The following is a 72089-nucleotide window of genomic DNA, read 5'->3' as shown; positions in this document are numbered from 1 at the left end:
AGATTAGGAGAGTGTGCTTTCTACAAGAGTATTTCAGGACTGTGGAACCCCCTCAGAAATTCTTTATGGAGAAACATCTGCATCTCCTCAGATTAAAATGCCAAACAACGACAGATGTGAATATGAGTGTATTTTCAGATGAGTGGGAGGCTTGCATAGAGGTGGCATACACAATTCAATTGGTCACAGCAAGAAGGATGGGAAGCAAAATCAATATACAGGGAGTCAAGAGGAGCCCAAGAATTCCACAGATAATGCAATGTGTTGAAGTAAATCAGGATTCAGGTTCTCATGCCTCCCTGAACCAACATCTTAAGCTGTATGAAAGCGTGAAAAAATTAAACTTCTCTTTAAAGACTATACTAAATAATGTTTGCTGAGAATGTCTGGCATAGGGAAAGAAAAAAATACTTGGTGTCAGGAATAATGAGTAATAAGGCTTATCCTGCTTCATTTTTTGTGTTTAAGCACTATTGCTAATAACGTAGGAGAATAAGAACATTTGAAAAAGAGTACTTAAAGATGCATAGTCTCACATTTGCTGTGAAATTACCTTTTTATATAGAGAATATAAGGATAGGAGATCATAGCTGATGCAAATTGTCAGAGGTGCTCAGATGCTATCTGATGTTCAGGATGCAACCTTGTATTTCTGCAGATACAGACCTTCCAGTGTTCCAGCAAAGCAAATACTAACCCATCTCATCTTGAAAAAGGAGATGTTCCCTGTACTGCTTTCCTATCATGTGGAACCACTGTGACCATCTACCGAGGAGGGAAATATAATTTAAGTATTGTTTCTAAAGGGGAACTAGTTCTATGACATCAGATTTTATGGAGTCAGAGATGTTTAAAGCAATAGTATAAAAAAACCTTAGTGTTTGTTATTTCTGTTTGAAAAAATATCCATTAAATTCTCAGAAAAATAAAAGTCAGAAGGTTTGAGTGGCAAAATATCTCTCTTACTCAAGAGAGACTAGTAAAAGGTGAATGGGATTAAAAGATGAAAATTATGTGCACCACTGAGTGATCTTGGGCCTTTATTACATACTATATACTGGAAGATGGAAACATTTGTTATAAGTTGTTAGCTATAAACCACACAGACAGTCTTGATCAGCAGAATTCTTTATAGCTGAAAAAGAAAATTAATTCTGCAAACTGTGTGGCAAACTGGGTTGTCAGCTACAGTAAATCTAGGTTAATCCCTCCATGAAAAGTCTTGAAACTACATTACATTTTCAGTACTAATGGTGCAGGTCTGTGCTGATGTTCCATTGTGAATACAAATTAAATTGTCTTAAAAAAATTAAATTATGAATTTGTTAATTTTCACACCAATATTCATATAAACACAAAGTTTCATATTTCATTAATTCTGGTGGAAGAGGAAAGAATGCAATTTGCAGTGTTGCAGGGTAGGGGTTTTTGCATGAGTAAGAAATTCCTTATGATATTAAATTTTACACTTTTATATTCAAATGAACTATGCAACATATTATCTTACTGATAGTAAGATCTTCAACAAAATCTTGCATACCTTGAGTTAGAAAGGAGCTGCTTTGTCTTGTCTCACTTTTTAACCCTCTGACAGGGTAGTTCCTCCAGAAATTAAAAACAAAGAAACAAAAAAGCCGTTGGTTGATAAGAAAAGGCAGACGATGGGGGGAAAAAATCAGACCTACAGCTTTTCTAGAACAAATTTAAGCAGCATTAAGAACCATTTTACAAAGACAAAACAATCTTGTCTTTTAGACTGATGCAACAGGTCTGTCCATCCCCCAGCCCATATTGATGCTGGGAGTTGTCCTAACCCAGATGCAGCACTTTGTACTTGGACTTGCTGAACTCCATGAGGTCCTCATGGGCCCAGTTCCCGAGGTTGTACAGCTTCCCCTGGATGGTATCCAGTTTCTCTGGTTTGTCAGCTTCACTCTTTGGTGTTGTGTCACCTGCAGCTTGCTGAGGGTGCCCATGATCTTACTGTCTTTGTCATTGATAAATATATTCAACACTCTGGTCCCAAGAGAGAGGCCTGAAGGACCAAGTTACAATAATCTTATGTCCAGGTGGGTACTGGTTATGAATTTTGTCCCTCAGAGGTCTGTTCATTTTTAATGAATGCTTTGTTAAAAAATGAAAAAGCTTTTTTAATTAGCCAAGGCATTTGACCCAGACTGCAGTAAAATCTGTGGAGTTTCCTGCTCTACTCATCAGACTCCAGGAGCAGTTGTCTAAGAATGTACTTACAGTGATATTTCAAATCTTTGGTGTGTCAGACATTCACATAGGACCAGCAGATGTGATAGGACCAAGAGACACCCTTACTGTTCTACAGATGGGAGCCAGGTAAGAGACCTGCAGCATCTAATGTGGCTTAGATACCTGTGGTAACAGCATCAAAATCCCACTGCCTCTAGAAGTCTGTGAGATACAGTTTGCTGTGTTGTCATCTAGGAATGGATGGAGAAGCCACATGATACTGATATTCAGTGCTCGTGGAGAAAATCAAACCAAAGCAAAAACAAACACAAAACCTTTGTGCTTCTCTTGTGTAATGGGCTTTGACAGTTTTCATATTAAGTTCTTTGCTAGCCATGCTTTGTAAAAGAAATGCATGCAGTATCTGGTAGATGTAATAACTATTTTTATAAAGACTGCAAACTGTAAAATCACATAGCATAGAAGCATTTTGTTTTATAGATAAACAAGTGTAAAAATAGTTTATTTTATGGAGATTTTAAAGACAGATTTCTGAATAAGTTTGGAAGAAAGTTGTTTTCTGTAAATGCCATGATTTCGTATTCCATTTGAGCAAAAGAAGCAGCATTTTAAATCAGATTTAATCAATTCTTAAGTGAGGGTTGTTCAAAGTTTAGAATGGAAATGAAACAGAGCTACAGTTGGAGGATGAGGCCACAATGAATTCCTCTCATAGCAAGAACTTAGGTTTGGATTCCTGCCATCTCCCTCTCTGACTGATGTTTCTTCTGTGATTTCAGTAGTGTGTGAAACAAACAAAACGAATAAATTTTTGAAAACTCAGATATTCAAAAGTACATTCAAATTGGAGATTTTATTTGACATAGACTAACATTTAAGAATATTGACAGTGGAATCTTAATATTAGTTGGGAATATCCAAGTTTCCTTTGTTCTGACTACATGAAGGAACTGCTTTCCTGACAATGGGACTCCTGAGAGTAGTCCTCTGATGTTTTGTTTCTGACTTAGGGAACCAAAAGTATTGCTCAAAATTATGTGTGATTCCTGGTGGCTGAAATGAAAACCTCATTCAGTTTAAACTGACTGAGAATGGAAAGTTTTCCATTTATTTCTTCCAAACATATCTAAATTATATTATTTGAGATTGTGTTTTAATATAAGACAAAGGAAAGATGCAAATAAAATCCACAATACTCTTGTTTTAATCATGGTTCTCGTTAAAAGACTGCATAAAATAATAAATATATAGCTGAAAATGAATAGATTTTTGCAATCTTTGTATGGAAAGTCAAAAATATATTAAAGTGGAAAACAACATAGATATTGAGTTGGAATTTTAAGAGTTTAATGTTATAGACAAGAACAAAAATATATTTAGGATCCTTCATAGTATCTATATATTAATCTTATGTAGAGTTTTTAATGCAGAAGTCTCTCATAGAAATTCTGTACTAACACGAAGAAGTAGATAGAATTCCCATGGTTCTGTAGTAATGAAGGAAATCCATTGTTTTGCTGGTCTTTCCTTTTGTGATCATTCCTTAATCGGATGGGAGGTCATGCTGCTCTTTAAATTTACACTTGAGATTGTGGACACCTTCTTCTGAGCTGAAATAGGACTCCTGGGCCATAGGAGGTCCCTGCTGGAGCCAGTGAGGGCCATTAGGACCTTCTTACTGCAGTGAGAAACAGCCCATCCTTACTCTAGACCCTGCACCTTACACCTTTTAACTCAGGCATTGCTCCCAGCAAAAGGAAAGATGCAGCAGGTGTAAATCAGTGGGTCTGCAGCACAGAGAACCAAGGGCCATCACCCCCACCTATTATTTCTCTTACAGGAGCAGTTACAGACCAGGGTTCCACTGCTCTTGGCACACTGGGCATAGCTCTGCTTCTTAAGGCAGGTAAGGAAACAAGGGCATAAAGGGGAAGAAAGATGGGTAAAATCTATAGTTCTGTGCCATGAAGTACTCTCACATCATCTCCTGTTTTAAGAGTTAATGGGAATTGCCCAGTACCTTTTTTTTCACTCCCTCCCTTGCCTGAGGTTCCATAAAGCCAACAGGAGGAACTCTGAACAGTCGAAGGGAATCCAATTAACTAATTTTTCTAATTTATTCTGACAATATTTGTGGTTTCACTGTTTATAATGTATGAATTTACAGATATATGTGTTTAACTTTCTGTCCCAGTGATGTCTTTGAAAAACTGTACTGGATTGTTTCTTCATGGTGTTTGTTTGTTTGTTGTGTTTTTCCCCGCAGTAGTTCATCTTTCTCATTTCTGGTATGGAAATATTTTGGATCATACAATGCATTAGCACTGAATAATCTTTCCGTTCTTGAATGCTAAAATCTAGAAAGATTCTGATTATAAGATAAGTGAGTCTAGGTTACTCTAAGTAAGTTTTAAGGCAGTCAGGAATTGGGGGAGAGCAATGATAATCAGTTACCATTACAAAGCAAATGCTGCCTTCTGACCTCTTGTTACATGAATATAACCACATCCCTTGCCCAGTTTTTATGACTGACCTTTTTCATGTCTATACATGGTTCAATTAACTGGACATTACAATTTCAGAAAGCTTTTATATGTCTTACTGGGTTTTTATGACAAGCTCTTGGTTTAATTAGATTAAGATGGCTGGTTTTGTCATGTTTTATTTACTTTGCAATGCTGAATTAGGTTGATAGAGAAATAACATCTGCATGAAAAGTATCTGGGTGAAAGATACTTATACTTCTCTATATTCTATTATTCTATAGATATGATTTTTGAGGGGAAGCCTGCTATTAATTCTCATCTGTCAATATGGGACAGATTGAGATTTAACTGTGTTCAAAAATCTTTAATCTGTTTAAGCATTGGCAGACAGCCATTCTGAGATGAATTCCTGGTGACATGGTGTTGCTTTTTAGAATACACAGGATCAGTTCTGAAATGAAGAGGAATCAATGAAATCATTAAATTGCTAAGCTTTTCATGTTACTAAACATGGTTATGGGCCACATGTTTGGGAAATACCCAGAAATATACGGGTTTTTTTAACCAAAGTGCCAGCATCATTTATTTATATGCAAAAGGAGGGGGTAAAAAGTCTTGGAGTAGACTACAGAAAAGTTACAGGTGCAGTCTGTCACATAAACACACAGCTGTAAATCTCTTTGGTTGCTTCATATGCGGGTAAAAAGTTTGATCTTATAAAGATATCACACTGATCATCCTTTGGCCTTAATCTGGGCATTTTCAGAGCTGGCAGAGTGAGCCAATGTAATTCTAGCTAAAGACAAATTCATCTCAGTGGGAGCTGTAGCAATAGTATGCACCATAGATAAAGAACATGAGAATAATGAGATATATTGCTAAATCGAATTTTATGTGACTTTTACAGTTTTTAAGTACTATCAAATGAAAAAAAATGTTCATATGATTGATCAAGGAAAATTAATAACAAAGACTGGAAGCATCATGCAGTGAACTGAGAATTACTAGGCAAATCAAAGTTGACAAATGCAACTTTTTCTAGAAAAGTACCTATTGCTAGGTAATAATATTAAAGTACTGCTAGTAAACTACATTGCTAATTAATTGTACAGAATGAAGGATTGCACAAGCCTTTAAAATTATAGCTTAGCTCCTTTTGACTTAGGTATGGTTAAGATTAAAGAATATGACATCATGTGAATAGCAATTAAATAAATATCTAAATAAAAGCATTCTACATTGAGTTACCAAGTCTAAGTTAAAATTCACTTGCACACTAACAAATTATTTATCCTCAGCTATTTTCTGTATCAAAGGACACTTCTGTGCTCAATACTGAACTAATTACTGAAGTCACTGACAGCAAGAACTTGTATTTCTTCACATTTCTTCATCAGTGAGTGTGGGCTTTTATTTCACTTCTCAATGGTCTGGCATTCAAACAAAAGTTTAAGCTGAAAACTTTTTGTACTCCTTTAAATGCATTGTTTTCACCAGACAGAAGGTTCTGCTATGTACCTCACCAAAAAAAAAAAAAACAAAAAAAACAACTCTTTCCCACCTCAATTTTTTTTCTGTTGAGACATATATGGTTGTATATGTTGTGGCTGATGTATTTTGTAACTGACATTCATATAGATTTACGAGGCAAGAGGGACTAGGTCATTGGTAAACCCTGTCTTATTTATACATGAATTTATTGATCATAGAGGTCATTCAGCATATAAATATAGAATTGCTGCAGCATTAATTGCTCTAAAATGCACGGAAACCTCCCCCTTTGTGCTTAAGTAGCCATCTGAGGCCACACAGGAACAGCCATGGTGTGGTTAAGTCTCTCATTTTTCCAGCCCTGAAGAGTCAGCCTGTGCTGAATGGCTGATGCCTTTGTCTCGCTGTGATGGATTGAACAGACACACGATGCTGGGAGCCTGTGGAGGGTGCTTCAGTAGCTAAGCCCCTCGCATTCTCATCCAGGCCATAGGTGGCTTGACAGAAGGCCAGAAGCACAAAGATTTAGGTGCACCTTCAGGATGTGAACAACTTATCCGTCTCAGGAGAGAAAAGCAGTAAGAATATAATACTTCCTAGAACAGCACCAGGTCAGCCAGCTTAGCCTTGAGGGTTATGGTGAAATCTTAACCGCAGCGAGTGCAGAAGGAATGCTTTCAAAAATAAACCAATAATAGACACTGGGTGCAGCTGATCCTGGTTTTCTCATCTCAAGAGATCTTTTTCCTCTGCATGTAACTGTATGCAGCAGATTGTACTGCCAATTTGCAGCTCCCCCCCTTCCTTCTAATACTGATCTCTGGTTCTAGAAAAGGATAAATATTGTTTTTCAAGAGGGTGGCTTGCCTCTTTCATACAGTCCATCACTGTCCATTCCAAAATCTTTCATTGTGTGATCTAGCAACTGCCTGAAAATAGACCAATCTCCTCCTGTGTGTCACACAGCACATCAAGACAGACAGAGATTCTTAAAAGAAGAAAAGAAAAAACACTGAAGAAAAGGAATGCTACAGATCTTGATGAATCCGTTCAGTGAGCCCATTAAGTTCTTGTCAAATCTCTTCAGGGAAGAGATTAACCTCTTCAGAAGTCACAGCTGAAGAGTCAGTGTTACATTCACTTTCTTTAGAGAATCAAGCAAAGGGATTAGAGAGGACAGTACATATTGCCCTCCCAGATACAGTTAATGACCTATCTACTGTACTTCCCAGATATTCAGAGGCAAAACCCCCATAATGCTGGCAATTTTTAAATGGAATAACAACTTTTTTCCCCTTAAAATTAATTTATTTCTGGAAAAAGAATCATCCCAAAGAGATGTGACAGAAGTGAAATTATCAACACTCTTTTCCAATAAATCTGTACAAGCCTCATACAGAAATAACAAGGTGCAGTAGGTGGTAAAGAAATATTGCTTGAAACGATGAGAGAAGATTTGGACTTCTGAAATTTTCTTCTTGAACAAGAATTTAGGGTAGCCAGCTGTTGTTGAATAATTTCTTATGCCTGTTTTTAATTTGCCTGGGATTTAATTGTTATAGTCAGACTTACTGAACATCACAAATCATTCTGTTTCATCCAGAAAACTTGTATTACATCCAAAGGAATTCAAAGTCATTTTATTACTTGATGGACTCAGCTTCACATCACCAGCAGAGATGAGATCAGTATTGGACCAAAGTTCTAAGAGGAAGGCAGTGGACATGTGAGATATACTGAAATGTACCCAGATGTCTTCACTAAGACTTATGATATAAAAAAAGCCTAAATCCAGTGATCAGTAATCATTTAACACTAGTCAGCCATCTGAAAATTAAAATTCAGTGTAACCTGTCAACGCATGGGACTATCATGTTAATTGTCATCTTTGACTACAGCTAGCATTTCATTTTGTAGAAGGAAAAAAATTCCTCAAATTTTCAACAGATATATGCAGACTTCTCTGGAGCTAAAGGTGGAGAAACAAATCATTGTTAAGCTTTAGAGGATGATTTATGTTCGATTGCTAACTTTAAATAAAGTTGAGTCCTGACATGTTGAGTTCTATATGAGTGACCACAAAGGAGGAGATGAAACCCACAGATTTTAAAAGCAAAGGAACTATCCCAACAACCCTCCTTTTCCTCCTCCCCTTTCTGCCATAGAAATACACACTCAAACACAACCACACAAAACATTAAAAATTGCTTTTAAATAAATTCCTTTCAAACTATATGAAAGTCTAAAGTCTTCTAAAGTCCCTAATGGGAACTGTTTGATGTTTGGTGTTTAGCTGCATTGCTACTCCTGTGCTGCTAAGACATGTCATCTAATTTCCAAACTTAATGTTTTGTAACCTTTTTTTCCAGCAACAGTATTTTGTCATATCTTTATCATCAGTCTTGAAAAGTCATCCAAGAGCAAAACAGCAAACATCTTTCATTCTCCTTTCCTATGAATCGAAAACCTACTTTAATCTGAATTTAAATAATGTTGTGAGCATCCTCTGAATACTCATTATATTTTAATTTTCTTCAATACTGAGTAATAGACCTGGACATAATGTTGCATAGAAAGGCAAGATAATTTTCCTCCTCCCATTCAAATTTACACTTAATTTAAACCCAATTTTGAATAAATATTCTTGCTGTCAATATTACATAAATATTTTCTCAAAATCTTTCATTTTACTCACTTCTAAAATACATATTTGTCTCTGTTAAAGATAGATTAATCTGTTTCATAATTACATTTTTAAATTCAGAAAATACTACAAAATTAATCCCTTAACATCTTTTGTTGTTGTGTGAAACAATTTTTTTTGTTATTTTCTTATCAAGTACAATGATGAATTTTCAGCCATTAATAGTCCTTTTACAACCCTCTACATATTGACTTTTCATTACTTTATTGTAAAAATTACAATATATGATCCAACTATAGGAAATACATGTATGTACACGGAAATATAGACAGCAATATAGGAATGCCATACTGTAAATTTCCTCATGTATATTTTAAAATGTCATTTTAGGATATAGAGATTAAAGAAATAGAATGTGTTCTTATCATTATGAAGATTCTCTCTGGAACAAATACTTTAGTTTCAAACACTACAAGATTATAAAATTCCACTATCTGTCTGGGCTGGAGAATAGCAAGAGATTGCCTTTAAATCCACTATCTCCTCATTCTCGCAGGATTAGCTGAGAGACAATGTAAATTCAGCCTTTCTTTCTGAAATCTTTGGGACTTCTTGAAAGTCAAAGTTGTCCAGAGAAAACACCTTCCATAATTACATATTTATGGGTACTTTCACACATATACTGGTAAAAATAACAGAACTAATATATCTGCAGAGCGATATTTATCTTCCGTAATTTATTATTCTAAAAATTAGCCACCTTATCTAAATTGACTGGTTAGGGTATCCCACCCAAAAACAGGCCTACACCCAACTTATTAATTCACACTGTCACCTTCTGTTACCATTATGCCCTAGAAGCTTTGTTTCTCAAGGTGCCCAAAGGAGCTGAGGAGTTGCCCAGTCCTGAGGCAGCTACATTTCAGTGTGCACATCCTCACACTTCTCTCTGAGGATGGAAGAGTAAGTGAAAGAGGGGTGTCACCAGGTGTGTTCTGCAAACAGCTGTTCTCTCTGCACGGCTCACCAATTGCCAGCTGTTGGCCACACTCAGTTGCCAATTTGCTGATAATCCTCCTTTTCACACTTGAGATGAACCAACTTGGATTTCTGGGATGAGCTATTTAAAATGTCTAATCCTATTTTAAGTGAAACACATTAGAGATCCCCAGGGTTGGGGAAAATAAGATGGTTTAATTTAGATGGCTTAAAAAAGTAAATCCTGGGTAACTCAGAACATTTTGACCAGAAAGGGGGGCAAGCCGGCACAGTTAAGTGATCATACACTGTTATACACCCATTTTTAGTAGCAAATTAGACAGAATAAAGACTGAGGTCTGTACTAAAGTAACATTGGTAGTGTACCTCACACTTGGGAACTCCTCATCTCTCTGGTCTTACAGAGGTCAAACATTTATTGGAGCACTCAGGCACAGAGCTGACCCTCACAGCAGTTCAGTGTTTATTTCCTATTAACCATGTTGAAATTTGCCTCCTTGCTGTAAATCTGTGGCCTTTATAAACCTCATGAGAATCAAGGGAGTCTGGCAATATGTGACTTTGTAGCTCTCATGGATTCTCTGGTGTCTCCTATGTTTCAGGTGCCAATCAAGGTACACCCAACCCCTGTACTCCCAACCCCTCTCTCACACATGGGCCCTCAGGTGTCAGATTAGACACTCTCCTCCACATGTGGCACCAGTAAGGTCTTCCTTTCCTCCTCCAGGGTCTTTATTTTTCCATTATTAATATCTTTGACATATTGGAGACCATCACATCCTCTTGCTGATTTGATTAAAATGCTTTAGGACGTTCTAGGTGTGGCTACACTTACATATATAAATACCAAAAAAAAATGATATTTCATTGTTTTATGAAATTCTTGATGCATCACCAAAAATATAATTCACTAAGAGGAAGAATTTAAGTTGTTTACATAAAAGTGCTAAAAAAAGTACATCATCCTTTGAACTAGCTGCAAGAACAATATAAGTCTCTGTAATTAATTATATTTTATTGAAATAAAAAATCAACAACATTAATCTTTAATCCAGGAAGGATGTGTTTTAGTTTTTTAAAAAATTTTACCTGTGTGTGTAGTACTTCTTTTAAATAATTAGAGTGTGGTTTGCATTAAGTATTATGTAGACAACACCAACCTTATTAGAAATATCTCTGGAGGAATATTGTAAATTATGAAAGGAATTAAACCACTTTTTAGGTCTAAATTAACACTCATTTAAACTACAGTATTTTAATGGTGTTATACCATAGAAGCCTTTTTCTTCATAGCATTCAGGAATGACAAGACTGTATTTTCCTCATTGATTATATATAAATATAGAACAGGTTAAATATATACACCTAAAATTGGATGAGAGGACTCTTTGTCCTAAAAAATATTTTTTAAGCGAAATGTTTAACAAAAAGGTAATTATTGAAGCACCTCTTATTTTAGTCCAAATTATATAAGCATTTTGGTATAAATTGTGAAACTGAAAAAACAAATTCTGAAAACCTTTGCCTTATTTCACGTCTCTCTGTGTTTGTTTTGCAGGCCAACAGTTCCAACGGACACATCTATTTTGCCAAATCAGGTATCCACCCAGGACACAGGAGCTCGGATCATCCTCCCTGCTGGTCCTCAGACCCTTCCTCCTATGGAGTGCTCTGCCTAAAAGTAGAAATAGAAAGACCATTTCTATTTACTGTTCTGGAAATCCTTCACCATGGGGACTGATCCCAAAAGCCACCAGGGAAGAAGTAAAATAAAGAAACAGTTTGACTGTATAGAGCAGCAGGGTTTTCCCCCAGTCTCAATTTCATGCTTTAGGTGTATCACTGCTATATATTCTTATGCTACACCAGAAACTTTAAAGCTTTGAACTTAGGGAAAACAAAATGAATCAAATCAAAACAACACAAGTGCAAAAAATAGTCTGACCAGAGGGAAATCCTAGAAGGAAATTAAAAATTAGTTGTAAGACAACTTAGCATAGAGGAGGTTAGCTGTCAGCAAAGGGCACACAAGCTTGTCTGCACCTCTCAGCTTCTGAGCTAAGGGTATTTCCTGGGGCTAATTTGTTTCTCAGCAGAAATGTGGGCATTGAAAATGTGCCTGATAACACTGGTAAGGATGGAGGTATCTACAAACTCCTCCCCAGTACACAGGAAGCAAAGTTGTGTAGGGAAGCCGTGCATCAGGGCCAAGCCTGGATGTCTTCTCATGCTCCTTCCTTCCACTCCAGTGGCTTCTAAACACAGCAACTCCTGCTTTAGGTTTCCTTCCAACAGGAACCTGGGGAGGAGACACACACACCTTTCCTCACGGATCTGACATTATGTATCCAGGTTATTCCCAGCTGGACCTTTGCATTTCCTTATATTACAACAGAGATTTCTCCTTCTTTAGGGAATAAAACCTCTGTTTTCTTCTATTTTCTGTACAATAAGGGAAGCTCTTGTCTACAGTGCCTCTGAGCAAAATCTTCAGGCCATGGAAGATTGTAGATCTCTAATGATCCTTTTCAGGGAGCAAACTTCAGTGTTCTTTTCTTTACTGGAGAAAGAGGGAAAGTAGCTTGTAACAAACTGGGATAAATACTATTCCATTTGTGCTCTGATTCTTTTCAGTAGGCAATTCATATCTGTGCAACAGATTGCACACACTTTAAATAAAGTTTTCTAAAATTCCAAAGTGTTATGGGGTTCTTTGGGGATTTGAGGATTTGTTTCTCTTTTTTTCTTTCTTTTTAAAAATTTTATTTATATTTAGGGTGGGTTTCTAAATCTTGATGCTTGATCTAGCCTATAATAATTTATTGTAATCAAGCTGTCAAATGTTTTCCTACAAGCTGTGGTAATTTGGGATATCTTTCTATGCACCATTTGTGGTATCCAGCTGATATCTTGCTATTAAATTGAAATATTATGAAATTATAGTGTTTGGATGTGACTTTTGATGCTGGGCTACATACTTTTCCATTCCACATCAGGGCAGCCCACACGGATTTTTGTGCCTTGGCACTGAGCTGTAGGGTCCTGACTTCACAGAAGGGCATCATATGTGAGCTAAGCATTTGGGGAGAACACGTTTCAGAGTGCACAGCTAGAAGCTGTGCTAGCACTGTGCTCAGGCTCCAGAGATTTACAGCATATGGGGTCCCATAAAATATAATGCTAAAAAACTGTCTGGAGAGCATCCAATCAGGGAGGCAGCTCTGATGGAGATCTCTGCCTGGCACAAACCACAATCAAACTGTGCATACTAATGTCAACAGAATTTGTGGGTGTTTTTTTGTCTTTTTTTTTATTACAGTTGGTTTTGGGTTTTGGTTTTGTTTTCTTTCGTTTTTTTTTTTTTTTTTTTTTATTCTATCATCATTATAAACACAATATCTAAATAATTCTTTTTATTATATGTAAGACATTGAAAAAAGGAAAAGGCCTTTCAGTAAAGAGTGGACTGAGACTAACTTGGCAGAGATATAAACAGCAGGTCAGGACATGAGCAATTTAAGCTAAACTGTAACAAGGGTAGAGCTAACTGAGAGGCATCTGGGTGGGGGCTTTTGCACAGATAAGATAGGGAGAAAATGTATGCCAAAGATATATTTCAGATGATGATGAATAATCTTAAAAGGGATAATAGGAGCTATGGCCCTGCTATGGCCCTACAATGACCTGGGTTCCTAATCATGTTTCTATATAGGCCAACTGGGAACTGTTTAGTTATACTTCTGCATAGTTAATCATGGTTTTGACCCCTTTTTAGAAAGAAAGCAGAGTAATGTAGTGATAAAATCGGGGATTCTTTTGTAGGGATTTACCAACTAATCTTCACTGGTACCAGCTCTTCCTGTGTGGTACAGCACATATACTTCCCATTGCCTGGAGCAACTAGTTGGCTGGGAAAGACAAAACAGAATTACTTCTCTGAAATGAGCTATGCCTCTTTACATTTTGGAATAAATGCAGACTTCCAGTTCTATAAAGTGGCTGGAAAGTACAGCAGAGCTCATAAATCTTTCCTTTTTTCTTTTCCCTCTGCTTCCAAAATATCTAAACCACATGTGTATCCACCAGGTCTACAGAACCCATTGGAGATTAGTAAGAAAAGATTCTCACAAGCATGCCTGGCCCTTTTCTACAGTGTACAGAATGCAGAATGAGGAGTGGGAGAGAGGCTCTGTTTTCACCCATCCATGCAGTGCTTGAGTAAAAGTGTGCAGGATAAATTGTCCTGTTGAGACACTACAGGAAAGAGGACACCAAACTAGTGTAGCTAAATCACGTGTCCTTAAGAAAAGGTACTTCAGTATGCAGTTTAACAGTGCCCTCAAATACTCCACCTAGAAAACAAAACCTTCTAACACATAAACGAGCAGAATTTGGTCCACTGCCAGGAGCAAAACATTCAAACTATACTATGCCAAAAAGATGTTCCTAGGGATAGTTTTCATTTACATAGTACTTGTGAACTGTAATGTAATGTTAGTTAAATGTTCACAGGTTGCATGTTTTACCAGCAGAAAGCTAGAGAACTCTGCAATATCTTTTTGGTCATTAAATCCTTTAACTCCTGTATATCACCATATTTGCAGAGCACAATACTCATTTCTAAGCATTATTTGCTTATTTAAGACCAGCTGCTTCCTGACCCAGAATGCCATTTAAACAAGTAATCCTAGCTCTCTGACAGCCTTACTATTTGCCCTTTCAGTAAAGTTTTTTCCCTTCTGGTATGTGAGCGCTTGCACTCTCATTTGCAGTTCAGTTCAACTCCCAGTTCCTCAGAAGGCTACTGCTTTGCTGTGGTGGTGTGATTGTAAAAAAACCTAGTTTTTATTAGCAGTAGTGGTCCTATTCACACCCCCAATCAACCCTGAAATTGATATTCTTCATCTGATCTGCATAGGTCATCTGGCAGGTCACTGCCTCTGTTACATTACACCAGTGTTTTTGCACTAAGCCAGTTAACAAGGTTAACTAGAAACGTGACAGACAGAAGAGAGAAGCTGGACACATGGCACAGATTATTTGGCTTAGAAACTAGCAGAGTTTTCTCTGTGGCAAGAACATATGAATAAATGATTTGTGACTCAGTCAAAATAATTTTAGTTTCTTTTTTTTGCTGAATGTCAAAAACTCTTTGAGAGACCAAATCATGTCATTCTCTACCCGCTGAACTACAGCATACTTCTCTTGAAATAAACTGTTTGCCTTAAAGCAAAAAAAAAAAACAAAAAAAAGCTATTTCTCTTGCTGGCAAGACTTAACAGAAGAGTTGTTTTATAAATTTAACTGCCAATATACCATCTGCCTCTGCTGCTCCTTTGAGCCTAGCTCTTCTAATTCTGTCTTTAACAGATGACAAAACCCCTACATTCCTCTTGGGCACTGTAAAATAATAACAATTAAAACATGAATAATAATAATAATGAGGCACACATAATGCAGTAAGCCTGCAGCCTGAATAGGCTGCTTATTCTGCAGGAAGTCTGTGCACAATTTGTCTTGAGACATGATGTTAACAGGTGCTCTGTCCTGGAAGTGAGGCCACCAACCTTGGGAGGACAACTTTGCACAGTAAGCAACCCACTGCAGCAAACTCTATGTTCTGCACCACTTTATGTTTTTTAGTTTCTACTGACAAGAAACAATTTTAGTAGGTTGGCCACCAACCAGTGGGCTGAGCAAGCTGTGTTTTAGACATGAAACTCATTAGCTACTCCTTTTTCCATCTGCTGTGGTTGGCACCTCAAAAGCCAAAGTGAAAAATCAGTTTGTTGCAGTTTTTAGCTGTGTTCCAGCTAATTTTCTGCAGCTCTGATAGTTTAAAGCAAAATATTACTTCACCCACTTGGCAATGGAAGTATCAGACTTATGTAGCAGATCTGGGAAAAATCTGCTGGGAAAAAATTTCAGTCACTTCTCCCAGCTGCAACATGTGCTGAGGGAGCCTGGGTTATGAACTCAAATGTTCTCCAGGTGATCTTTGAGTCTTTAAAACAATTGGCACACCATGTAAATAATAAGCCTTAGGCTCTATGACATAAACCACCAGGTTGTTCCAACTGAGACTGAGGGCTCAGTCACAGCCCTGCTCCTCCTGTCCATCCCACACAGCCAGTTTGGGCAGGGAGTGCAGCCAAGGGTTTCACTGTGTCCAGTGCTCAGCTCTGTGGCAGCAGACCTGGGTGGTTAAACTCCACTTTTGTCCTAATAGTAGGGCAGAGGGCACTCACAAGGAGTTTTTCTAAAGACTTCTCTGAACTTTTAGAGGATTTTTTAAATTTATTTTTTTTAGTTTGACCCTTTCAGGATGTCCAGAAACAACTCTCTTTGGGGAAAAGGTTTTAAATTTTAATGGAAACTGCTGAAATTGTGAGTAAGAATACTTGTAACTTGTGATTATCTCTAAGCAGTAATCTATATGTTCATAAATTCAGTCCCTGATTAATATTTTCCACTCTGGTCACAGATGCTCCATAAAGATTTTAGCTGTTTTTTTTCTTCCATGGTTGAACAGTGGCTGTGCCTTTAAAGGCCTTTTGACATTTTAGCACTGAACAATGCTTTCAGCAAAATTATCTTCCCACATATGGAATTTTCTTTTCTCTTTTCTGTGAAGGTTGAAGAATGACTGTGAAATGCTTATTTTCTGCAAAACTGAAAAAAACTAATTTTTCTATCTTTCCTGATACCTGGTTCCAGTTCAATCCTGGAGTAAGGTTTCTAGAAGAAAGAAAGAAAAGAATTGTATACGTAGATATATATCTATTTAATAATCTCTTCTGACTAATTGAGATGCAAGAAGCCATGAAGTTAGAAACAACTATTTAAAAAATCCTATGCTGATGGAGGAAATATGATCAAATACAACTCCAGAAGTGCCTCCAGGTTACTGACACCCCGAATTTCCATAGCTGGTATGTAAACAATGAACATTCAGGTCTCATGGCCAAATGCCTTTTCCTCCTGTTTTTTTTTCTTTTTCATGCTAACTATAATCTAATAGCAGAATGATGATGAGATAGATGATGACTGTCTGCTTTCAAAGCCTACTCAGCAACTTTTTATCTAGTGCTGGAAGCTAATAGCTTCTAGCTGAGTTTAAAATACTGGAAAACACATTTTGTGTGAGAACAATTCTTACAATCAAATGTGTTGCAACAAAATGCAACTGACAAAATTGATTTTACTTGTTATCTTAAATTTTTTGACAGATTATAATCAGGGAAGTGGATTAATTAAGTCTCGTGATTTTTATTGTAGATTTCTGCTTCAATAATCAGCAAAACTTTAGTAGGAATAAAGATAAATACAGAAAAATCTGATTTGCTTGTAGCCTGCTTGACAGTGCAAATTTATGTTACCACAGTCATAAAGTACCGAGAGACATATACTAAAATGCATTTCATTTAGTTTTAGGAGTTGCCATAGATTTCTAATCTTCCATAGTTCTAATCTTAATTATTTCCCCTAGCTACATAAAAATCAATTGGAAAGCAACTTTTCATTTAGCAGGAACATTGAAAAAATTTTTTGTTAAATGGTTGCAACATAATAACTCTATCTAACAAATTTTTCTTAAGCCTTACTTGCATGGTGATCTTGGGATGAGCTGTAAAAAGGTTTCTGCCAAATGCTGTAATAGAGCATTTGTCTTCAAGATAACTTTCTATTTACAGTTTTTAATGTCTCTCTTTTATTTGGGCAGCCAATTATCAACTAAATATTCCACAAAAGGCTATGTAGAAACATTTTTATAAATTCTTTGGAGATCACAAAAACATTATTAGTATGTACCTGTATTAGAGTGCCTGGTAGCTCACTTTGGTGGAGTTACAACGAATCAATAAATTATGTCTGATACATCAACACTTACCTCGCTCTCTCCAGGTAAGTGACGAAAGGTTCACTTCACTCAGTTGAATGGTTTAGCTGGTGATATTCTCCATCTCAGCCAGGCACGTCAGAAGTGGCTCCTGCATGGCAGTGGTAAAGAATAACTGACTGGCAAAAACTAAGAACAAAAAGCCCAAGTGGCTTCTTCCAGAAGTAACCAGTGGCTGGTCCAGGCAGGTAATAAAAATTTATGATAACAGGTCAGGCATCCAGACCAGTGAGGAAAATAATTTTGTCATGTTCTCCAAGCCTACGTGTTGACTGGAGAAAACAAGCCTTTCTGAAGAGAAGGAGGTAGAGAAACAAAAGAAAATATATATTCTCATTAATTACTTAGGAGTGCAAAGAAAGCATGGTAAGAACATTGTTAAGTCATTGTAATGGGAAAGATAAGATGATTTCTCTGGGTTTGGGAGTTAGACAGTCTGGAAGGAGCAAATGAGAACATTATATTTAAAAATGTGCCAGAAGTAGGCTCTGGAACAGATCTGTAATACTTTGATCATCCAAACGATTTAGCTAAGCTAGGGGATCATCTTTGGCAGGATATTCTCTAAGGGTTTGTAAGAGCAGAGCTCTTGCTAGCACCTATCAAATGTGTCTTGTTCTACCCAGGCAGTGCAAAGGTTAGAGAACCATTGTAGGGCTAAATCAATCTTGGCCACTTAAAGACTAGTTTAGAGAAAGTTATGGTGTTAAATGCTATATTGAAATAAAATTATTTAATTTTTGGTTTTCTTTCTGGAGAAGATTCTTTTGGAGTTTTTTTTCTGGTGCTTTTTCCCTATGTGTAATACTTTGAAATTTTTTTATTGTGCTAGAGCTATCAGATCTGTGATCTAACCTATATGCTGTAATAATGAAAATACCCCTGCCAAAGGCTGTACAGTATATATTTTTCTTTGAGTCATTTACTTCAGTTTATATTCTTCTTGAAATTGATGTGATGTCTCAAGCTGGTAAGAAACTATCTGAACTTTCACTTTCATTCTTTTTCCAAATGTTTCATTAACCAAAGCAGAATAAATACACATATGGATTGCAGAAGTCCTCTAGGCTATTGGCCTATTGTTTTCATAATCTTATTTTTAAAGGTCAAAACATCCTGCAGTGTAACAGAGGTGAATGTGGGGGAAATAAAAGATCCTTAAAATACCTAAAAGGCTGGAAGTATTGTACATTTTTCATTTGGAGAGAACAAAATTTGAAAGCTAGTGTCAAGAGAAGATTTTACATTGAGCCTTTAAGGCCAGGCACGCAATGTGCTACACCCTCTGCCTCTTTTCATTAGTCCTTCCCCAATACAAGCTGGCTGCAAAACGACCCTTGTCCTTTTAGTAATGCTGAAGGAATCCCTTTCTGTCTGGAACCTGCCACACGGGCAACATCCTCTGTTGGGATGTGACCTGCTGAGGGGCAGTGCTGTGCAGCACAGCTTCAGTAGCTGCCCGTGGCAGGCCATAGCTCAATGGCCTCTTGTCTCCCCAGCTGACTTTTATGAGAAGAGGAAAACGCTCAGCAGGAGAAAACAGACAAATGAGAGGTCAAATATTTACAGCAGGGCTGTAAGACTAGAGGTCTGAAATCCCGAGGCAAGTGGTAACAGGGTGGCGGGGAAAACAAAACATTGGGTAAAGTGCAAACACACAATAATTCACTATAGATTGCCACGCAAAAACATTATCAAATATAATTATTTATAATGCTTATAATTCATAGCCATACAAATTAGGGTGTCCATCACTTTAGGCTTTTGCACACAGTTACAGAAATGGGCATTAAAACTTGCAGGAATCTAGATTCCAGGCTATAATACAGGCTCTTCCCAAGTACTTGGTATAGGATTTCAAAAAGAAATCAAACAGAGATTTACAAGTTCTTTCGTCTTCCAAATGAAAAAAAAGTACTAATTAAGATTTGTATTTCTGTAAATATATTATTGTAACAGATTAAACTAATATTTCAGTTTCAGTTCACAGAAATTTTCAGGTTGATATATGATGCATGAAAGCTGTAGTCATCCTTTTTTTTATTGCTGCTGCAGTACAAAATTTCTATTACATTGTTAAAGGATGTTAAAAGGAATAAAGCCACAAATTCTCTCTCTCAGAAGAGAAAATAAAAAAATCTTATTATTTCATATTTGAAAAAAAAGTACTGTGCTGGTTTCCAAACCAAACAAAGAAAATTAAATTTATATCCAACAAATCAAAGATTGGACTGGTAAAAAAAAAGTTTAAAAGTATTAAAACTACTATACCCCTGAAGATATATATATATATATATAAAATCTATCAATATAGCTCTAATCTTTACAGTGATGATTACATCTTATGTCCTATAATCAATACCTAAACTTAGCAATCAAACTTGATGGTCATCTTTGTACAAAGTAAAATGTAGGAAAAGGTACTTCAAGATTGAGAAAGCTTGTCACTAAATAGGAATCAGCTAGATGAGGACCACACATAAATCCAGCCCAATGGGCACCAACTGCGGAATAATTTTGATTTTAATATTTAGCTTGTCTAGAGAAATTGCTGGAATTCAGGTTCATGGTTTTACTAAAGAAACTCTTTTGCCTCTAAAAACCAAAACCTAAGCTATCAGTGGAAAGCAAAAATAAGAAAACATGTCTTTTTAGTTGCATATTTACCCCTGAAAACTTGGGCACTCCATCAGGATGGGAAAATTTTGAATGGAAAGAGTACTCAGAGCTGGGTGGGACCTTCTATCAGTCTAAGTGTGAATCTTCCTCGGAGAAGTGCTACCCAGGAAATTCTCCCCTCTCCTCTTCTCTACAAATCAGAAGTTTTAAGGTGATTTTGGTCACCTCTATGAAAAGTGAAGATAAACTTTCCTGCAGGCTTATTGTATCTGCACACGGTGATTTTGATTCATCTGTATTCTGTGCTCATTCTTGAAGTTGAAAGAAAAACCGAAGTGTAATCATTAGCAGTTCTGCTTCCTTAGCAGCACTTGAGAAATTTAAACTGACATCTTAGACAAAAATGGCTCCTTACAAAGGCCAGTAAAAGGACCTTCTTTTTAACAGTTCAGTCAAGGATTCAGTTTGAAGATAATTCTGATATTCTAAATATTGAAATATATTAAAAAAACAACCCCAAAACAACCCATAAGAATGTAGTCTGATAACATACTTCTTTAAGGCATGAGATCTTCTCTGAAAGTCATACTTTGGGAACAATGTTCTAAGCAATTATGCAGTTGATTTAATTAAGTTAGACTCCACCCAGCTCCCAGCTCTCTTTTGGGGAAAAATATTTAAAAGGCCTTTACATGGATTACAGATTAATTTGTTAGGTTAATTTTATTACGTAGTGCTGATTTTTATAACATTTTTCAAACAGATTATTTAGCAAAATGGAGTGGAAGATCACCAGAGAACCAAGACTTCGCAAAATAGGATCCAAATATGGATTATTTGAAAATAATTATAATTTGCAAGTTTTTGCAGTGCTTGGCTGAACTATCTGATACATCCTAACAGCCCACTGATTCAGAGGAAAAATGTAAAGTTTGTTTTTCAAAGAGATAAATGTTGAAACACACATATACACACCTTCCCCTCAGCTAAAATCAACACAGCAGTTTGCCTCCTCCCTATTCCATCATCAACCTCTGCTTTTTACTGACTGAAATGATTTCTTTGCAGAACTCATTATTTTGTAAGACAGCTTTAAAGGAAATATTATGTTTTGTCTTTGCAGTAATGTCTGTACTAGCAAAGTAATTAAAGCAAGAGCTCAGATTTGAGTCTTCTGACTTGGCCACCTATTGATAGAAGAGACTTGCCAGACTTTTAAATTAAACAAATATTACACTCCCAAAGAACTTATGTGCCAGGTTCAGGGATAAGCACAAGCAAGGGATCATTCAAAATAATTATTTTGCCTGCCATCACTCTCTTTTGGAAGCTAACAAAGTTTAATTGTATGGGTACAGACCGTTGCACGCCAGCTGGCCTTGCTGCCAGAGACTAGGTTTCAGCCTGTTTAGTTTATTGGTTAGACTAGCACACTCGTGAGGCTACATTGGTGAAAAGATTAATACTGCCATGTGAATTAAAACTTTCCTGGCTGAAGATAAAAAAGGACACATAAGAATGCCTTTATTCAAAACTGACTTTCTTTTCAGTGGGTTGGTGACAGACTGAATCTTCTCAAACCCTTACAAACAGCCCTGCTGACATTAAGGTATCTCTGTTTTTTGCCTTAAGAGAAAAAGCTATTTTAAATAAGCAAAGAAATTTGAAAAGCTATAAAAAAGAGATGTCTGTACAGTTCAAAGCTGCAACATTTTAACAAACTCTTAATTTTTAACCTCAATGGGTGAATTAACAGAACTCTTACAAAAGTAAAAAAGTTCCCCTCACTTCTGATTTTTGCAGCATGTCCTGGTTGCAGAGTATGGCGCAGCTTACTTAACACTGTGTGTCATGCAAGCTCATTTTGAAATTGTGAGACAATCACATAATCCACCAGGTTGGAACAGACCTTTGAGATCACGGAGTCCAAACCATGGCTGAACACCACCATGTGTCACCTGGACCATGGCACCAAGCACCACATCCACAATTTCCTTAAACACCCCCAGGGACAGTCAATCCACCACCCCTCTGGGCAGCCCTTTCAAGTGCCTAATCACCTTCTCTGTGAAGAATTTCTTCCTAATGTCCAACCAAAACCTCCCATGGTACAGCTTAAGACTCTATACTCTTGTTCTGTTGCTGGTTGCCTGGGAGAGGAGATCAAGCCCAACCTGGCTACAACCTCCTTTCAGGTATTTGTAGAGCGTGATTAATAAAGAGACAGCTAATAAAAAGTAGGAATTGTATATTATTTATCAAATAAATTTTTACCAGTATCTTCATCTCTTTCATGACCTAGTCTAACTACACACTTGTAAGCTTACTTCCTTGTCCCTCATTGTATACACATTTGAGAGAAAAATTACAAAGAAAAATATCCTGATGCTTACTATATCTATGTTACCCATACGAAGCTTACAGGTTGTCTGCATGACAGTAAAATTTGGCTTTGGAAAATAAAGTAATTTATTTCCACAAAAATGTACATGAGGGTGTACAGTTTTCACTCAGCATATAAGTTGTAATATACTGCAAGCAATAATTTTGCTATTTGTTTTAAACTTGGTTATTTTTACAATTTTAATTTCATGGAAGAATAATTTCTTACACATGTAATGCAAAGACACAGAAGTGAAAATTGTTAGCTCTATAAACAAACTAAATAAGCCACAATTAGGTTTAAATTTCTCTCACACCCAAGGGATTTTGAAATAGCACGTGCAAGTCCTAAAGTGAGTAAGTAAAAAAAAATAATGTAATCAGTCTTGGTTAACTTCCTCACAACATTTAACATTGAAAAGAATAATATTTCGTGCCTAAACTGGCTGATTAATGATTGATGCTTAACATTTTAAACCTGATTGAGCGATCTACCCATATTAAACAGCCTTTGTTGTGCTTTATTCCTCTGCTGGGCTGGGGAAAACTATAACTTAACAAGTTTCTTAGAAAGCCAGAATACAGCTTGGAAGAGTTTCTTAAGGTTGGATTAAATATTTTCCTTCGTATGTATACATGTACACCTACGACATTTAACATAAATGACAAAGAAAACATACTTAGTGCAGAAATCCTGAAAGGTGTTCAGTGGTTTGGTTCAGCCACAAGCAAGTTTCAGGAGAGTGACAATCAAGAAACCAGTGAAATAGAGCAAGACATATTTCTATTACATATCCATGTGTTATGTCTTAACCATATAAAGTTTTATTTAGAGCAAGTTTTTTTGGGGGGGCAGTGTCTACAAGGTGGAGAGGTACACAGTTCAATGTGTTTGAAGTCTTTATTGTTCCTGGCTCCACTGTAATAAAGCCCAGGTTCTAGCGTCCAGACCCATCTTTAGACTAGTGAGGACACTGTTACAATTTGTAACTATAATTTGTACAGTTTAGGAGTTGGTTTGAGCTTGAGCTCTGAGGGCAAAAGTGTAGAAAATGAGTCAAAAGCTCTTGGTCTGTATTTCATACTGTATATATCAACACCTTATTCTCTTGAGTGTGAGCATATTCCTGATACCAGATCAGTCAAGAAATGTGTGTGGCTAACCTGATTTTAAGATAATCAATATAAGAGACAATCATTGTGAAGAGCTAAAATGGAGTATGTGGTCAGATGTTACAGTGAAACCACATTTACAGCAAAATTGCTGAGGTCACCTGGGAAGGCAGATAAATGGGTTGAATTTGTCAAAGAATATCTGTGATAACAACTTTGAATAGACATATTTTTTTGCATTAAAATCCCTATAGCATGTTCTAGAGTATGCATCTTTTTCTGTCTCTTGCCTATTCCTCTTCCATTTTCTAAGTCCAGAACCTACAAGCAGATGATGGCCCATGCCATGTCCCTTTTTGCCAGAACCACTTCTCAGGGTCAGGCCCTTCTCCACCACATTCTCGGAGTCAGAACCTCTACTCAGAAGAACCTTTTAGTCCAGGTACTCAAACAAACCACTCATACTACTGTTCAAAGAGACCTAGAAACTTCTTTTATTTTTATTCCAGGCTCTCTGTCTCTTAACAATCCTGATAGCAAGGAGCTTTATTGCCTCCCACCAAATGGCAAGCAGAATTACACCTCAGATGTGAACTGATCCTGCAGACCAGTATTAGCTATTTCACTCTGCTTTTTCAACAATTAAAATGGGCGAAGCTAAATTGAATCTGATGAGTTTTTAGCCTGTCCTGAATTATTTGCTTCCTTTGTTATGATTAATAATAAAGGAGGTATAGTCTAAAATTATCTCAGGTATGTGATCCTCACCCTTTTAACACAGTAGTGATTACTCAGTAAATTACTTTTAAACCCAACTATGTGTGGAATGATAACTGAGAAAAAAAAAATGAGAACTGGAAACATAATATTTCTGAATTGTCTAACATATAAACAGCCTCTTGGTTTCCTTAAAATCTTGTTTGAAGTTTCCTTTTGTGCAAAATCTTCTGTGAGAAGCAGTTAAAGGAAACTTTGAACAACTTCAACAATGAAAATAACCTTTACTGCAATTTCATAATTTACCAAATTGTCAGTGAAATCGTCTACCAATTTAGGAAGCAGTAGCTATAGATTTGTACTCTTTGTGTTTAACTGTCAGAGTTGCATATGAAGTATAATTTATACATGTTTTAAAAAAATCTCTGAGAAGAGCCAGAGGTTATCTGGCAAAACTTCTGATGAACTTGCTTTATGTTAAGAGCTGCCAGAATAGCAACCATTAATGAAATGATTGATTTCCCTAGAACTTATAAAACAATGTTTTATTTTCAAATATTCCTTTAATTTTCTTCTTTTCTTTGGTATATAAATAATCATATTTCATATCACAATTATTCTGTAGTCCACAAAATTTTGATTAAATCACTAATATTTTGATCTCTTCCTTACCTACTTAACTCTCAACTAACCTTATTTTAGACCTGGCTTCCTCAATCCTTTTTTGTAGAAAGATCCATTAGAAATCTAATACAGAGACTGATGGTGAAGGTTGTGAGTGAGGCTTTAAAGTCTAAACACCTCATCACTTCAAAAATGTGGTTAGCCTTTGAAGCTTTATTAGGCCTGAGACAGTGTCTGATCACTTTCACAGTTTTCCTACTTGACTGTTAACACATAATTGAAACAGTTACTTAAGAAACTTGTATTTTATTGGTTTAAAGGGTTTTCAACACACCAGGAGTTAGAGTATGATTATAAATTAAAGGAGCTCAACTATTTTTTACTGAATATTTTTTCTCCATTCAATGAATTATTCCTCAATTATAAGTTAGAGCAACAATATCTAATTTTTTAAAAGTATTTAAATGACAATCAATAAAAATTAATTGAATAACAAAATTTTGATCTGGGTCTATCAGAAAGTAACAAACAAGTATTTAAAATTGAACATCTCAGCCACGTAACAGCCTCCTGTTAGCAATATACTAGTGTGGCTGACAGAGACATCAAATATTTATTAAAACCATCTTTTAGAGCTTCTAAGGTAATTTTACTGTCCTGAACTTTGAAAAAACTGTCATTTATATGAAGAAAATGTGTTCAATACTAAAGAAAATCCAAGAAGAAAAGAAAATTAAGTGATAATCACAAAAATAAGCAGGAGCTGAAATTTTTCAATCACTTTCACCTTATACAGCCTAAAACTTAAAATAGAAGATCTGCATTGGTGTCATTCATCATAACTGCACTGAAGCTGGTGGATTTACACCCACTGGCTTTAGGCTTTGGGTGTCTACTCTACAGCTCTCGTTCCATTTTTCTTCATCCTCACACCAATCCTCCCAGCTCTTCTTCCTACACATTCCTGCTCACAATGAACAGTGGTAGAAAACTTACACTGTACAGGATGGGCCAGACCTAAATAATTTTTTGCTGCTCAGAGAAACTGAAGACAGGATCAGGACAGAATAATCTAGAACACATATTTTCAAGCATTTGTGTTTTCCATCCCATTTATTTACCTGAAGACACTGGACCTCATTTTTCTGTGGACATTGACAACCTTAAAGGACATCTACTCCCTATCTTTAACACAATGAGCATTCAAGATCAGAAGCTGGATGAAAGATTCCATATGCAACATTGCAGTGGTAGGAACCAAAAAACACGTTCATAATAAAAAACAATGTACAAGATGTTTTTTCTACAATTAATATTTCACACAGTAAGGTTTTTTTTGCATTCAGAGATTCTGAGTTCTTTTTGCTTACAGCAGTTGAAATACTATAAAACTATCTATATTCTTTAATTGAAGGTGTTCTTCATTTTTTAACTTCCTCTCTGAAAATAGTGGGTTTCACAAAACCACACGTATTTTCCTACACTGATAAGCTGGTGGCAACAGATGTTGCAATATTACAGGATATAGCAGTGAAGAATACAATCTCATACTTAATTCTCTTGCTTAATCAAATACGTAGAAGTCTTGTCTTGTAAACATAAATCTAACATTGTCTGCTGAAGGAACAGAATGTGGGAAAATCTATCTGCTGGTAATAGCATTGGATTGCGTGCAACAGCACATGGGCCATAAAGGGCAGCTTAAATTTATATATTCCATAATAACCAGGGTAAAGAAATAGCACTGTTAACATGCAAAACGTTTTCTACAAATGGAAGTGAAGAAACAGTAAAGCTCAGATCTACATATCATGGTCAATAACCCCAAACAAGTAATTTTTGCCTTACCAAAGTTTCATTATATGGATATTATGGTCTATAATTAATGCTCCAGGAGTGAAAATAAGCAATGAAATGGAGATGATTAACAAAGCCTACAACAATTTGCAGATAGTACAAATGCTTAATGAAAAGCAGCTCTTAAAATGGCTTCACTGTAGACAGTAAAAATGGTATTTCTCTCAGAATTTGTGTAAAAAATGTTTTGTTATTTCTTTAAAACTCTTAAACATCCCTAGGACAGTAATATCTCTCCACAAAAGTTAATTGAAAGTGTAGTATGGCTCATTCCCCATGTCATAATATTCACTAAAATGGCTGAAAAACTGGAGAGGAAGCAAATTATTTTCTTCTTTTCATCTTTTGGAGTCTTCTTTCTTCCAAAGTGAAAGATATTTTTTTTCCTTTCTTGGGAGATAAATGGGGATATTTAATGTTGGTTAAAAGAACACCTGATTTCTAGGATATGGATTGCCTTAAGTTCATTTTATATCATCAGTTTATTAGACATGACAAAAATAATCCTATCATTGTCACATAGTTCTATTTTGAAAGGTAAGCCAGCCTTCAGTGCTGAACACGTTGTACTGCTCAACAGTACTCAGAGAAACCTTCTAGGCCAAGTGTTGTGTGAGGATAACAGCCTATCAAGTTCCCATGGATACTCATAACGCATGAAGACCCAAAGGTCGATGGGTCATGAGAAAAAAGAGTTGCCAACCTGAAGAGTACGGCTGCTAAATCTGTGAAAAGTTCCCAAGAGCAGCTGTGGTGCATGAGTGACTGCAGGTCATGAGGGCATGAGAATTGGGGGGGGTTCCTGCACAGTGAAGTGCACCCTTAGAGCCCACCAACTTCACTCTAACTAGGGCTCATGTATTGCACGTTCATGTGTTACAACTGGATCAGCTCTTCAGCAACATCAGGATGTCAACAAAGTCTCAACCAACCACTGCGCCCTAGAAATGCCACCTCGTGAAAAATAAGATATCCACTATGTGGTTATCATGGAAATGGCCTTCTCTTAAACAGACAACAATTTCCACAGTGTACATAAAACATTTTTCAGAGCAAATGCATGTAATATAAGGAGCCATAAGCTCTGAGAAAATCACTAAATAACTCAAGTTTTATCTTTGCAAGAAAAGATAAATATCCAAAACCAAAATTTTCTCATAAAGCACAAACCTTTTAGTCTCCCCATAATAATTTGCTTCATCATTTGCTCATATAGCAAGTATATCTGAATCACCTAAAAATATTATCACAAGTTAAAGGAAAAGAAACTGGGGCAGCATGCCTTTTGACAGTAAGGATTGGCTATTTCAGAGCTGTTTTAGGTAACTAAACACTGATGAGAGTGAACAGTCACCTCGATCTCAGTGGAGTCCTCTGATGGGAGCCAGATGACTTCCTTCTTTATCAAGGACAAAAGTTATTGCACATGAAATTGCCTTGGGAATCTAAGGCAGCACTTTGGAAAAAGACTTGAGGTGGATGCAGGTGTTCTCAAGATCATTGATGTTAAATATCAGCTGTCAGATACAGCTTTTATTAATCAACATTATTTATGTTGAGCTGAAATAGTGGTAAGGATATGTCCACAAGTTTAAAATGACAAAAAATTGTTGTCATGTGGCAGCCAATTGAAAGGTCAGTGTTACTTGAATACAGAAGCCTTAAGTCTTTAATATATTTCAAATCTTTTACAGTTTCACTTGGTTCAACAGCAAAGCCTGTAAAGGCCTAAATGTCCATAAAAACTGAAGATCTCTGGAACTGTATGGTATTTTTTATTTTGTGAAAATAATCCCAGAGAAGAAATACTGCTACAGTTTATACTCTTTCTAAAATTAACTGGTCATATCCTAACTGGAAGTTTTTTTCTCTTCTTTCATGTATGTATGACATGTGTTCAACATAAATAAGGACCGTTATCCTGAGAAGTTGCTTAGAAAATAAGACAATGCAAAGAAACTAACACTTCTCCAAATTAATTTTGGTGTGTAAAATAATTTTATAATGTGAATTGTAAGATTCAAAAATAAGGATTTTTTCTTCATTTCAACCAAACGTAATGCAACTAATTTTGCTATTTCTATAATTCTGTGCTTAAGAAATATTTTTTATGAGTTGGGACTGACAAAATATCTGTCTCTAGTAAACAGTAAGTTTCTGAAGAGAAAATCTTGCCAAAAACTAGACTGGAAAGGTGACACCAGTCATGCTGATCATCCTGTTTTTATGAATATCCTACAGATACAGATATATTCAATAGTCACAAACTGATTGTATTCTTCTGTGTCTGTCCCTCATGATCTTAGGAAATAGCTGCAGTTTTAAAATATAAGAACAAGTCACAGACTGGCAAACTTGTTCATAATATGCCTGTCATAAGTCAGCTCTTCCTTTATGAAAACTGTCACCCGTTGATAGTTCATAAATTCTTAGCATGGAAGACAAATGCCACAAAGCTGTTACAGTTTTGTAAGCTTTAAGAATGTGTTTTGGAAATTTGATCATAATTTATTTCTCCTTCTAGAGTAGGCTCCGAGGACCAATAAGGGACTACATATTCCAGGAACAAGAAAAATCTCTTTTTTATCTTATGAAATATCTAGCTATATTTTTAAAAGGGAAGACTACCCGTCTCATATCAAAGTGTGAAATCTCCTTGCAACATTAACTTTCTGGTTACAAATAACTTTTCTTCCTCATTCCTGGCGGAATGGAGGATTCACTACTACCTTGAAAAGTGACTCGCCAAACACAGCCTCTCGGATTTCCTGGAAGAACTTTGTAGGTTCTTGCACCTGTACCTGACCTTCTGAAGCATTTCCACTACTCAGCACCATGGTATCAGCAGGGAACACTCCATTTGGGAGAAAGGATCAGAGAAATTAATGAAGATGCTTTTAAAAAATATATATATAATAAAAAACAGATGCTCTATTTATTGTCTCCTTGAATGAGAGAGAATTTAATGGGCTGCAGGGCTTAGTTGCCTAGAGATGAACAGTCAGAGCTGTGCAGTCTGGGGTTACCTTTTGTGCTGGTCTAAGATACCAGGGGCTGGGTTGCCAGAAATGTCTATACTTGTCTCATCAGCACCAAACTACAAAGTAGTATCTTTCAGCAAGAGAGTGGTAACAACTCTGTGCCTGAGAATCTTTTGAATGATTCATTTCCTTGATTCCACACCTGGCTTAGAGACTAGGATGCAGAAAGAATTTCTCTATTTCTCATGATCTGACACGTCCTAACCCTGTCAAGCCTTTGGTAGTTCTCACCTTTCCTCATTGGTAAGGCTGGAAGGGAACACAGTGCATCACCTGCTCTAATCCCCCTGCTCAAGCAGGGTCATTCCTGAACATTGAACAGAATTGAATTCAGACAGTTCTTGGATATCTTCAGTGAGGGAGACAAAACAGCCTCTTTGGGCAGCCTGTTACAGTGCTTAGTCTTTTGAACTTTATCAGATCCTGAAGACCTCTTCTATTGACAATTTACAAAAACAACATGAAATCTTTCAGCAGAAAGTTTGTGGGCATAAAATGATCTTTTACTTATGTTCCCTCTCTTCAGCCAAGTTACTAGGCTATTTTATAACACCAAATGGAGATAGAGATACTGTTTTGCCTTCCACCACCACCTAGTGCAATGCAGTGCTACAAGGAAATAATAAACAAAGTGTACTGAGTCTGGCTGAAGGCACAAAGAATCCCTTTTCCAGCATCAAATATGTCTTGAATTTTCACAAAAGATGAAGGAAAAAAACAGGAGCTGCTAAGTCCCTACCTTGGGGATGAAAGCTGCCTTTCATAGAGCACAGAAAACTAACAGAAGTAAGTATCTGACCAGGTGATTACCACCAAGACAGAGTAGTTATTTCAACATGCTGTCAGTAACAAGCATTACAGAAAATCAGTTTTCACCACTGTGGCAAATTCTTGGGTCCTTGGCAGTAGTAGTGATATGGAAATTGTTAAATAAGGTGTTTAAAAAATAGCAATAAGATTCATATTTCAGTCTCATCTGAGACAGAAGAATTTTTGAATGCAAGAGATGTTTCTGTGTGATGGTACTAAAGAATCTGTCCCAGAGTCCTGGCCGTAATAAGATGGGAGAATTTCAGTTATTTAAACTAAACCAGTTTAATCTGGTTAACTCCAGGTTTATGAATTTGGCCAACTTTTCCCAAAGTTTCTGTTTGACATTGTTACTATATGTATACGTTATATAGAGCAATATCTAGGAGTAACAAACCACTTGTCACTAGAAAATTAAAACCACAGCTGCCTTTGTGTATTTGCCCCCTGTGACTAGGGCAAGGAATGCATATATCTGGCTCCACAAGTGATCAAATATTTTATTACTAATGAAGGAAATGACGATTTTATAATATGAATTTTCAGATTCTTTTTGCATTGTGTACCTTTGAAATACATATTATTCTAGCAAAATTAATTTGAATATTGAAGAATTTATGTAACTTACAAGTAAGCACTGTTGAGAACAAGATATATATCAAAAAGTGGACAATAAAAGTGAAGAAAAAATTTGTCTTTGTCAGCCTTTTGTTGAGGGAGGAGAAAATAGTAGCTGAAACCCTTCAAAATTGTTTGAAATGGAAATAAACAGATGTATACTATGTTCAGTCTTTGCATCCATAAAATTCTATGGTTTTCGATCTTTCAATTTCTCTATGAAGAAAGAACTACTTATCTTATTCACATAACCCTGGAAAAGGTTTTCAAATTGTGGTAGATGTGGAAAATGTATTTTAAGTCGAAATTTCAAGTATGAATTCTTGGGATTCAGTGTGAATGCCAGGGTCTTGACCTTTAACACTTCCTAGACCAAAAGGGAAACTATAACAAATATGTGTCAAGAGGTGATGACTCTTCTCTCTGTCATCTGAGGGAACTTAGCAGTATCTGTGCCCTCCCAAGCACAAGCATAATTGCATCAATAACAAGTGATGTCCAGATGAAACAATCAATTAAGAATTGATCTATTTAATATTGTTTACTATTTGATTAGTTTCTATTTGCTGGATGCTATTGAGATCCTTCCTCATTTTTCTCATTTTGGAACTGATACGTCAAAAATAATCATAGAAATCTATTTTTGATCATCATAGCTTTACAACTATGAGAATTACAACTGTGAGAATTACCAGTTTCTCTGTAAAGAATAAAGAAAATACATCTGCTTTCATTTTAGAGTGCTATTAATGTAATACAGATGATTAAGTAAAGTACTTACACATAGAACACAGCCTTGCTTGAACAAACTGGTGTGGAAATCTGTAAGAAAATTCCACAACTGGCTAAAAATGTGGAAGTTAGGTCAGTTAAGAAGTTTGTATAAATTAAATGCACATCTGAAATAGATAATGTCACGTTATTAGTGTGGATAAAGTATTTTCCTTTTTGAGGTGATTATATGAACCTAGAGTGGTTTGCCATGCCTAAGAGAAATTCAGCTCCAATGCTGGTTTTTCTTTTTCCTAGAATAATGTCAAAGAGATAAGAAAATGGATAAAAAAATCAGATCACTGTTTTCTTATTAACAATGTGACAGAAAGTGCAACAAAAGTACTGAAAACTGAAAAAATACAGTAAGTGGATGCTAATGGCCTTGAACTCAATTTTGACAAAACTAGAGATAAGGATCTGCTGCAAGAACACAATTGCAATGCAGGGAGTCTATCAGAAAATGCAGAATATCAGGAACATGGTGTCAAATCTTTACTTTAGGACTACAAAGAAGCAGCCAAGAGATCAGTAGCATTCATAAACACTTTGCTGATAGATCCTGGAAATAAAATGATGTCTACTCAGCTCTATGAATATTTCACCAAAGAAAAACAGACTTCCATTTTCCCTCGGTATAACGGACTCCAAAGAAATTTGCAAAGATGACTGACTCAATTTTGAAAAAATTACGGTTTGCTATCACAAATCACATTGCAAATAAACCTTGTAATTCATTATAACATGGCTGCTTGTGGGAGAAGGGAAGAAACATAAAAAATGATACTTTAGAAGTGAAACGGAGTAAAATGAGCAGAAATTGCATAGAACTAATGTAAATCATGCAGTTACAAAACCAGCCTCTCTACTGTACTTGAGAGTTTGGCTAGTCTTTTCCTTATAAATGGTTAGTAACTTCATCTAATAATCTTTTTCCTCCCAGTGAAAGCTCCCAAGTCTGGTCACTTTCATTTTTTGCCAACAGATACAGCTTTTTTCCTGCTTCTAAGAAGAAAGATTTTCCATAACTGAGAAGAAAAAGGTTGAGGTACTGTTGACAAAGGATTGAAAAAATATTCTGCTGTACACAGAAATATATGTACATATTTTATCTTAGGAGTGATTCCATATATCCCAACGTTTATGTCTATAAGTGTCCACCTATCATTTGTGAAGCAGAAGTTACATATCAGCTTGTTTTCACTCATCATAGATTATAAAACTATAACAATCTACTACAGACAAGACTTCATGAAAGAATTAATGAATTCTATGAGGAATGACGAGATAGCCAGCATTACTCTCATATATGTGCATAACACAACAGATAAGATTTTATCTTAGAATTGCTGGCCAGCTCAGATGCCATGCCTCATTTTCTTTAACAAAGTACACGTACAAAAAAAAAAAAAAAAAAAAAAAAAAAGAGTCATAATATTCACAGACTAATTAGACTCATTAAACTAGTGAAGATATTTAAAGGTTATTAATGGATCATTTGAAATCCCTTTTTCTATATTAAAGAAAAAAATTACTGGCATTTTATGTCCCATTTTAATACCATTATGTCAATGTTCTTCATCACTATCAGAAAGTACAAAAACACTGAAAAATATCCTTCCAAATGTAATTTAACACTCCTTTCAAAAACACTAGGAAAAAAGTTCATTAATATCTTCAAAAAATTTGACACTTCTTGAAAGAAAAGACAAAAAAAAAGTCCAAATCTGACAGTCAAATGTCATAAAATGTTATCGGACAATTTGGTTGGAAGCTTTCATTGCTCCTTTCTTTGTATTGCAATGCCCCCTGCAGGTATAACAGTTCCTCTGTTTCTCCATAGCATTTTCTTTAGCTCTTTGAGGAAGCATCTCACCTGACAAAACCATGGTTTCCAAAATTCTTGCTAATTGGAAAATATTGTTTCAATGACAGAAAAAAACAAACAAAACAAGCCCAAAACAACAGAAACAACTCATAATGTAGAAAATAGGAGAATAAAGGAAAAAATCTGATTATTACCATTATCCTGCAAAAAATACTTTGACAAATAGAGGATGCTCATCCCTCTTTGACAGGTTTCAGACAGGGAGCATGGAATAGAGAGTCAGAAAGACTGAGGAGATATGAATCCCTGACACCCAGGCCTGGTGTCCCTCAGCAGCAGCTGTGGTGGTATGATTAGAGTGACTGCTGGTCTGTCCTAAGTGCAGTGTTAAAACAAGGTAATTTGAAGGATTTGTTGTAACTGTTCACAGACTAGGAGTTTGACTAAGGAAGCATGTCATAAAAAGAGAAAGCAAGATTTCACAGTTGTTGGCAAGTAGTATTTGTTTGCATTAGTTAAGTGTCATGTTTCCTACCTGTTAAACTCTGCAAGTTAAATAGAAGCTCCATGAAGTAATTACAACACACTGACAACAGATAGTGCACAGTTGAAAAAGTTTCATTCTAGTAAGTCATATATGTTGATTTGTTGCTTACAAACTCAAGCTCAAGAGCTGTTTCATTTCATAAGCTGAAAGACGAAAGACTCTTAACTAGGTTTCTTAAAAAAACAGCAAAAAAATGCAGCAAGTCTGAGTGAAATTAGACTAAAGGCATCTATCCATTCTTTCTGACTGAAAATGCTAAAAAATTAATCAAACACTCAATAAAATGTTTCAATCCAGCTTTATAAATACAGAATATTGAGACTGTTATTGAGATAACAACAGACATAAGTCTTGCTAGTATGATAAAAGAGCATTGGCTTTTTGGAGTTAATTTCTTAAAAATTAGAAATCTAGTAGCATGTTAACTTTTCCTTGGCTTAATTTATAATTATACACATTTTTTATTCAAAATAGAAAGGCAGAGAAAACTGAAACTTTGGTAAAAGTTATACTCAGTTATACCCTTTCAGAACACCCAGTGATGTAGCTCTGAATTCATATGTTCAATTAAATCAGCTTTCCTTTCTTCTACCGCAGCCTTGCACTAGACTTCTGTCAACTTCTGACATCAAAAATTTAAAAACTGCTGTTATTTTTACTCTCAGTTGACATTCTTATTAAGGGAGAATTTTTTTTAGACAGATACTTATTAAATGTTACAACTTAATCTCATTTCTGTTTTTCTTCAAAGTTTCATTCTCTTTCGTCTTTAAAATTTATAGTGTCATGAAAGTTTTTCCATTCTGCACATTAGAAATTAGGCAGGCTGGGATTGTTACAATTGTTCAATTGTAATTAACTGAAAAGGAGATATTCAAACCTGCAATTAAATTTATCCCAAGAACACTAGCACACAGTTTGAGCTATTCCAGAAGCGGAATAAAATGATTGACGGTTATCCCATTTGAGGATTTTTGTAACTCACAGACTGAGTAAAAAAATACGCAAATTTCTTCATTTTGTACAACTCAAGATTAGAAGATAAGAATTATTTCCTCCTGGATTCACCAGATTGGAAAACATAAATATCCAGAAACTGTCAAAATACAATCTGTTAACTTTAATTTAAAATGCAATAAATCAGACTCTAAAGGATGATAAGCAAAATCCTTTTGTAGCAAAAAAGACCAAAGAGAAAAGAACTAAGATTACTTTTAGTAAAATAGGTAATGCAAAAAAAAAGAACATTTTTCCCCAGATAGTTGCAAGAATGGTACAGATTTTTTGCTGAACAAGCTTAACCTTTTTGTACAAAGTCTGTATGGCCACATGATGAATTTACAGCATTCCAGTATCTGACAACTTGTGCTTCAGAAACTTCCAGCTGCATACATAATGCAACATACTTCCAGTTGCAGGCATATAATCTGAACGTGGGACTGTCATAATCAAAGCTACTCAAACCAGTAAGTGTGTCAGACATACAGATGAAGACAACTATGAAATTGTAAATAAACACCAACTGGGAAATGCTCTTCCTTTTAGATTGTCCAACTTCTATGAAACATCAGTCAGGGTATACACTGGTTTAAAAAGAGATGTGTCACTACCTCTGTCCATGAAGGTCTCATCCAGGTTACAACACTACAGGCAAAAAGTTGGAAATTGGCTTGCTATCAAATGTGAAACAATATTAAAAAGGATGACTGCCAGTTAGAGCAAAATATTTCAATATTAAGCCATATTCAAAAATCATGCACTTAGAGCACGTTGATGCCAAAAGTCATCAGGAGCTACCTATTGCATTTAAAACTGTTATAACAAAGTAAATTGTACTGGAAGTACGATGGTATTTTAAAGTGTGCTTTTAAGGAAATAAATATTTTTAGTTCGATTTCACCTGTAAGAATTCCTGCATTCTGAAATTATTCTATAGTTCCCGAAGTTCTCTGTTCTCCCCCAGGCTTTACAGAAGTGATAAGCCCTGCCCCAGTATGAGAAGGGTATGGGTTGAGAAGTGGAAACTCCCAGCTCATGGGCAGACCTCATTGCTCCAGCTTAGGATTCCAAACAAGCAGAGTCATAGACTTGTGATTCGATGACAGCTCTAGCTGCTTGCTGCCACATGTAACCTGGATTCAGGATGTCTTGACCCTTTCCCCACACTACAGTGGAAAGCTGTGATATTCCTTATGCATTATCTATGAAGCTGGCACAAAGGCTCCTGAGGATACACAGCAAGAATTTATAGTCAGACATCATTGATATGCAAAGACACCAGAATTTCTCAAACAATTATTTTCATCTACAGGAGATAAACCATTCAAATGAAGAATTCCTTAGAAAAAATTCTCAGGACGGCATTTCTGGAGCATAGAGTGGCCTCCCACCAAGCAACTTCATATTTAGATAATGGTCTTAATTCTAAACCCAGCTCTGCCCCATCTGAAACAGATTTCAACTCAGAGGAGCTTTTCATCACGTAGCTATTTCAGGATAGGTATATTTCCACAGTTTCTGTTGGACCTAAGCTATTTAAATGTCTATTGAATATTTGAAATTGAATTCATATTTCAAAGTCATATAAGTGAGATCAGAAATAACGTGAATAAACAAGAACTTTTATGTCTAAAATTCACCTCCTAGAAATGTTTATAAAACAATATCAAAATAAGTTAATTCATGGAAGTAGAATGTTCTTTTATCCTTTCCATACAATTCGGATTTAAACTGTCATACCTTCATCATCTCTATATTCCCAGCAGGAAGCTTACCACTTGTTTCAGGATATACTAAATCAGGCAGAAAACGGGATAATATTTTCTCAAAATCCCTGCTTATAAATCTTGATCTCCTGGTAGATAGAATTATCGAAATAATCACTTAGTTCACCTTTACCTTTCAGGAAAATTCAGTGAAATATGTCAGAAAGTATTACTACAGCAGTCATGCTTAGCAAAGATATTTCAGAGTGGCAGATTCAGATTCAATTAGCCATTTTTTGAGACATTAGGTAGTTTACAGTAAACATTATTAAACTGATGATATTTCACAATTTTTTTACCTCATTAAATTTATTTGAGTCTGGTAATGGTTATTATCTTGGAGGCATGGTTGAGAAGTGGAGGACATACAGAAATAATTCAGCACACGAACTTCAGGCAGTTGCTTTGAAGGACAGAAATGTCACATCTACTTTGCCCCCCTTTTAAACTCTTTTTTATATGACTATATTGTATTTATGATGTGTCTATTACTAGAATTTCAAGTAATTTAACCAGATAATTACTATAAATGTGCATTCTAGAAGACTGGCAGTAGATTCTTAAGAAAGGAAAGGTCATGCAAACTCATCATATTTATGGCTTCACTCTACCATAAAGTACAAATAAAATTTAACCTTTATGTACTATAGTACTGTAAAAAAAGTTTCAATTAACAAGTTTTTGCCTTATGCAAATGTTGTTCAGTAGTTTTTAATGATGCTGCCAATTATCAATACAATAATGTCCTGTACACATTTTACAGTGATGGAGGTGATATTAGCTAGTAAGGTTAAAATATAAAAGCATAAAATATGAAGTGAAATATAGAGCTGAAGGAGCAGTGGAGCCACAGCACAGACAAATCTGATATTTTAAAAAATTAACCAACACCATATACGCCAAAACAGATCAAAATATTAACTGATGAGATCATTTTGTCTTCTCTTGCCTCCTATCTACAGAAATTCTTATTCAGTTGCTCAAAGCCCTTTTCTATTGCTCTGCTCAATAATTTTTCTTGCCACAATTTCCTATGAACAGGCTATTTTTAGATATTAAAGAATATTTTGTCATAGTAAATCAACAAATACCTTTCTTCTCACAGTCTCATGCTGTCTCAGGCAGAAAAGATGTTTTAGTTAAATGTCAATGACCATGTAGTATCTGCAGATAGTAAAAAGAGATTATGTACACTTGAGGTTTGTTACATGGTGAAAGAGTGGACACATCCCACCAGTTCCTAAATACAATTTGTGAGCCCTTTGAGACTGCGTGGACTCATCATATACTGCCAAATGGAAATCCAAAGCTGAAGAGGAGCTTCCCCTACATGGAAGGGAGATATTAGGTCATAGGAAGGTTAAAAATTGCCCCACAAAAAGCTGAAGCAATCATTTATGTCCTCACTCAGGAGTCTGTCTTTCACCTCAATTACTTTTTAAAAATTTTTTTCAAAGATCAAATTCCCATCTAAATACAGGAATCAAAGTCTTATCTGTTCTTTTTACCTTTTTATGTATAGAAAAAAACCAAAGATGAACATGTTTTAATATGTCTTGAGAGCTCTATTTTAATATCCAAACATTTTTTATGTCTACAAATTCGGCCATGACCTTTTTGATTCTGAATCAGTAGGTACAAAGAATTAATGGGGCCTAACTAATTCACTCAATACTCACACCATTAGTTTATTTAGATTAATTTTCTATATTGTTCTCATTTCTCATAAGCTTAACAACGACTAATAAATTGATAAAAGGCATATTACAAAAAATAAACTGAGTGATGATTTGCTTAACGAGTCACTAAAAGACAAATGTTGTTACAAAAAGTGCTAAAAACATGCTAAATGCACTGGATGCATGGGAAATACTTCTATACAGATAAGATGTAAGCACAGTTATCACTGTTATTATACATACTTTCAACAGTTTTAACATCTAAAATATAAAGAAGGCAAGGTAAAACAATGGAAAGGTGAGATAACAGCTCGAAAGAGGAGAGGTGGCAAGATTTAAAAAAAACACATGAAAATATTAACTCCTGGTAACTGAATATATAATACATTATAAAATACAGGGAAGTTATTATTAGTATAAATATTTTGAAATCTTTACCAAGCCACACAAAAATAATTTTTGCAAAGTTAGTACAGGACTCTGGGGGATAAAAAAGATAATTTCATATGGAATCAGGCAAAAATGTAGTAACTTATCAATCTCCTAAAGTTGAAAGATTTGAAAGATGCAAAAAAACCTAACTGCTTGCGTATGAAACTGGAACTTGGAAACTAATGGTAGCCTACACATCAGTACTGATGATTAAGTCCTCTCACTGTTTATAAACATACCTCTTCTCATCCCTGTGCTGACCCTAAGTAGCTGTTATTTCACACAAGAAACAACAAACCAACATCCCCGAAAGGATTTTCAGAGGAATAAAATCACAGAATCATAAACTGGTTTGGATTACAAAAGACCATCTAGTTGCAACCCCCCTGCCCTAGGCAGGAACAGCTTCCACTAGACCAAGTTGCTCAGGGCCTCCTCCAAACTGGCCCTGAACACTTCCAGGGTGGAGCATCCATATTTTTTGAGCAACCTCTACATGGGCATGGCAGCTATGAACTGGAACACAGGCATCCCCAAAGGCTGTGACAAGAGAAAAAAATGAAATGCAAAAGTAGACACTTTAATGAAGTGTTAGGAAATGAAATTAGACAAATTGTGAGCAGATGGAGTGATTTAAAAGCACTGAGCCATTCCCCTTCCATAGGGTCCATTTTCTGACTGAGATTTCTATTTAATTGATGGTTTCAGGTTTTGCTCTCTGGCTTCCAGACAGTAATTCATCTCACCTCAGAACGTCAAGTGATGGCAGACTCAGCATTTGGCAGCCAAGAGAGTCTTACACCATTGCCAGGACAGAGGCTCCTTTTGCAAAACTTCAATCATTTACCTCTGAGGTGGTCTTCTCAGACCTTCCTCAATGTCAGTAAAGAAAAATAAGCAGTTTTAGAGAATGATGCATCTAACATATTTCAAAAGTGTACTCTATGCTGAAATGAATTCCTTTCCAAAAGGGTCTTTTTCTCTCTGCTGACCATTGAAGCAGCTTAGAATGACTAGCTCAAATACCCATGTCTAGACTGTATCCCACGCCTGCATTCCTTTGACAAATCCCACCCAAGATGTCAAAAAGTGAGAGGGAAAATATCAAACTGTCTGGTTATGCAAGAAGAAACAAGGAAAAAAAATGCTGGGCCCTTTAATGAACTATATGAACATTTATTGAAAATAATATCAAATAACATACACTTTGGGATGCAAAAAACCTCCTTTATTTGGGGGCTATTAAAGAACCAAGAACAATTCTGGATTGCCTGGAAAAAATATTCATTGCCAATTTGATATGTGGCTTCAGCTACGATAAAATCATGCAAAAACATAAGAGTGGGGGGGGGGAAAAAAAAGAACGAAAGTGCAAACCCACTACCTCTGCTGTGATTGTTCCTAATGTCATTAAATATTTCCATGTTGTGTTCAGTAGGTCATAAGATTACTAGGAAATTTCTAAAGACAATTTTCAACATATGACCAAAATCTGCTTTATATTTCCAGATTTATAATGATTCCTTGAGGTTTTTCATTGATTATTTTCCCCCAATGAATCCCTTGGCAACATTGAATCTTTGTTTTGTTTTGTGTTTTTGTTTGCTTGTTTGTTTGTTTTTTAGAAAATATTTATTGACTTTTTGGCTGGATCAAGGGTCACCAGTCTCCCTCCAAAACCGTCTTTTTTTTTATTCTGAGAGCACGTATTTTCTTTTGAACTGACTTTTTGGGGGAACAATTCCCACATATGCTTTATCTGTCAACTTTACTGTCCTGTAATCATTACTCTTTGTGTCCCTGTTCGTACACCTTAGCCAAGCACAAAGCGATTCTGTGAGCAGGACATACTCAGAAGTTTAAAAATTATTTACTGGCTATCATACCCACATGTTCACTAATTAATTAATGTGCTCACCACCTTTTATAAGACATATGCAGAGGCTCTTCTAGCTAGGCAGGCAAAAGTCAGGAAGGAGAAAGGGCAGCTCCTACAGCTCCCTGGAGCACAGCCACAGTCATGTCTCCTGATACTCTGTTTTTACTTGATGATTTTATACTTGCCCATGTCAGTGCTTTCCCTTGTCTTACCCTGTCTGCAATTGCAGCTTTCTCATCTTACATCAATCTCCTCTTCAGACTTTCTGACAGTGTTTTCTTTTTCCTCCTGCAACTTAGTACTTTTTTCAGAATTCCGAGCCATTGTTGCATACCTTCAGCAAGGACCTGGTATCCTCAGGCACAGGCGCTTACATGGACTTGCAGACAAAGGGAGTCGCACTCTATTTTTGCACTGCCATGAAGGTGACAAGGGCCATAAGGAAAGGAATTAGTTTTCAATAGTCACCAGTCAAACCCATAGCTTTGAGTATCAGTTGCTTAGCACTATTATGTTTACCCTATAAAAAAAGCTCGTCATTTCTTTGTGATGCACTACTATATGTTTCTGCCGTAAATATTAATATAACGCCATAAGTCATTACATTTCCTTGAACGTTTCAATTAATTGATCAGCATTTGGATAAAGGCCAATTTGAATAAACATTGCAAAAGCTGGATTAAATCCTTTCATGATACCTATCCATAACTAGAACCATCCAACGTCTCCATTTAAATTTATTCTGCAGAGCTTATTGAAGAGACATATTTTTACATGTCTGCATCTGAATTATACACACAGCATTTTTGTCAGTAATAAAAGAAGACCTTTAATTTAAGTTTCATCCTCAATGATTTCTTTATATATCTCCTCATTCTCCATGTGGGCCTCAAATTTCTGAAGCAAGGATTCAGTCTTATTGACAGACATGGTATAGTAGTCACACCACTAACCAGCTTAATTGTGCTGACCAAATATGTAACTAAGTTGAAGTGCAGTTACTGAAAGCTCCCTTTGCTCCCGTAGCTTAGTCTGTTTTGGGAAATGATTTTACACACGCTTTCAAATGTCTTGTTCCTTAAAGGCATGGGTGCTCCAAAATACTTGTTCTGACAAACACCATGTTTTAAAGCCATTTAAGCACTTGTGTAACTCATGTAAGATTTCTTTGGTGCACTTTATTCTTAAGAAAATGTCAGAGAATTCCAAAGAACAACTACTAAAGGAGCAAAGAATGAAAGATGAATGTCATGCTATAAAAAGGTTGAGTAGAGATAAATTTTTCTAAATGCAGTAGATGAAGTAAGCTTTGATACTCTAAGGATAAAGGTCTGATCATGTCTAGCTATGGGAAAGAATGGATTGAGTTTGAGTTAGGGAGCCAAAGAATGACAATCAATGAGGCTGGAAAAGACCTCTGACTGAACACTGCCATGTGACAACCAGACTGGGGCACTGGGCGCCACACCCAGAATTTCTTTAAACACTCTCAGGAACGCTCACTCCACCACTTCCTTGGGCCACCTATTCCAATGCTTAACAATCCCTTCCATGAAGAAATTCTTCCTGATGTTCAACCTGAATCTTCCCCAGCATAGCTTGAGGCCATTTCCTCTCATCCTGTCACTGGCTGTCTGGGAGAAGAGGCCAATCCCCACCCGGCTACAGCCTCCTTTCAGGCAGTTGCAGAGAGTGGTAAAGTCTCCCTGAGCCTCCTCTTCTCCAGCCTAAACAGCCTCAGCTCTGTCAGCTACTCCTCATAGGACATGCACTCCAGATCCTTCACTAGCTTTGTTGCTCTTCTCTGGACATGCTTTAGCACCTCAATAACCTTAAGAAGTGCTAAGGCCAAAGGAGACATGAATGTTTCTCTTTTATCACCATAAACTAAAATACAAGAAGTTGCACCTCGACTTGAGAAACAACTTCTTCACGTAGAGCGTGACAGAGCAGTGGAACAGGCTGTCCAGGATGGTTCTGGAGTCTCCCTCTCTGAAAAACCCACCTGGATTTGTTCCTGTCACCTGTTTCAGGTGAATCTGCCTTGGCAAAGGAGTTGGACTAGATATCTCAACAAGTTCCTTCCAAGCCCCACAGTTCTGTGACTTTGAGTGCCAGCTGCTGTATGTGAGACACCATCTTGTTTGCTGTCCTTCAGCGACTTGCTGTGTTTACACTTGTAACTTACCTCGATTTAGGGGTTAATTACCACCAACTCAGAAAGGGTCATCTATATCACATATTTTCCAATTCATTAATAGATCAGACACAGCATAGAAGGACCAAGAGGCTAACTAATGTACTTGAGTCCACATCTAAAAGAAGGGTCCTCCTGACATATTTGTGACTTGCCACAGCTGTCAACCAAGTATTAATTTAGATGCAAGTGTGGTCTTAATGACAGTACTGACCACTAAAAATTAGAACCCTGGCTACAATTAAGGCAAGAATTTTTTTTCTACCACTAGGCCTCATCTGGCATTCTCATCTAAAATCTCATCCTGTAAACATGGAGAAAGAGTGCAGGATGATGAAATCAGCAGGCAGTAACTCCACAAGATGGTGTCAATGCTGTAAAACAGACCCAGCGCTCTGTTTTCTAACTATTGCTCTACAGCAGTTGAAAAGCTGGCTAAGCTTTGAAGAGACCCTGTAGACAACAGAAGGTTGCAGAAGACAACTGCACCTTCTTCTGTCTCAAATGTATTGCAGCATCTCCCAGATACTGGAAAGAACACGGATAATGGATACTGCAGGTGCAGGAGACAAATCTGTGTGACACCTAATATAGTGTTTGTTTATTCACAAGCTTAGTTTGAACCCAGTCAGTCAGACTCCAGGGAGAGCTCACACATCTACATTTGTTTCACTGGCATCTTTGCCCCCCCCCGTCTTCTTCCGCTGCTGGCTGTAGGATCCATCTGCATCTTGCATCTGGGGGCCGGGTTCCCTCTGGCTCAGGCCTGACAGAACGGTGAGTAGACTCACCTTAGTAAAACGGGAACACTGATTAAAAAAAAAAATAATAAAATTAATCTTTATAATCTTTTTGCCCGGAGGCCACTCTGTCAACAACAGGACGCTGTTACCCGCTCCGCGACTCGGCACAAGGGCTGTGCTGAGGGTGGGGACATCCGCCCACACGATAGCAGCGACAACACCGGCGGGGAGAGCCGGGCCCGCCGCCGGCGGGTGGCGAAGGCGAAGGCGAAGGCGGGGCGGTGCCGCCTCAGTGGCCGCGGGCCCGCCCCTGTCCCGCCGCTCCTCCCCGCTCTGCGCAGGCGCACGGGGGGGCTGGGGCCGGCAGGAGCCGCCGCCACCTGCGGGTGCCGGCCGCGATCCGTGGCTGCTGCCGGCGGTGCCGGGGGGCCGCTGCCGGGGAGAGGGGGCCGAGGAGGGCACAGTGCCTCACGGGGGCCGCGTTAGCCCCGCAGGAGGCCTGCGGGGAGGCAGCGGGCGATCGGGACGGCGTTGAGGTGACTGACCTCTGCAGGGCCGTGACCCGCGTAGGAGTCGCCCGCTTGCTGTAAGTGCCCAAGGTTAGAAGGCGCAGTGGCTGCGCTTTGGCGTTGTCCGCCCCGCCGTTGTCACTTCACGTTCTGTGTTTGCTGGCTTTAAAAAACTTGTCTCGCCGTTTCGGCTGTTTTGCTTGTTTGTTTTGGTTGCTCGCTGAGAAAAAGTGGAGATAGGAAAAATCCAGTTGCACCATAGGCCTGATCTCATGGCGCACGAGATGAAACCTTTAACTCACTAGGTTGGGATTAAATTGGAAGTTGGCGGAGTTCCGCCGAGACCTCGTTGCCACAGGGTCACAGTGGGGTTGTTTGCAGTGGTCAGGCTCTTCGTCTGAACGAGCACAATTCTATACGTTCTTCTTTCTGGTCCGGGTGTAAACCAGGCTTACACTGGGTGTGTGAGTAACCCCTTTGCCTTCTTAGTAATGAGAAAATGACGAGGCTTACCTTGTACCAGCCAGCATGCTGGAGTGTCTCTTACTGGGATCTTGATAGCGGCATTTTTAGTGAACAAGTTGTTTGAAATTTCAAGATCACTGCATCCACAATTTTCAGCTGAGGTAGAAGGAGCAATGTATTCACGTTGTTAACCTTAAGGAGCAGTTTGTTCGTTCGGGGTTCTCCGTTATTAGCAATTTTAGTCCTTCTTGTCTGTGAATTGAACAATTGTCTTTATAGTTAGTGGTGAAGAACACGGTACGAGGTGGGGGCTGGTGAGAGGGAGAGGAGCTACTAAACAAAACATCTTCATTGTCAAGTGAATCAACTGTTAATGCCTCTGTGTTTTGGGGTTGGATGGGTGTGAGGAAGGCCTTGTTACAATATCAGGGCCTTGATGTGAACCTTTCAACTACTTTTTTTTTTTTTTTTTGTGGGTAATGTCTTTTAAACAGGTTATGCTTAAAAGGAGGTTTCCACCCTGTGCTTTTATGGTGTCCAAGCTCACCTATTGATGTTACCTTTGTAACTTCCTGGTAAAACAGCTTCTGCGAGCATCAGTTTGATTACCACGTCATCTGGATCCAGAGATCACTTTTACTAAAATGTGGACTGCCAGCAAGCTTTGTAGTGCTCAAATACTGTTGCTCCAGATGAAAGAAGGCCGATTGTGTAGTTGCATATTTCCCAAAACTCAGCAGTTCTGGATTGGAATTTCAAACTATTGCACTGTAAGAGTGTCACATAACAGAGTTAAATTCCAGGTACGTATTTTTGTGATTCTCTAAAGATATAAGTGGTGAGTATAAATACAGTGATAAAATAATTTATTTTAGACCCTAGAGAGCTAAACTTTTGATTTTGCAGTATTAATTTTGTATTGACGATGCCTTCAGTTTATCAAGATAAAGGGGCAGGCAGCAATAATTACTGGAGTACCAGTGTTTCAGAGTGAATTTTTGAGTCTGATAGTTCTAAGTAGGGAAGAAATGTTAATTTCCTTCAAGCTGTACTTCAGACAGTAGTGCAAGATAACTGACAGGCTATCTGATTAGTTGGAGTGACAGTCATTAAGTGAAGAATAGGACAAGAATTCTCTGAAAAATTACTTACAGATGCAGTGTTGCACAACAGAGACTGGGGAGGAAATGGATGGATAAGGGAGGATAAAAACATCTGTAGATATGAATAAAAGTAATGGTAAAGGACACAAAGCTCATTTTGGACACTGGTATATCCAAATAGCATAACTTGTGGAGCACTGAGGTTTGAACTCGTTTTGTGGCGGCTAAGCAATTGCAAAATTCATCTGGATGGCTTAACAATTGTCAAATAATGTCATATTGCTGTTGTTTTTCTTTTTAATGGTAATATGGCTCACTCTCTGATTGTAGGTTTCCAAGGTAAATGATAAACAATCAGTAGTTGATAGAAGTATGGCTACTAGTGCAGAGGGAACCAAAATAGCTGTTGGCAAAAGTCCCAGTGGAGTATGTGATGGAAGACATCATTCGTTACAAGGTACTGAACCTTTTGCCACCCTCGTTTGGAGAAGGCAGCCTTCCCTGGCCTCTGTTGACATCTTAGGGATCAAGGTCTAGAATCTTAACTTGAAAGTTTTGTATCATGTGATGTGTTTCTTTTTTTGATTTTAAGGAGATTATACACAAAGGTTACAGTTTGCAAAAACTCACGATTTCCCTAAGGTTCTTTATGGCCAGTTAGATTATGTACTTATTAATTTTTTTCTTTCAACTTCGTCAAACTCTTATATTCACTGAAGGCTGATATGCTAGTGCACTTTTTTCCTCTTAGAAATGTGTAAAAACAAACATTTCTGTATTAGTGGTGATTTTTGATTCAGGTAAATTAGTAGTTACCTTTATGACCTTTTATTTTAGCAGAGCTGCCGAGCTAAACAGTTTTTTCTGTGACTTTGCTTGTTTTGTCACTCTTTGCTAATAACTTACCCTCAAATGTGCTGTTATGCATCATGCATTTTAGCTTCCGTGCTTCAGGGTGCTTGGTCATTTGCATTCTATGTATATTTAGATTTTGTTTGTAAAGGTGTTTGTATTCAGTTGCTTTGGGCATTTCCAGCTTCTGTTTACAAGTGGGATGACAGGGAGGTAGTTATGACAGGTTAAGACACTGGGATGGTACAATGTTTATGTAATTACATTGCTCAGGAAACAGCTCTATGAGAAACTGTTGTGCTATTTCATATGCATGACCATCAGGAAGACAGTACCTGTCCTCAGAAAGCTGTGTGGTATTACATCATAATTTTTCAGCCTTGTCTCCTTTCATGCGTTGTCTTAAAGTTTTGCGTTACAAAATGGATGAGATACTGCTGAGTAAGCAGAAATGCCCCCACTCTCCAGTAGACTTTTAATCACCAGTGGGTTGGCTTTTTTCTGCAGATGTGGTAATCTTAGATTTATGTTTATTCCTGAATGATCCTGCATTATCTGCAAAATAATGAAACTGAACAACCCCAGTGTTCTTGTACATATCTTTTCTTATGCGTCTGTTTTTTCTCTTGTAGACAACAGAAGCATTTCTATCCCCTTGGCCAGTTGAAATCTTTATATGTTATTATTTTATAATGTCATGTAAGATGACATTTTTTGAAGTGGCAGAAGTGTTTGCTCTGTTTATATCATGTCTCTGCATAAGATGCACTGTCCAGCTGAAATGTACTTGTGCATCTTCAAGGTTCATTGAGACATTTTCTTAAGACATGCCAATATGACAGCTTTGTGTTAATAGTTATTAACACCCTTACTATCCTTATAAAAACAATTTATGATAAACTCTTTAATAATATTTGTTTTGAAGTCTTGTGAAACAGGTTTTTCATACTATTTCTAAGATAGCAAGATTTCTGCTCTCTGCTCTGGCAGCTGAAGAAAGTGGTTTGTGTCCACATGTGACTATGTCCTATTTTTGTTACTCCATAAGAAATTATCAGGGAATAGTCATAATGTATACTTAATTAAAATTCTGTTTGCTCTTTGGAGTTCTTATAATCATACTATACTTCTTTGATCAAAAAGGCAGCAATCTAGCAGATCATCAAAGCAAAAGACATTTTTGAATCATACTTTGTCTGAAATACACCATTATATCTGGCAAATTGAGTGATGCTGTAATATATTTGCAAGAATTCTTTTAAAAGTGTCTGGTTTCCTATTAATTGCCTTCCTAATTTTACAAGACATTCATCTAACAAATACTTTCTTATCTTTTCCGCTTATTTGGAGATTCGTTTGCAAGGTGCAACTACATTGCTTAACTCTATCTGTGAAGCAGTAGTTCCTTATCGAACCATGATGCTTATTTATCTGTTTTATCTTTGTCATCTGCATCCTTTGTAAGTTAAGTGCTTTTTTACAGATTTGTTGGAGAGGCCTCAGTTCCACCTACTTTCCTGCAGGTGGATGCATAGTACTGATTGAAGATATTAATGTTCTGTTTCTTCTTTGTAATGCTGAGAATTTGCAATACTCTTTTGATTTTATATTCTGAACAAATGAAAGAAGACCTGATTGTTTCACCCAGCAACAGACAAACGCTAGATGTCACTTAGGAGCTAAACATTACAAGATTTTCAAATTAACAACCAGGTAAAGCCCTGAGTTTACCAAATTTGATCTGGTAGCTGACCCTGTTTTAAGCATAAGAAGATTGGGCAAGAAGTCACTTGAATGATTCTATGATTGAGTGATTTTTCCTTCTTATTATTTGCTCACTTAGAGGGTTGATAGATGTATGTGCATACCCCATTTCTCAGTCATGCAGCTAGATGTAAGCAGTGAATCTGTCATTTGAGGATGAATGTAATCTGCCAATTAACATTTGTACTGAGGAATTTTAAAATTTTTTTGTATGTGACAAATACTTCAGGAATTGATCCTAGTTAATAGAAATGTAGTGTTTGGGTAACACAGCTATGCTGTTGCTACTCCTAATTTGAGGTGCTCTTGTGGAATCTGTAAAACAGTGTTGTATTGCATGCCATACAACCAGTGAGTTAAATACTTCTGTTCACTAAAAGTAAAAAATAATTACCTTATTTTTATGTTGTATTAATTAATTTTTTTTGGATTTGAAATCATTTGCTCTTCACAGAGTGTGAGACTAGCAGCATTCTTGAACAGTATTCCTTGAAATTCCTTGAAATCTTAATGCTGTTTTTTCTTCCTGTATGTTCTTCTCTCACTGAATCCTTTTATCAGTCAAGCAACTGATATGAATACTCATTCAGTAATCTCTCTTTTCTGTTCACTTGGGTAGGGAAATGAAAGAGGCAGAAAACTGTGGGGTCTAAGTGTTAAAAAACAACTCACATGAAAGAGTGAATGCCGTGTATCCAGACATTCGAAAGAGGGTAGTGCTTACTCCGAGTAGCTGATACATAGGACTAAAACTTGTCTAAGAAACTACAATTTCCTCATGAAGGTGTGTAAGAGGAGGTATGGATATCTGACTTTAGTCACATATGTTCAGTAGTTTTTGATCTGAGATTCAAATAGTTTCCTCAGTTCACACAGCGTCCTTTTCTGTTTTTGCTTTAGCGAAAATGTAGTAGCCACTTCTTTATACAATGAAGTGTGATTTTTCTTCCACATTTGTAGGGAACTTTTTTTTTTAATAAAACCTTTTAATCTGAAGTTTTTTACTGTAACCATGCTTTAGATACTCTTTGTGGTTCTCTTATTTTTTTATTTGTGATCATTTAATTGTTTTTCTAGCAGAGAGGGATAGTTTCTGGAGTATGAGCCTTATAAAAGGTTTAAATGTGTGTATACGTGTACATAAGCATCCATATACTTACTTTGATTTACATAACCTTATTATCTTACACTTGCATTTCTTAGTTACATTTCATGGGTCCTTTAGGTGTAATTCTTTGGATTTTTGAGCTCATACTTTGCATACTTTTTGACCAATCAGCTATATAAACATAATCTTTACTTCATATAGTGCTTCATATTAGCAGAAATGGGAGAAATGGGAGTTGATTCTTCCATTCCTACATAAGAATGCAGTTGCTTTAACCAGCCTCACCATTTTGTCGAGTGGCCTGTGATGCAAATGAATCTTTGCTCCTAATTTGTAGAAGGTATGGACACAGCTGCAGCAGCTGGTTAAACTCCCAAGAGTTTAACAATCCTGAAATGAAGCACATTGTGACATCATACTTCAAAGACTGTTTTAGTTTTCTTCTGCTCTATTAAAAGAAAATCAAAGTAGAGTTGTGTTTGTTGTTTTCCAGTAACATTTTGAGTAAAGATTTTTTACCTTCTGTTCAATACACTTGGCTTTTCTTTAAATGAAAATACCATTTTTTTCAAAAATATTAAATCAGTTTATCACTTGCTTCATTCTAAATGCCTTTCTCTCATTGTCAGAGTAAGAGCCAACCTCTAGTACTTTCTATGAGTAAAAATGCATTAGGTTTCTTACTGGTATTCCTACTTCCAAGAGAATATGGAAGCATTTCCAGCCCAGTTGGTAAACTGCATGTTTTAGCAGACTGACTGGTGCACCAAATAGTCCCTGTCACTATGAGATGCTGTCTTTCTGAGTAAAATAGCAAACTTGGTCAGATCATTAGGTCTGATTTTAATCATGCTGTGGGTAAAGCTGTTGGGTTTAGCATGTCTTCTTATCTAACGGTTTTGAAAGCTGTTTCTTATTCTCATCTTTCCTGCCCTTCCCATTTCAGAAATGAAGAGGTATCTTTAACAAAAATGTGGTGCTGTGTGTTTGCCTCTCTTCAGCAGGATGGATGTAAAAGTTTATGTTTTTTATTCCCATTCATATTGAGATGTACCCAAGTACAGTAGGGGGTTATTTTTAATTCTATACTAAGATAATGTGTACAATATGTGTTCTATCTGTAAAATGCAATCTGGAATACCTTCCTTTTGTGATGTAGTTATTTGCAGAAAGAGAAGAGCTAATAAATTGTATGGCATTCAATTTTGTTTATTTAAATTACTATCCCTAATAATCTGAATTTATGCTTCCCATTTTTGGATTTTTTTTGTTAATTTTAAATTTCTACCCATCTTTGGATGAGTGTGTAATTTCCTGCCTTTAGTGCTTTGTATTTTACTTTTTTCTTTTTGCTCCTTATTTTAACAGTAGCGACAATATGTTTTGTGTTTTTCTTTTATAAACTAGTAATTACTTTAAAGTTTTGTCTATTAATAATTCTAGTAAGCAAATTAGTTCCTCTCTTAGGGAATTATAATGGATTCAAGGCTCTGCTTCTGTAAGGGGGAAGTATGATCATAGAATCATGGAATGCCCTGGGCTCTGAGGCACCGTGGGCAGGGACACCTCCCACTAGGCCAAGCTGCTCGGAGCTCCATCCAGCCTGGCCACGAGCACTGCCAGAGATGGGGCATCCATAGCATCTCTGGGCAACCTGTTCCAGTGCCTCACCACCTCACAGTAAAGAATTTTTTCCAAATACCCAGTCTTAACTTTCTCTCAATTTGAATCCATTTTCCCAATCCTGTCACTGCCTGATGAGACAGCAACCAGCAGTTTATAATTAATTTGATTTTTTTGATAAAGGTGGCTAACAATGTTCTTCTAAAGGTATTCTTTAATGACTTTTGTGTAGCTACTTTTCGACAAATGAGGTGAAAATATGTAGTTATATTGTATATGAAGTTATATATTTTTGATTAATTTAAAAAATTATCTGTACTGAGGATTATTTAGAGTTGTTTTCAGTTTTGGAAGTGCTAAATTAACTGCTGATTATTTGATGTACTTAGTAATCAAAAGCTTTTACTGTTCTCAAATAACTTGTGTTTTTTAATATGGTTAGAGTATGTTATGCAAAAAGAATAAATGTATATTGCAAGACAATTTTTTTCTGACCGTGACACGCTATTTCCACAGCCCAAATGAAACCCATCAACCTGTCCTTTGCAGCTTGTGGCTTTCTGGGCATTTACCACTTGGGGGCAGCAGCTGCTTTTCACAGGCATGGTAAGAAGTTACTGAGAGATGTGAAAGCTTTTGCTGGAGCTTCTGCGGGATCTCTGGCTGCCGCTGTCTTGTTAGCAGTGCCAGAAAATATAGAGGTAAATTAATAAACTCGTAGGTATAGGCCATGATAATTTTCAAAGGACATTTTTTTTTTTATATAATCATCTTACATTAAGTTTATTAAAATGTTTTGTGTCTTGTTTTTTTTTTCTTCTTGTTACTTGCTAGGAGCAGGACGCTTGAATCGTTTTCATTAACTGCATCTGTGACTCATGCGCAAAAATGTTAATGATAAAATATTTAATTTGAACCTTACATTTTAAGCACACAAATCACATGTGTTTGAATCTTGATTTGTAGTCAACAGGTATATTTTAATATACCAAAATAGATATTTACTTAATGATGGTACATTACAAAGTGAATCATTATTCTGTTGGCTAGAGATAGATAGGCTTTGTTAAGCAAGTGCATAGCACCACCCTTTTAACCTTTTCTGAAAGGAGATGAATGGTAGATGGAGTGTTTCTTCATAAACAGCTCCCACCTGCTCAGGTCTTTTTCTTGCTGCCTGTGCTCCACTGAACAACGTTAAAGGCTTTTGCATCTCCTTTAGACTCAGTGCAGCCCATGCCTTAAGAGCACCCAGTAGTATTAACTCTCACAGCATTCTGTTCTGACACGTGTCTGGGTTGTTCCATCTCCAGAGATGCCTCCTTTCTCACCTAGGATATGGTGTCATGCAGAGATTATCAGTGATTATAATGTTAATTATAATATTTAACATTAAATTATAATGTTACAGATACTATGGAGAGCATTAGGGATTTTTTTGGTGTCTTCTTGGTTTCCCCCCCCACAGGTTGCTTTGACATCCTGAACTGTCTGTAGTGACTTTGCCTTAATAAATGTGGAGGACCAGGTATTGCCAAAATGTTAGTATTTCTTTAATACTTTTAATTATTGTGGGGAAAACAGGCTAGGTTAGATTTTTTGGTCTAGAGTTACGCTTACGTTTAATTCCAAGTGAGCATTTGATATCTTTCTCTAGGCCTTGCTTATTTCACTTCATTTGATTCAAATAATAGTCTCAGCCAAACGCCACTTTGCCACTGATATTTCTGTTTGTTGGTTGTTTCTGCTGGGATATGAACTCAGCTTGCAGCATTAACTATATAGCTGTTGCTTTCAGCAGTAGGTTTTTCCCTGGCTTCTTTCCCCCACCCCACTCCCCTGTGAGCATTCTTTATATGACTTGGTATTAGGCGAGTTGCACTCTGTTGTGGAGAGAGCCTCATTGTATTCTGTGCAGGCATTACTCCCCTTCTGCCACCTCTGACTGGTAGTTCAGTTTCAAGTTTGCCTGGTATAATGTGTACCTCTGACTTTAATTTCCTTTGTGGTGAGCATAGCAGCCCTTTGTTAGCCCAAGGAAATTTTTCTGCTTATTGCAGACCCTGGGTATGAGCCCTTGTTCTCATCCTGGTCCAACTTACAAATATCTTTCTAAGTAAAAATATTAAAACAGCTTTTATTTTTTGTTTGTGGAAACTGAGTTTGTATTACGTGTGTTATTGCGTCTGTTATATTTTTCCTTGAAAAGATGTCATGTTATTGTAAACTAAGGAAAGCTTAATGAACTTTTCTAGTCCTTTCATTTTCGTGTACTTTTTACTTATTCTGTTGTTTAAATGGAAAACTGAGAGTTCTTTTGTCAGTGGGAATAATTCCAATTCTCATGGAATTTAAGTAAAGACAGCATTCTGTACTGAATAGAATTAACTTTTCTCATTAGGATAATTATATTATTATCTTTACTACATTTCTAGCTTGAAATATTTTGTACCCACAGACGTAGGTCCTAATCAGTTAATTCTTTTTTTTTTTTGCTTTTTCCCCCCTCTCTCTGCAGAGATGGCAATGTTAGATAAACCATAATTAGGACTTTCTACATCTCCTAGTCTCCAAGCTGTAATGCAACATGTCCTTATCTTGGAGAGAATGTAATATTGAAAACTTATTGTTTTGACTGTTGCTGTTCTAAGACAGTTTCCAAATGTTTTTCTGTCATATATTAGATTTTTGTCACTGTTCGTAAAGGTGTGGGACTTGAGAGTTCTAAGTAGGCTTATTTAGTTATAGATAACTATTTTAAAATTTCCTTGATCATGTTTGAGATCAAGTTTGCTTAATACAAATAGTTAAAATTTCTAAACATGGCCTCGGTCATTATTTAAAATGTAGATGTGTGTTTAAAGCTTATAGCACTCAGATTCTAAAACAATTCATAGCCATAAGAAGTCCCTTTTGAGAGCAGAAATTGACAGTCTAGGTGCAGTTCATTCTTAGCACTTGTAATATGGAAGGTAGTTTTCTGTCATTTCCCTAGTTTGGTACTCTTAGCTCCCCATAACTTTATTTAAGCATCTTAGATACTTAGTACTTCTGGCATGCTTCTATGTGGGGTTTTGTGGATTTCTTCTGCATTTATAGAGAGAAGTGTCTGAATGTGCCTTATATATTTTAATTGGCTTTCAGCTGGCAATGGCAAGTATCTCATGGGGTAAAGGTGCAAATCTAACCAACGTGAGGCCAACTAGCACAAATAGTTTCTTTAAGAGGTGTGAACCTCTTAGTGAACTTTTTGATAGATTTATTCAAAGGCCATATAAGGAAGGTGGATGCAAGAACTACATTTCTACCTTTCACTTAGATGAGTGCTTTGTCATACAAGTGATGAGAGGAAGTTTAATTCAGTCAGCTGGCTCTGATCTCATGTTAATCCTCACCCCACCTCCTTCCTTGTTTTCCTTTCCATAGATGCTGTATCCTCCTCCTCAATAGGATACATTTATGTCTCTCATTTTTTGTTCTCCTTTCCTTTCTTTAGTTACTCAGTCATTCATTTTGTTACTAACAACATATTTGTTCTTTATGCATGGACCTAACAATCCAGGAAACCCAAACTATCTTTTATTTATGTAGTTGTATAGGTGAATGTGGGGGAATTTATAAAGTACCAATTTTAGAAGGTTGCATAAGATTGAATTTAGTTTTTTTCTGAAGTCTCTAAAATAATTAAAAAAGCCTGCATGAAAGGATAAAAAAAGAATTACAAATATTGAATACAGAGTCTTAAGCACTCAATCATAATTCATTATTTCAGCATGTTATGGCTGAAAAATAAATTATACCAATTCCTTTACTGTCCCTTTGGAGTTCTTATGACTCACACTTCAAGCTATTTTTCTGCAGTCATTAATGCTGGGCATTTCAGCTTGTGTAAAATGTTCTCTGTGCAGGAATCTGTTGCCTGTTTTTCTGCAGTGTATTTTCTTCCTGTCTCGCCCATTGTAGTTTTCCATTCATTAAATACTTCCATAGTATTTTATTAATTAAAGATGTGTATTTGCTAGTAGCTTGTTTTTTGCTTTAGTGAGAAGAAATTGTATTTTTTTTTTTTTTTTGTTTATTGCTTATAAGCATCTTAAGGTACTTGTGTTTGATTTAACTTCTGAAGTAGACCTTAAAATAAGAGGTGGCTTTAGACTTTGAACTAAATGATTGTTCTTGTAGTGGCATGATCTAGGGAACTGATTATTTAGCAGAGGTAATACATGGAAAAATAGCCTTTAACTTTCCTTCGTTTTTAAAGTGCTACCCTCAAAATTTATAATTTTTCTTTTCATTAGGGATTTTGTTTTCCTTACAAATTAATCCTTAGAAAAGGATCAACATTTTGTTATGCATGTCTTGTTACAAACCAAGCATATATGGGAAAATCCTTCAGTTTGATCTAATAACTCTTTTATTAAAGCTTTAGTCTCTAGTATATTTTAGGTACTGCAGCTGAACATGCTTCCCATCACTTAAACATCCTTAATAGTTAATGTTTTTAATTTCCAGAAATGTAAGCACTTTGCCTATGGATTTGCAGAGGAAGTCAGAAGATTGAACTTTGGTGCTGTAACACCCGGTTATGATTTTATGAAAACACTTAGGTACCTATCTTAACACTTCTGTAAGATCACTTTTGTGTTAAAAAGCTCTCCAAATGTGTATTTGCACGGTGCATATTTCTTCTGTGCTGTGGGGTGCTCACCTCTAATGCATTTGAAAGGTTTTTAAATAATAGTGGTGAATAATGCTGAGCCTTTTCTTTCCTCTAGGGAGGGCATAGAGTCTATTCTTCCTTCTGATGTTCATGAGATAGCTGAGAACCGGCTCTATGTGTCAGTCACTAACTCAAAGAGTGGGGAAAATCACTTGGTTTCAAGTTTTCCCTCCAGAGAGGACCTCATTAAGGTAATAATGGTAAATATGGAAGTTGTAAATAAAAATGCTGGAGTTTCTTCAAGGCCTAAGAGTATATTATTAATTGTACAGTAAAATCTGGTTTATTCAGGTAACCACTTCTACTCCCAGTGGTGCTATTACCATAATATAAATAATGTTTAAAGCAGAATTTGATCCTATAGCTTCGTAATTTTTGCCTAAATTCATCTGGCATTTGTGTGTGTTTCCTTCATTGGTTATTCAAGTTCTACTTTGTAGGCATTTCTACAAACGTTTCTAAAAGTAAGAGGTAACTTATTGTTGCAGTATATGAGAACACTGTAGAGAATCTCAAGATGCTGTAAAAATGTTTGCATCTCTTACTTCACTGATACCATTATGTTTCATCACAAAAGAGAGTAAGAGAAGTCTGAGAAAATGGAACAATTCCTACAAATGCTTGTGGTTAATAGTTACAATGTAATGCTAAGTACTGTATATAAACTGCATTTTAACTGTAGCTGGAAAGTATATCTTTCAGTGCCCTTCTCTTCATCTGAATGCTGCCTTTTAAATTTGGATCAGGATTGTATGCATAAGCTGTTACGAGATGGTAGGAGCAATTCAGATGCATGTGAAGCAGATGTTCTTTCTAGTAATTGATTGTATCTTAGTGGAAGACAGAATAAGATACAGCAGAATAAAGGAGGAAATAGAATAAGAAGGAATTCCTACTTTCTCTATCCTTGTGGATGCTTAGAGCAAATAAAAGATTCTTTATAGTTACCACTTTTTTAAAAATGACATTTGTTAACAGAACTTCAGAGTGTGCATTGGAAGTTTGCCTTTAAAGTATATTTTTTAAAATTTATGACCCTATTATATTCTACATGAACAGTCCTCAAAATTTACAGGATTTCATCATGCAAATATAATTATGTGAAAAGTTGATCTCAAATTATGCACTGTTATTTCTAGCTATAGTATGCAGTGGTAGCAAGCATGGAGATTTTTATTCTTTGTGATTTTGCAGTGAAATCTTCTAACCTGGAGGCAATTAGAAGCATCAGGATGACCTCGGAAATATGTACATTTTACTAGTATTTCAATATTTTTTTCATTGATTTAGCCATTTCTGTTCTATTCTTTTGTTCTTTATCATAGCAGTAGGGTGAGTTGGAATAATAGTAATAAAATTACACATAACTGCTCATTGAAATACATTCATATTGTCTGATCTTCCAGTCCAGCTTCTAATACCTGTTTTTGTGCATGCCTTCACCTCTGCCTGTATCATGAGTACAGCTGTCTGAATGCTGGTGGCTGCCACAGGACTGGGGAGGGGTAGAGCTTGTTAGGTTGCTTTATTGTATCATTTTTTACTGTATCATGTAGGCCTGACATACATCCAAGGCATGGAAAAGTCACTGCTGGGCAGATTGTTTTATAAGCAGCAAAACGTCTGTACCTCCACCAGAAATCGATCAACTTCAAATGGATTTGGTTTCAATGCTTAACAAACAAGCATTATGATTCCAAAGGTTTTCATAATGGCTAAACTGAATGTGTGTTGCTACAATGTTAAGCTTTTATCTTTTTTACTATTACCTGTGGACTTGGAAAGGCCTATTTAATAATTGATTAATTTAATAATCTCCCACTTTTGAAATAGTCTTCCGATATATGAAGACAATCATGTTCAGCATTCCTAGACTTTCAATTCTTAAACTGGAGGTGAGAGAGGAGAGAGGCACAGTTTGTGTGTTGGTGAGGGAGCAAGTCACAGACCACTGGTGTATTTAGTTTGGAGAAGTAAGGCAGTGCCTAGAAGTCCACACTGGTCTGTTAGTGTTAGGAAAAACTGAAAGTGTTTGTTCTTCAAACTTGTCCTCCCTCTCCTCACTGTGGAGATCTCAGTGACTTTATACGAACTACTGCTTTCTTCAGCTCTCTTGAAAAGGACTCAAACTTTGCAGGATTCACCTGGTTTTGACTCCATTCACTAAATCTTTCTTCTGCATTTCTCTTAACTAAGAGAAAGGGCTAAAGTCAATGAGATGCAGTTGAGGAAGAGAGGAGGAAAGATGCTGGGCTGGGGAAGAAGCTGATGTTGGGAACTTGGGAATCTTGTCATAGGCTTTTGTGAGCTAAAGGCCTTTTTGGTAGAGAAATATACTGCTTTTTTTATCATATGCATATTTAATTTCTTGGAAACCATCGATTTACTTCACATTGTGCAAAACTGAGTTCATACTCTTGAATCACATTAATAATTCAGTTAATTTTTAGTATTTTGTTTTTAGAGTTGTCACTGTCAAGACATAGAAAAACAAACCCTATTGAATAATTTTTTTAATCGCATTTTGACATACCACAACAAAAGACATTTTGAGGTGACAGTGGATTTATGTAAAACTAGTATATTGACTAGTAAACATGTATGAATATATGTATTGGTTCTAAATTATTAGTTGCCATTTTTTTATTTTTTTCTCTATTCTTTCTGCTTTCTTTCTAGGTCCTGCTAGCAAGTAGTTTTATACCAGTGTATGCAGGAATTAAGCCAGTGGAATTTAAAGGACAGGTAATTTTTCATTAGCTATGAACTTTCTTTTTTTATGTTCATTAATGGCATAACTATTTCATCTTAAAGGAAGGTAACTTCAATATTATATTTAGTATTTCTTATAAGAAAACGTTTTTACAGTTGTCTTTACTCAATCTAGCTCCTACAACTTTTTTGTCTTTCATATATAAATATATTAACACTTCAAGAATAATTTCAAAAGCATGAAAATGGCTCTTTCTTCCAATAAGAAATATGTGATATTTCAGTTCCCTATTTATACAAATGATACCTCTAGAACTTTTATAACCCTCACACCCCCCCCCCCCCCGCCAAAAAGCCCCACAAAACCATGTGTATTTGCTGCTAGCTAGGTAGTCATTGTATCAGAAAGCTTGTCAGCTTTAGAATTACAGATACAGCAGTACATATCAGCTGAAATATTGGAAGGGTTTAAATCAGTATTGTTTGACTGCTTGAGTTAAATGGAGACTGCTTGCAGCTTCCCAGGGTCTGGAACTTTGGTGATTGAGTCTATATGTTGCTTGTGCAATTTCAAAGAGAATATATGGCTATTTTAGGTTCATTCTGCCATTAGTTAAAAGGAAGAAAATATCATTATTAAATGTCTTGTGGTATTCTTTCAGTTAAGAAATTGAAAAGTTGGCTTTGTCCAAAAGTTATTTAAGCCCATTTTACTGGATGAACAGTTCTATTATGATTTGTATAGGTATTGTAATATTTAATTAAGCCCTTTTAGATTATTTTTTTAGCCTTTTAGTATTTTACTGCATCCTTTTTTCTAGGGGACAGTTCTCATTCCTGAGTATTTTTTGCATTCAAAAGTTAAATCAATGAAAGCAATGGAAACAGGTTCTTCTGTTACTTGAAAGCACCTTGTCATTCCCAAAGCTCATTACTGCTCTCCTTTAGTGAGATCCAGAGAAGGCAGTTTCTGGGATTAGGTTGCTTTCATTTATTGTTACTTGTTGGTAGAATTAGTTCTGCATGTCTGCTCTGACTTTTCTCAAACTCTATAAAACAGTGCATTTGTGTATTGGGGAGTTTTTTGAGAATGTTTTTTGAGAAAACTATTGCCTGTAAATGCTTCTGAGTTGCATTCTTTAGTCCCAGATGTTGAGATCTGGGTGAGAGCTGTCACTTGCAGTAGCACTTCTGTGGTTTGGAATAGTGGGTAAGGAAGTGTGGCTGTGTAGCAGGAACCCCAAAGCACATACTGTGTACATGTACATGCTGGACACGTGCCATGTACTGTCATGCCCCAGACATGTACGTGGATTGGATCTGGATTTGGCTCTGCAAGGTCACCTATCATATAGCATCATATTCCAACTTTTCTGAAAGATTCATCTAACAGACCAGGTTCTGTCTGTCTGCATTTACACTAGTTTCAGAAGGTAAATTCCTTAGGCCATGGGTCTATGGCAGCATGGAATCAAGATTACTTGCTGCTAGCTGCTTGAGTCTACTGGCCTTATCTGTACTTCAGAGCAGTTGATCCGGATTTTCTCTGGGCTACATGTGTCACCTGCACACCCATCACCAGGTCATGGAGGACTGTTTCTAGAATTTTTCACTGTGTTACTTGTGCTGTGTTACCAGCTACCACTGTGCACGTTGGTAAGTAAGTGAGTATGGTGCACTTTTGCTTAATTAGTCAAACATGTTGCTAGCCTGCCCATACGCCTACAGAGACTGAACCCGGGGATATACATTGCACTTTAGTTTTATTTTTAGGAAGAGTATTTTTTGGGAAGAATTTGGCTTCACAGGGCATTAGCAAGTTTACATGTAAATATGCATGCCTGCAGGCTAGACTCTTGGGATCAGTAGGCTAAATTTCATGTTAGTATGGACAGAACATTAGTCTGCTCATAGTGTGTTTTCTGATTAATGAGCTGAAAAATAATCTGACTAAAGAGAAACTGTAAGATGACATATGAGAATTTATAGTCTGTTAATGGCCTTAACCTGATTGAACTCGTTTATTGCCAGGGTTAGGGATTTCAGATATCCTGCAACTAAGCTTCCAGTAACACTAGTGCAAACTTGCTTCATGTGAAATTATCTTTCTCTGACTTGGTTTGGTGTCCTTTGAGTCTCTGACAAGGTTAGTTTTTCAAGACAGATAAAGATCTGCAGATGATGGAGTTGGCTGTGTCTTCTGATGAATCTGTGGTTGGTGCGACTGTATGGAATAGCTTTGTAAAAACCATCTGCTCATAAATGAGTAGGTTCTGTAAGGTCAAGCCTTAATTTCATTGTCTGGCTTGGTTTTCATTGCAAGTTATTTCAAAACTTTCTTTGTTTTTGCGTTGTTCTGGAGTATTAGTGAAATTTGTTCAAAAGCTACCAGGAATTTGTCTCATCAACTAAGAAGCATTTTTCAAGAATTGATTGGTGAAATTAAGAGAAGCTGGTGCTTCACTTGTCTTTTTGCAGCAAATAAATGTTTTATAAATGTTTTACAACTAGGAAACATGAAGGACTATAGAGCTAAAATATTTTTGAGTGACAAACAGTTTCTCTCAAATGCTCAAAACAAAGTAACAGAATCTGCAGAAAATAATACTAAATTAACAGCGTTGCCCATGCGTTAGTAAATGCTTTGATTTTCAGGTAAATATTGAAGTTACTTAAGACGAGAAGGGAAAAAATAAATAATCTGAATTTTTAAAAATGTGAGAACTTTTAAGTTTTAAAAGTGCTAAGTTACACTTGTGAAAAATATCAATAATGTCATTTGTTTTGGTGTCTTTGACATGGCTTACACAGGGATTCTACTGTACTTTTCACTGCAGGAAATACAACAGAAAGACACTTAGTACTCCAAGGAACATTGCACATAAATCAATAATAAATTATTATTTATAGACAGACACAAATGCCTTGGTTCTAGAAATGTTGCAGCTTTACTCACAGCAAAGCTGTAGTGGGAGTTTAAGAAATCTGAAAGGTAGCTATAAATGATTCTAGAATTTAATTTTTTTACCTCTTTTTCTAAGGTGAAATTATCTCACTCCTCTTTGAGAAATTTGATGTTTGTGCAGAGTGAAGGAATTCAGTGGTATATTGTGGGTACTGACAACAGCTAATTTCAAGGGTCAGGTGCTATAGCATATAATGAAATAATAGGATGAAAAGGACCATAGAAAATACTAAATGTTAGTATTTATACAGCTTAATTTTTGAGATCAGGAGCGTAAAACAGATCCGAGAGACTGAAGAAAAGAGTGGTATGGGGGGATTGTGTATGCAGACAAACACATGGATGGTAGGATGGACAGATACCACCACTACACCCTTGTTATGTATCCATGTGTTAAAGAATGATTCAACATATCACAAGGTACAGGAGTTCACAGGGGAAGTCAAATGTGCCACTGGGAGAAATCTGTGTAAAATTACAGTAAGATTTGCTTTAAGTGAGAGTAAAGGACACAGCTGAGAGGGATCTGTGTAAGTGATGACCTCTTGAGAATTTCAGGGGCTTCTGAGGAACAAACACTGTAACTGGAGTTAATGTTTCCTGTATAGCAGTACCTACACTGAGAGCTAGTTTCTTTCCAACAGCCAATAATTTACTTTTTGTGAGAGTGATTTTTTTGATTTGGGTTTTGGTTTCATTGTTGTTGTTGATGTTTGTTTTTTAATTTTTTGTGATAAAGTTTCTGTGAAGAATTGTGATGCAAAACTGGCATTATTTTGCCATTTATGATGGTCAGATAGAGCATCACTTACATCAGGAAAGTAGTCTTTTGCTTGATTGGTGCTGAAGTACAATTTGCCATTTCTTTTTAGTGGTCTGTATTAATGTAACTTGATGATATCCTGGAGGTGAAACTCCTAAGAAACACTGAGGTGAATCTTATTATTCCTTACAGTATTTCAGCTTACCTGACTTTGCATGTCTGCAGTAGTCTACATCTTACATAGTTAATGTTTGTTTCCTTTATAATTAGTGAAGACAAAAGCACTTTTTCTGCCCAATTAAAATGAGAGATAAACACGTAGTTTAGGATAACATGAATCAGCAGGCTAGAAATGTTTTCTCTCCCTTGATGATAAATGAAGTGTAGAATTACTAAATGACTTTAGATGTATAAAGTTCAGTGAGATGCATCTGGTCAGCAGACTAAATGTATGATGTCAGTGAATCTGTCTAGCCAGCAGACTGATGTTGAATTTTGGGCTATGCCTGTAAGCACAGAAAGAAATAGGAATAATAAATAATACATTAACAAGGGGTGTCACAGCTGTCCTGTTTATATTGGGATGGAATTTGGCCCCTAGATCTCATTCTTCACTATACTCAACTCCTGCAGAAGACTTAGGCCTGCTTCCTCTTAGGTCATCCAGCTACTGCTGTCTTGTGCAGCATATCTAAGAAGAAATGAGGCTCTGGAAGAAAAATCACAGAAGAGGAGAGGAGTCATTTGTGGTTGCACTTCTAGAGTACCTGCACATACAGATTGTACAGCTTCTGTTGTCAGTCAGAATAATGTTCTAGAGGAGTTTGTGTAACATTAACACTCTTGTCTTTATATGTATGTGTTGAGAAAAATCCATATGGGGCATTTTATGCTTTAATTAACTGAAAATTCTTATAAGTAGCTTGATAATGCATATTTGCACATTGTGTCAAATGCTCATTGATTCAAATCTCTGTTTGTACATTTCAATTTCTTGATATTTGACACCTACTGAAGCTTAATCATTGTATTCTTTGAGGGAAACTGGTAAGTTTCCTTGGAGAATGGAGGAGGCAGAGTAAGCGAGGGTAAAGTATTGCATTGTAATCATACTGTACTGATGTAACTTCGAAAATATTTCTGTTTTCCCATAGAAGTGGGTTGATGGTGGCCTTACCAATGGCCTTCCTATCTTGCCTGTTGGAAGAACTGTGACAATTTCCCCTTTCAGTGGTCGGTTAGATATCTGTCCAGAAGATAAAGGGCGTGTGGACCTGTATGTTAAATTAGCAAAACAAGATATGATGGTAAGTTGCTTGTTTATTTACTTAAAAACACTAAAAAGTACTTCTGCAGTTATGTTCATATTTAAGAGTCTATTTTGTGCTTATATATCAGCTTATGTAAAGTTTTGGCATTTTCTGTTTTGCAAATGCAGGTTAAGCTTTTTCTTAAACACAAGGAAAGGTGAATGTGGAAGAAAGACAGAATAACAATAATTACTAATTAGTTTAAAACTTCCTTTCTAGGCAGTTTTTAATGTTGTCTTAATTTTACTAAAATTAGTGTTATGTAATGCCTTTATCAATTGGACCAGTTTTTGAATCTTTATGTTTCACAGAGAGATATTAAGCATGGTAGTACTTTGTAAAGATCATAAAAGATGAAATTATTGATTTCATGTATCTTGGAAAGATATGCAATCATTGTCTATTTCTTGGTAGTGTTCTATATCTAGAAGATGAAAAATAAGCTGATTACTTTAGTTTAGAGGCAGAAAATTAATTGCACTGTTACATTGTTTCTGGGGTCATGTGCAGAATTGTGTACAATCCCAAGTGACATTTTAAACTATTCGAATTGAAGCACCTCTGATTTTAGGGCTATAAAAATGATTACTAAGAATAATTCCCTTTCAGCAATATTGTAATTGCATAAATTGAAGGGTGGTACACCTTTATTTACCTATATTAGAATGCAAATAGTTTTCTGTCTCTCCATCTGTCAGAATTTTAATAATGATAACTGTTTTGCGAAATTGTTTATAATAATAGCTAAGTATTAATTATATAAATAAATTGTTCAGAACATTATTAAATATAATTATATTTTTAGTCTGTTGTAAACAATTCTAAAGTCTGTGTTCAAGAATAAAGATCCAAAATCTTTTTACATGATCAGAGTGACCACTTAAGATGCTGAGTAGTTCTTAATTTGTTGGTAGTACAAGCTACGTGTGTAGTCATATGTTAAACATTGCCTGGGAATGTTCCCAAGAATGTGGTTGTTTGCACTAGTAAGTTGTCAAAATATTTCCTTGCACAAGTTTAACATGTGCCAGCTACCACTCTGTGAGACAGTGTTGGGAGTGTTTCCAAAGCTGAAGTGTTTCAGAAACTTTGGACAGTTTTACAGGCAGACAGTCTGTCTTGGATGCTGTGAGTTTAACTCTGTGTGCACTGTTTGTGCCAGTTTGTCCTGGCACTCAGCTGTGACCCTGGACGTGGTTAATTCCTAATGTAGACACAGCCATGCCAATCTTTTCATTTTACATATGCTCCATGAAACAGATGACAGAACAGTTATGTCTAGAAAAGTTGCATTAATAAACTAATTTGCAGCTTCCTGCTCTGTTGCAGCTGTCTCTGGCCAACCTAGTAAGACTCAATCAAGCTTTGTTCCCACCAGACCAGGAGAAAATGGAATTGTTGTACCAAAATGGCTTTGATGATGCTGTACGCTTTTTATTGAAAGAAAACTGGTTTGAGTAGACGGCTCATAGAAAATGAGCAAAGCATGATGGCTGTCAAAACACAGCTACAACCATCCTAGAGAATCTCAGGGATTGCTACCTCAGTTCCTGTTCATGAAAATAAACATCCCAAGGGACTTGAATCTGCTTCTGCTGAGGAAGTATCAGTTGCACTCCACAGAGCTGTATAAACATGTCAGAATGGGAGTTGGATGTGCCTGCTGGATGTCTTGTTTTGAGGAGGTTCCACTTCAATTCATTTTGCTTCATCTGGGGACGTGCAGGATTTGTAAAAAGCTTGTAAAAAGTGTTGTCATAATTACAGAAATTTGGAAAACTCTTTTTCAGTGTTATTTGAGAGGAGAATTGATGTTATATCATGAAAAATTGCAGTCTGTATTACTCATTTAACAGAATTCTGCATATTAGTTCTGCATATTAATTGGATGCTCGCAGTGTTACTGAACTAAAATATAACTTGCACTGTTCTAAAGGAGTTGAAAATTAAGTACTAGCCACTAGAAAATAAAACATTTGCACTCTTACATATTTTTTCACGTTAAAAGTTACTTTTCAATGAATGTTTTCTTTTAAAATTTTAAATACTACCTGAATTTTTTAGCAGAAATGTGATATAAAAATAACTTGTAAAGAAGGGTGTAAAAATTGTAATATTTATTATGTTTGTTTCCTCTGCCAAAACTGAATAAATATATTTTCTTGCAACTTTTGTAAAGTGTTTATTTACAAGTGTCTTGGAATGCTGTAATGATCTGATTATCTGCTATCAGTCTGCTGGAGAGTAGTTGATGAGAGTCAGTGGGTAATGAACTCAGATTCACATATCTTGTTATTTTAACATTCACGTTTTATTGACTACCTTAAGTTCAAGATTTCCAGTCTCAATGCCCAAATGCTAAAATCTGCAACTGTTTCTGTAAAAGCAAAGAGTATTTGGTTTATAAGTGTGGGGCTTAAGTTTATTTATTAATAAGTGGAAAAAAAAAAAAAGGGTAAAATTGGTGGTTGAATCAAGCATGTATGTGACACATGGGCCAGAGCTTCACTGTTTGCCACTACAGCCCCATGCTAAGGGTGGGTCACACCCCGGGAGCACATAACCTGAGGTGTGGCTAGAGCAATTTCTCTACAGCTGTTCTGCTGTCAATTTGCACTCTGAGGAGGCAAGGGGGAGGGGGAGGTCTTTTTCTAGGATAAAGAGGATTTTTTGCTTTGGGGAATTTGGGGGCAAAAGACAAAAACTCAAGGGTGCAACAGTTGAAATATGGGGAGGGTACAAATCATCAGCAAATCAGAGAAATTCTGGGGAGGGGTCAAGGCAGGGTTCACAAAAGCATCGTCCAATGAGGGAGGAAGGGGGGAGAAATTGGGTCACATGGACTAATGAGACCTTCAGTTTTTAGGGGATATCCAAAGGGGAATTCCAAGCAGGAGGTTGGCACAAAATAGGATTGAAGGGCAATTCAGGGTAGGTTGAGAAGGTGGGTGGGAGGCTATCATTTGGACTGAACCATTAACTTGGGCAGAACATACCATTAACCAGAAACACACTACAACGTGTATGAAATTTTAGAATTCCTAAAAACAACTGAAAAATCTATGGCTAAGAAAAAGAAAATCTTCTAGAGCTGTTTGAAAACTTCCTCAGCAAGTAACCACCAGATCTATATTAACATGTAGATTGATCACATTAGGAATCATGTGCAGGGATTTAATTATTTTATTACTGGTTTTAGTAATTAAATAAATAAGTATACATAAGTATACATAAATATACAAGATAACTTGCATGAATTCCAGATCTTAGGATAGCATTTTTGCATGTAAAACTAAAAGAAGTTACCTTTGTAACCTGTGTGTTGCCCGCTTGTGTCCTCATTTGTACAGAGAATAGCTTCCAGCATGAATTGCAGTACTAGATCATGCTGTTAAAAAATTCTCTTCTTTCATGCTGATCTGCTGTGGTCAAAGTCTCTGATCCAATGGTAATAACTATTCTGCAATTCTGGTGAAATATTGAAACAGCTCATTTCACTCAGAGAAACTGAGAAATCTAACAAGATCAGATCCTCTTAGATTTGTTTTCTATTTACAATGGTTGTATTCTTCAGGGAATGAATATCCTTTTTGAAGGGAGGAAGTTCAGGGGGTTGTTACCACTTCACAAGATCTTCAGTTGATACGGATCTTTCCTAGCTAGATATCCTGAGTAATAGCTGGAATGTTCTGTTAGAATGTCATAAATCAGATATGCTGAAAAAGAATCCTTGGCACCTTATTTTTGTCACAAAGCCTAAGATATTAGAGTCCTCTTTACCAGGTCCTAAGCAAGTGGAGTTGAAAATCAGTTTGTGATCTCTTTGTCAAAGTAAACCCCGATGAAATAACTGGATTTTTAATTTCAAGAATGCTTCCTAGACAGATTCTGTTACTTCTCTTCTTTTAGATGTGTTTTGATGTGTAGTCCTTGTGTGGCCAGAAGCAAAAACTATGCTCAACAAAATTTTGTCTTCCGATGGACTTGCTATGCAAATAGGCTGCATAACTATTTTTAAAAAAAGTTACTAATACCTTAAAAAGCTGAAGGAGATGAAAGTTGCAAAAATTTGTACCTGCTTTGTACCATGGTGCTGTTGATAAGTGTTGCAATGAAGATGATTTTAAACAATACTTATAATTTAAGTAGAAGGTTCCGTTTTTGCTGAAACGTTAGTAGTTCTGCTGGCTGTGTTGTCTGGGAAACCATTGTTTTGGTTTGTTTGTTTTTTTCATTCAGATTTCGTGAATTCTTTTGAAAATCATTAGTACAAGCACAGTCAAATCTAGAAGATGAGACAGGCTAAAGTAATATTTTTCTCATGAGAATGAAAATATTTTTTATTACAAAGCAGATGTTCATATCTGTGCTGATATTTCTTCAGATTATGCTAAGGATATGCTAAGGTACTTTTTTGCATTTGTGTGTTCTGAAGTGTGTTTAAACAGGTAGGACATACAAATCCTAAGAAAATATTTTATTCTTGAATTTCATAATTTTCCATAATTCAGAAATGCAATGATTCTATATTTTCTAAGACCTCTGTTTTCCTAAAAGACTCTGGACTCTGCACTCTGCTCTCACCTTGAAAACTTTGGTCACCTTTTTTGATACGTAGAGATTGGAAATGAAGATTGCTAAAAAGATACAACAGCTACTTTGTTATTTAATAAAGATAGTAATTGACTGGGAGCACTAGGCTAAGTAGTAATGCTCATCATCCAGATATAGGTACATCCACAGATATTTGATGCCTGGACAAGTATGTTATTTCTTCAAGAGAAGTTCTTCATATGCATATCAATACCCATCATTTCTCCTATCTCACTCTTCTTATGAACATTAATTTTAATACTTTTTTCCAGTTTCTTTCTCTAAGGAAAGTATATGGCATACATGCTATTATTATATATATTTTTCTGAGGTCCAATGAAGTATTTTCTGTCCAGTTTTCCACAGAATGCATCTTGAAATTTGTAATTACTGTTGAAATCTAGCTGAGGGTGTGTTAAATAATAGAAGAGTATCTCTCAGGTTCATCAAAGAAATGGGCAAGTTCCTGCATCTGCTTTGCACAGATGTACCCCTAAGGGGGTACTTGAGGGACAACAAATAGACCATGAGCCAGCAATATGCTTTCATGGCAAAGGCATCCAACAGCATCCTGCCCAGCATTAGGCAGAGCATTCCAGCAGTTCAAGGATGAGGGTTCTTCCTGTGTACTCAGAAGATGCTGGACCAGATCTGGAAAGCATTCTCAGTTCTGGGTTCCCCAGGATAGGAATATTATGTACATTCTGGAGTGAGTCATCTGCAAGCCCATGAAGATGATTAAGGACTAGAGAGCCTGGGAGAGTTGTGATTGTGTACCCTGGAGAAGGATCAGGGGATCCTAGGATCAGGATCTTAGCAGTTTGTATAAATAGCTGTGGATGACAGAGCCAGGCTCTGTTCAGTGGTGCCCAGGGACAGGATCAGAGGCAATAGGCACAATATGGAACACAAGACGGTCCATCAGAATATCAGGAAAGTCTCCTTCCTTGGAGATACTCAAAAGCCATCTGGACAAGGACTTGGCCAAGCTGTTCTGTCTTGAATATGGGTGTTGGAATATGTGAACTTCAGAAGTCCCCTCTAACCAGTGGTTCTGTGATTCTTTGACTTAATGCAGTCCATTTGTATTTTATATAAATATTAATATTCTTAACACTACAATATGAATTTTTTTAAAAAAGCATAAATTTAAAAAAGAATATTTCACACATTAATATTAAGAATTTGTGTTCTAAATTCATTCTGAATTCGGTCCTGATGTTTCATTCTGTGGTAGGCTTCCATAAAAATCCATGGAACATATGTTATTGACTGGAACATGACAAGTAATGTCTTTGCTGTTGGTGTTAGATGATAGAGCATATTCTGTATTATGTTTTTTCAGTTCCGCAGAACTTGCTGAATTTTTAACCTTTCACAGTGGAAGTTTATGTCCAACTTCTTTCCAAGCAACTTTCAGCTGTTTCTGAGAAACGTGAAAAACTACAGAAATCACACTGACCTTCATTTGAAGGGTCTTCATTTGATCAGAAGTGGTGGCAGTGTTACCAAGTGGAGAGAGAAGAGCCCAATTTAGGTATATGAGTTATCTGAATTAGATGCTTTTTAAATGCACTTTCTAGTTGTGTGCTGGATGAGCTATGAACTCTTGTTGACAAAATGTCAGAGCTGAAAGGCTTTGCTGAAGGCATTGAGCTCTTTGTGCTTTGTGTAGTTGGAGGTGACTTTGGTTCAGTGACTGCTGCCTTCAGTTCTTTTCTTCAAAGAGCTGCATCATCTGTGGCTCAGACAGACTTCACACCTCACATCTAAAATGGTGGAATGGCTATATCTGTCCTAAAAGCTCTATGCTAAATATATAAACATTCAGTGCATTTAACCCCTTAATATTTAAGCCAATTTATAATTTTACCTTTAAAATTAAAAGTTAGGCATGTATTATATACAATAAGGATTTAATTTTTTATAGAGTTTCAAAATAGGATAGTTGAAGTGCTTCTTCAAGAGAAGAGAGAAGTTTTGCTGGAAAAGAAATGAACTACATATTTACATCAACAATTAAAACTGGGTTTACTGACTCTGGAAACCTGAATATGTATGACTGCAAATAGAGTCAGTTCCCAGAGAATGAGGGAAAATCATTATTTACTTCTTAATGTCCGAATAATAACAACAATATTTTTTCAAATGATACTTCATGACTGTTCTTCCCTATCTGAATGCTTGCAGTCTATCTTTCCCTCTGAAAGACACATCTCACTTTGTCTAAGTGTGGTAGCCAGCACTTTCACCAAAAGGAAACAAATGCTCAGATAAATTTATTTAAATTATTTGGCATCTTTACTGTTACAGAAAGGAATAAAAGGCTAGAGATGAAGCTGAATCCAGCAAGCAGTGCTTATCAGTTCTTACAGCACAATTAAAGTATAAGGCTGTAACCACTCATTTTATTCTATTAACTGTTTCCTTTCACATATTTACAGTTGTAAGCAACTTTGAAACATAGTGTTCAGCTTGTATTATTCGACTGTGATAAAAATTCATTTCCTTCAGGCCACACATATTTAACGATATCAAGACTGCATTTCTTCAAGTACTATGCAAATAATGATAATCTCTTTCTATGCATCTTAGTTGTAACCTTATTTCCTTAGGTTACACAAATATTCTAAGCACTTTAAGACAAGTTTAAAATACACATTTTTAATCCAAATAATTTCTGTTACAGTCCCAGATATGGCATAAGCCCTACAGCAGTAAACCATGTAGCCTATCTACCTGTCAAGATTATTTTGGTAATTAATATTTCTTTGGAAAACATATAAGCTATGACTTTTAAAATTACATTAGGTATTTTATGTTGGAATGAAAATGTGCATTGCAAGATGGCATAGATGGCTAAATAGCTAAGAATGGAAGGAATTGCAGGGATTTGTAAATGTGGGGGATATGAAAGGAGTTAGAAATAATGTCAGACAGTGCCCTGGGAGCATGTGAGGAATTCCTTTCTGACAATCTGTCATTACAGTGGGCAGTCACTGGTTTACAGAATTGCATTTTTAAAGCAAAGAAGATGCCTTAACCTGGGCAAAACCAAAATTGTAACTGTGTGCTATTGTTTGAAGTATAAAAAACCCATTATACATGGTCAGATATGTTGGCATTGAAAAGGAGTTTGAATACTTTTAGCTTTAACAGTATTTTGATGATAGTTGCATACATTAATGCTCATTTAATTTGTAGTTGTGTGGACTACAAGCTTCTTTAACTTGAAGT

General features: G+C 36.4%; 2 protein-coding genes across 5 annotated transcripts in view; one reads left to right on the top strand and one right to left on the bottom strand.

Annotated features, from left to right (window-relative positions):
- Positions 1–44797: 44797 nt before the first annotated feature.
- On the top strand, positions 44798–66427 carry PNPLA4 (patatin like domain 4, phospholipase and triacylglycerol lipase). 4 transcript variants are annotated; one of them, XM_014882444.2, is made up of 9 exons: positions 44798–44951; positions 45834–46142; positions 46773–46899; positions 52306–52490; positions 56302–56396; positions 56565–56700; positions 59189–59254; positions 64104–64256; positions 65589–66427. In XM_014882444.2, the coding sequence occupies exons 2-9, from the start codon at positions 45984–45986 to the stop codon at positions 65718–65720; spliced, it is 1053 nt and encodes a 350-aa protein (XP_014737930.1). In that variant the 5' UTR covers positions 44798–44951; positions 45834–45983; the 3' UTR covers positions 65721–66427. The 4 variants fall into 4 exon arrangements, with proteins under 4 accessions (XP_014737930.1, XP_088016308.1, XP_088016307.1 ...); XM_088160182.1 differs by lacking the exons at positions 44798–44951; positions 45834–46142 and having other exon boundaries at positions 46859–46899; positions 52306–52395; XM_088160181.1 differs by lacking the exons at positions 44798–44951; positions 45834–46142; positions 46773–46899 and having other exon boundaries at positions 46953–52395.
- Positions 66428–70940: 4513 nt separating this feature from the next.
- LOC148224919 (uncharacterized) overlaps positions 70941–72089 on the bottom strand; it is a 7545-nt gene continuing 6396 nt past the window's right edge. The window contains exon 4 of the mRNA XM_088160685.1: positions 70941–72089. This exon is cut by the window's right edge and continues 304 nt beyond it. The gene's annotated coding sequence lies outside the window, so the exon portion shown is untranslated.

The sequence above is a fragment of the Sturnus vulgaris genome, chromosome 2, assembly GCF_052056855.1.
Source record: "Sturnus vulgaris isolate bStuVul1 chromosome 2, bStuVul1.hap1, whole genome shotgun sequence".
Lineage (NCBI taxonomy): Eukaryota > Metazoa > Chordata > Aves > Passeriformes > Sturnidae > Sturnus > Sturnus vulgaris.
The sequence above is the reverse complement of the archived record's forward strand: the minus strand, read 5'-3'. Positions and strand labels throughout refer to the sequence as shown.

What these genes read in the sequence shown, in the direction of transcription:
- PNPLA4 (XM_014882444.2), top strand. Translation starts at nt 45,984, where the DNA reads ATGTGGACTGCCAGCAAGCTTTGTAGTGCTCAAATACTGTTGCTCCAG. An exon ending in CAGTGCCAGAAAATATAGAG is followed by an intron (nt 52,491 to 56,301) that starts GTAAATTAATAA and finishes TTTAATTTCCAG; the next exon opens with AAATGTAAGCACTTTGCCTA. An exon ending in GATTTTATGAAAACACTTAG is followed by an intron (nt 56,397 to 56,564) that starts GTACCTATCTTA and finishes TCTTTCCTCTAG; the next exon opens with GGAGGGCATAGAGTCTATTC.